Genomic DNA, 72,089 nt, shown 5'->3' on the forward strand with positions numbered 1-72,089 from the left:
CATTGTTCTTGGGGAGTGGGATTCAAGCCAGTAGTAGTGGCGGGAATGCATGCACGAGTTTGATCAGAGCAGCGTTCAGGGTTCTACACGCTGGTTTCGTTGTGTGGTGTTAGGCTGGTCATACATGTTCAATTTTCTTGTACAATTTTCTGTTAGAACACTTTCACTTGTATCCAATTAGGTAGGCCTTTGTACTATGTAGTTGAAGGTAAATTTTAAGAAAATTGTACAGAAAATTGTGAGAAAATTGTATAATTTATAGCCAGTCTAAGGCGCGAATTCCACATTTACACGTGGGTTTCACTGTTAACTACTGTGTGCAGATTTCCACACACCAACGGCGGGAAGCCGTGTACGCTGTTCTGCTCATTCACGATCATGTACTCCCCTTTACTGGTTCCTTGTGAGTAACTTATGTCATGTGACTGTACATTTGGAACTGATTGGTTTATGTTGTATAGCCATCACTTGCTGCTGTTATCCCTGTGTTGTCCCATAAATAAACAGAGCTCAATGCTTTAGGCAGGATCTTCTATCGAGCATCCAATGTGATAACAGCCTGTGTGTCTGTATTACTGGGTATTGCTGAGCGCACTCCATTACCATATACAAAATAGTTGAGAGCTGTGCTTTTTAGCACAACGGGATTAATTGCGCTTAACGTATATTAACCACTTTAAGACCGGAAGATTTTACCCCCTTCCTGACCAGGCCCTATTTTGCTATCCGGCACTGCGTTACTTTAAGGGACAATTGCGCGGTCGTGCGACGCTGCACCCAAATTAAATTTACGTCCTTTTTTCCCCACAAATAGAGCTTTCTTTTGATCACCTGTGTGATTTTTTTTTTGTTTTTGCAATATAAACAAAAAAAGAGTGACAATTTTGAAAAAAAAAAAAAAAAAAACAATATTTTTCACATTCTGCTATATAACATTCCCAAAAAAAAAAAATTAAAAATCTAAATTTTTTTAACATTTTAGGCCAATTTGTTTTCTGCTACATATATTTGGTAAAAAAAAAAATCGCAATAAGCATATTTTGATTGGTTTGCGCAAAAGTTATCGCGTTTACTAACTACGGGAAAGATTTATGTAATTTTTATTGTTTTTTTTTTTTACTAGTAATGGCGGCGATCTACGATTTTTTTGCGGGACTGCGACAGTGCGGCGGACAGATCGGACCCCTAACTGAAATTTTTGACACTTTTGGGGGGACCAGTGACATTACTACAGTAATCAGTGCTAACAATATGCACTGTTACTGTAATAATGACACTGGCAGGGAAGGGGCTAACACTGTATGTGATCAAGGGGTTAAATGTATGCCTCATGCTTACTGACATGTGGGGGGGGGGTTCTGTGACACAGACAGAGATCGCAGGTTTAGCTATGCTGAATCCCGTGATCTCCTCCTGTCTGTCACTGAGAAGATCCGCCTGTTTTGTTTACATAAGCAGGCGGGTCTTACAAAGTTACATAGTTACATAGTAGGTGAGGTTGAATAAAGACAATAGTCCATCCAGTTCAACCTGTGTAGGTGTGTGTGGCTGTAATCATCTCACATAGCCCTGAATGTTCTGATCCTTGAGATGTACGTCTAAGAGTCTTTTGAAAGCCACTATACTTCCCGCAGAAACCACCTCTTGTGGTAGAGAATTCCACAATCTTGTAGCCCTAACAGTAAAGAACCCCCCACGTTGCCTGAGGTTAAAACGCTTCTCCTCTAATCGCATTGTATGCCCTTGAGTCCTCATGCAATCCCTTCGACTGAATAGCTTTTTTTCTAAGCTGAGATCCCCATTGAGATATTTATAAATTGCTATCATGTCCCCCCTCAGGCGTCTCTTCTCCAGGGAGAATAAATCAAGCGATTGCAGACGCTCTTCATAATTAAGGTCCTCCAATCCCCTAATCAGTTTAGTTGCCCTTCTCTGGACTCTCACCAGCTCCAACACATCCCTCCTGAGGACTGGCGACCAGAACTGGACAGAATACTCCAGATACGGTCGGACCAGAGTTTTATAAAGTGGAAGGATTATAGTCTCATCTCTGGAATACATCCCTTTCTTTATGCATGCTAAAGTCTTTTCACTGTTTCCACGACGATCGGGGAAGGGAGGTAGCAATCGCCACCTCTCCTCCCCAGCCCAACTCCCGCTGTGTCAAAGCACATGAACTCCAGTGACGCAAGTCTACGTCGCTGGACCCAGGAGAGCCGCACTGCCGCAGTAGGATTACTATGAGCAGTCGGCAAGTGGTTAATATCCAAAAGTGCACTTATTAGCGCAATGGAGTTAGTTGCGCATCAAGCGTACATTGAGATCCAAGACAGTTGGCGAGCCAGGTAATTTAAGGAGCCGACAGAGATTCCTTTACAGCTGACCGGGAGGGGGAAGATGAATTTGGGTCCAATACAACAAAAAGGCCGGCCGTTTGGTAAGACAAACTATATTTCAGCTTTTGAAATCTTTTGTTGCCCTGAGACCAAGATTAGTTTTCTCTGTCCGTTGTGTAAGGTAAACTCCGCTCAGCAAAAGAACCTTCTTTTGCTTCTCCTCTTTTTGTACAACTACGGGGTTTATTTTACGTTTTTAATATTTGCAATTTGGGGTGGGTGTATTGGTTGGGGAAAAACCCTATACTGTTGTCCTCTGTAGTTTCCCAGTCAATATAGCCTAAAGGGTTTTTTTTTTTGTATGGGGATGCAGTATGTGTTAAACTTTTTGTCAGTGTTTTACTGTAAAGTGGGTTTTGTATGGAGCAACTTCTAATTGGTTCAATTAAATCTTTCAAGGACGTGATTGGATGGTACTCATGCTTATCACACCATAATTAAGATCTTGGGTGACCCAGTGTCTACAGCATGTTTACATTCGTTAAGTCTGCCATCACCCTAGACTTTAGGATAAACAGTCCCCAAATGAGTATGTTAGGTCTGTAGCACTTCTCCCTTGGGAGCTGCTTGAAGCGGGTTCCCCTGGGTTACCCATAGCAACAACATGCAAATCCTTAGTAGTTTAGGTTCTTGGCTCAGTCAGAAAACAGTCAAGGGAATTTGGTTTTTTGTTGTTTATTGTAGAACTTGGGATGGGAGAAGGGTTGAGTGGGATACTCCAACTAGATGAACTATGCACAACTTGAGGACTTCTAGCTATGTTGAATGCGGCAAGGCCACTGCTTCACCTTGCCACAGTAGTGAAATATAAGATAAGGGAACTATACAGTGAATCACTCTTCAGGGCCCCCCTTGGCACCCCCTTTGCCCTTACTCTTCAGGGTCACGTTTGGCACCCCCTTTTACTCTTGCTAACTGTGTGAGCTGACTGTCTATCCTTTGACTTTCCTGGAGTGGTCCCCTTTCCTAGGCAGACCCCTTGGCAAGCCCCCCTGTACTCACGGACACTGTTTTTCCCAGAGGACTCTGCCCGCAACTCCACCGTCAGCTTTTCAGGATCCTTTAGGCTCAGTTCCACACCTGGTCCACTAGGCCGACCACAAGTGACCACCCTCCTCAGACAGCAGGAGGAGAGACCGCCGTCACCCTCCTCCTGGGACTCTGCTTCCTGCCAAATACGCCCTGTCACATGTGCCCTTGGCTTTTATGGTCAATCCCAGGATGCACTGCAGTGGTGCCTTCCCACTGGGACTGCCACAAAAGCCTGTTTGTCACTGGCCAGTTTTCCCCCACTGTCCAACAGGCTCCCCTATTGGATACAGTGGGGACACTCCCTCAGACCAAATGACTCACACCTTGACACATGTAACAGGCATAACTAACAGATCAAGCTCCCCTGATAAGCAGAATGGAACAACAATGCTTTTAACCTAGCACCTATCTAGGAGGGTGCTATATCCACCCCCCACCAAAACAAGCCAAGTCCCATTGGCTCTGGGGCAGCCGCCCCCTATAAAAAACCTTACCAAAAAATTAGGAGTATCTCACCAACTTGGAAAGGGGGAAAAGGGAAAGAACGCATATACAAGAAATAATTGACGTGAAAAAATATATATTTCTGTGCTGTACAATATAATTCAATCTGAGTGCATTCTAGACAATGCACCCCCTACCAAACAAATCCTGCTCTGGTGAGTGGATATAACATCCTAACTATCTGTCACTAACTCTTTGCAACCTAAAAAGAAGAAGAAAAGGTTAGACACTGTATGAATACACTTTTTTTTTTTTCCACGACCATAATCCTAGCTCAGGATGATGAGAAGACCCTCCCAGCGGGGACGGCCTTCTCATCCAACATCCCTGACTAAGTGATCAACTTCATCTGTAGCCTTGATCAGTTCACTCCTCCAAGGTGATCCTGAACCCTATCCTGACTACCTTTAACAGTCCATTTGTTTCCTTCCACAGGAGCTCGGTTGCTGGAGCCTGAGCAACCCACCTGTCCCATGAAATAAAGGTCATCTTCAGACATCCCCACCAGGGCACCCCCCACCAAAGACTCTTGGCATGCTGCCCACTTTCTTCCTGGGTACCCACTCTAGAAATTCCAGCCCTGCCCCTTTGGCCCAAAATAGTCCACCTGGAACTCGATGCAAACACTTTCCTTGTAATCTATGACCTCAGCCCGATGGCCCAAAGTTTCTCTGCAACAACAAGATGAAATCTTTCAAAAGGTTCTCCTGAGAGGGGGGTGCCCTCAAATGTAGATCTATTTACTGGTATTTCCCAGTTTCCCAACTCCTTCTGCAAGAATAGGAGGGGAAGGGGAAATGGAAAGGGGACACAAGCCCCAACAACAACTGAGCTTGAGACTTCTCTTTTTCTTTTTTTTTCCTTTAGTTAGTGCTTAGGCAAAGGCTAGCCAGCCTTACTTGAAATGGTAGAGTTCTTCCTCAACAGTAGAAGTCAGGATGGGGAATCCTCACAAGCTTCCCATCCTGGTCCTTTATAGGAACTGACCAAGCCTGGCCAGATCCATCTGGGCGGCGGACCTCCACTAGGTCCAGGTAGATGGACCGCCCGTAATTCCATTGGGTCCTGACTGATAGAAAGTTTTTCCACAGATCTATCCTGGATTGGTTGCGATATGGTTTGGGAACAAAGAGAAAGTCCCATATGGCCTCATCACACCAGGATTCTCTCTTAGCCTCAATCTCAAGCATGATCTCCCGTGAAGCGTAAGGATAATCATACCCGTACTTTAAGGCCACCCTCTTCTGCAACCACCACTGTATCCTGGAAAATTTAGGAAGGGTTTCCCGGTTTCCTCTCCCAGCTGGAGAAAATGGGGTCTCTTCTTGCTTGATGAGAGAGTCGTAGGCCCAGGGCTGGCCCAAGATATTGTGCTGACTGGGTCGAAGATCTTGATGCTGCCCCCCCCCAAAAAAAAAAAAAACAAACAAGCCCACCAAAATGCCCCCACATCCATTATTTTATATCATGAAAACTAAAGTAAATTTATCAGGAAGCAACCCTACTTCACATCAAGAGTCCCCCCTTAACATCAGGAGCTCCAAAATTAGCATCCCTACATCACCTTCTGTCTCCATAATCTCATGTCTCCATCACTCCATCATCTCCTGTCTCCAGCATCTTCTGTCTCCATCACCTCCTGTGTCCATCACTTCATCCCCTCCTGTCTCCATCCCTCCATCACCTCCTGTCTCCATCAATGTATCCAACTGTCCATCCTACCATCCCTTTGTTGTAGGTCCCTCCAAACTTCTTCACCCTCCATCACTCTCATCCCTCTGTCACTCTATCCCTCCCTCCATCCCTCTTTTCATCTTTCCATAACTCCATCACAAAATCCTTTTATCTCTTACTCCATCCCTCCACCATACCATCCATCCAATAATCCTTGTGCCCTATTTCCCTCCACCCTTTCTATTCTCCATTACTTTCATCCTTATATTATTATGTCACCATCACTCCATCCCTTTGCTCCATCACCCCATCCCTCTATCCTTTGCTCCATCACCCCATCCCTGTATCCTTTGCTCCTTCACTCCATCCCTCTATCCTTTGCTTCATCACCCCATCCCTCTATCCTTTGCTCCATCACCCCATCCCTCAATCCCTTGCTCCATCTCCTCATCCCTCAATCCCTTGCTCCATCACCTCATCCCTCTATCCTTTGCTCCATCACCCCATCCCTCTATCCTTTGCTCCATCACCCCATCCCTCTATCCTTTGCTCCTTCACTCCATCCCTCTATCCTTTGCTCCATCCCTCTATCCTTTGCTCTTCACTCCATCCCTCTATTCTTTGCTCCTTCACTCCATCCCTCTATCCTTTGCTCCTTCACTCCATCCCTCTATCCTTTGCTCCTTCACTCTATCCCTCTATCCTTTGCTCCTTCACTCCATCCCTCTATCCTTTGCTCCATCACCCCATCCCTCTATCCTTTGCTCCATCACCCCATCCCTCTATCCTTTGCTCCTTCACTCCATCCCTCTATCCTTTGCTCCTTCACTCCATCCCTCTATCCTTAGCTCCTTCACTCCATCCCTCTATCCTTTGCTCCATCACCCCATCCCTCTATCCTTTGCTACATCACCCCATGCATTTATCCTTTGCTCCATCACCCCATCCCTCTATCCTTTGCTCCTTCACTGCATCCCTCTATCCTTTGCTCCATCACCCCATCCCTCTATCCTTTGCTCCATCACCCCATCCCTCTATCCTTTGCTACATCACCCCATGCATTTATCCTTTGCTCCATCACCCCATCCCTCTATCATTTGCTCCTTCTCTTCATCCCACTATCCTTTGCTCCTTCACTCCATCCCTCTATCCTTTGATCCTTCACTCCATCCCATCCCTCTATCCTTTGCTCCATCACCCCCATCCCTCTATCCTTTGCTCCTTCACTCCATCCCTTTATCCTTTGCTCCTTCACTCCATCCCTCTATCCTTTGCTCCTTCACTCCATCCCTCTATCCTTCGTTCCATCACCCCATCCCTCTAGCCTTCGCTCCTTCACTCCATCCCTCTATCCTTTGCTCCTTCACCACAACCCTCTATCCTTTGCTCCATCATCACATCCCTCTATCCTTTGCTCCATCACCACATCCCTCTATCCTTTGCTCCATCACCCCATCCCTCTATCCTTTGATCCATCACCCCATCCCTCTATCCTTTGCTCCATCACCCCATCCCTCTATCCTTTGCTCCTTGACTCCATCCCTCTATCCTTTGCTCCATCACTCCATCCCTCTATCCTTTGCTCCATCACTCCATCCCTCTATCCTTTGCTCCATCACCCCATCCCTCTATCCTTTGCTCCATCACCCATCCCTCTATCCTTTGCTCCATCACCCCATCCCTCTATCCTTCACTCCTTCACTCCATCCCTCTATCCTTTGCTCCATCACCCCGTCCCTCTATACTTTGCTCCATCACTCCATCCCTCTATCCTTTGCTTTATCACTCCATCCCTCTATCCTTTGCTCCATCACCCCATCCCTCTATACTTTGCTCCATCACTCCATCCCTCTATCCTTTGCTTTATCACCCCATCCCTCTATCCTTTGCTCCATCACTCACAAATACTATACACCAGCACTTTTCATCTAACAATCAGCCTGATCTGTCATATTGCTGCTGCTGCCTCCCCTCACCTGGCATGCTTGGATTTGTAGTGCCCCAGCCCAAGACACATGAGGTGGTCATACAGGAGAGGAGGATGTGCCTGTGTACTGGACTGGTTAGCAGGTAGTGGGTAGGGACTCTAGGGAGGTGTAATAGAGATTTGGGGAGATCTTAGAAAACATTTTCTCTTCAGAAGCAGAGCAGACACACACAAAAAACAAAAACAAATGATCTAACAGCATCAGTGGAGTCTGCTACAGAGAGCCCCCCACCCCCCACCCCCCTTCCTGCCCACTAAGACAAGCCACCGGCATCACTATTACATTCAGCCCAGAGGTAGCTTACCTTCTGCTAGGCTGAACTACATCCTCCACTGCAGGCTGCACTCCCGTCATCTGCTGTGATGAAATCAAATGAGGCACGCTGGGAAAGGGGGAGGGAACAAATACCAGCAGAAGCACTCGTAATGCTCATTGGAGACTCTCAGCTGGCTCCAGAACTAGGCATGCGCAATTCTGAGCCGAGAGTGTTAGCGGTGCAATGGGCGGCATTTTGCCGCCCGACTTAAAGGGCCGCCTGGGTCCAATGGACCCAACGGGACCCATGGTAGGGCCGGCCCTGCGTAGGCCTCATTCTGATCCCGAGCCTGGGCATAGTTCTTGGGTGGGGTTAGATCTGGGACCTGATTGACATAGGCCTCACAGAACCCCAGGCTCTTGGCGCACACTCTCCCTGCACCACAGAGTCCCTAGTCTCTTCATCTAGCACATCAAGACTGGCTGGTCTGCTCCGCTCTTCGGACTCCCAGTCCCATTCAGTCTCCTCCTTCTCAGACCTCCAGACATCTATTCCTTCTTCCAAGGACCCAAATCGATTCTGGAAACTAGGAGGTCCCACATCAATAACCCCGACCTCTTCCTCGCTGCTCACCCTCACTTTATCAGCCCTGGTCACCGCTGGCCATTTCTTCTCCTCTATTTTTATGGGAGCAGACTTTGTCTTTGCCGCTGCAGTCTTCAATGCACCAGGTTGCCACTCTCCGGCCTGCACTACCTACATGCATCCTGGCTCGGACATTCGAGGTTCCTTCCACCTGCTCGCTGGACCGCTGTCAGTCTGCATGGTCTCCAGCTGCATCATCAGCCTTAACACTCCTCTCCCATGACCCAGGAGAGGCCCCGATTCTGCAGCCGACAAAGCACAAGTGACCCCAGTCTCCCATGTCACACTTAACCTCTTGGGCCGACCTTCACTCTTCTCTGCCCGCAGCAGCAGATTGCCGTAATGCCCGTACTGGCTCCAAGCTTGCACCCGCATGGTCACATTCAAGCAATGGGGACATACCAGGCCCAAGTGCTCCACGCCTCCTTCTGTACATAACGCCAGTCTTCCGTCAGGCACCATCCGCATCCTGTATCCCACAGGGTGGACGTCTTTGGCTCTCCAGTCTGCTCCCTGATCTGCCCGGCAGGTTGTCTGCCTACATGTGGGTTAGTTACCGTTGCGCTCCAACTTGCTCCGGTGCTAGCCATCTTGCTCCTCCGCATATGTGTCTCCCTCTCAGCCACACCTGGAGGCGGAAGTAATTTATGGACTTTCCTTCCCACTCCCGAATGGCTATGCGTGAGCGGCGTCTCCGCCCACATCTTCAGGTTGGCGGTGGCTCCTCCTGCTGGGCAGAACATTTCAGCGCTCGCTTTCCCGCGCGGTACAGTAACCACTCTCTCTCAGCTCATCCGGCATGGAAGTCACTGCAAAGCGGACTGTGCCTCTCAGCTTGCACGCATCCGCTCTTCTTACTTGTAACAGGGCTCCAACTGCGCCTTCATCACTCTAAACCAGCTGACCCTCTTTGCTAGTCCGTAAAATTGTCCCGCTGTCATATGCACGGCCAATATTTATTTTCATAGCACATGTACAAGCAAGGTTCCCCATACTGCTTATGAAAAATGTCCCGCTGTCATTATATGCACGGCCGACACTTTTCTGTATAGCTCTGGCACACACATGGCACCCGGTACACCGATCCGCGTGCCCTGGGCTGCCATTTTCTCCGTCCACACTTGCACCATTTACTGTTAGGCAGACACAGTCCATGTTCACAGAAAGATGCATTTCTCCCGCCTTCCAGCACATTGCGGGAACAAACAGCTTGCGATTCTGAAAGGAATTCTCCTGTTGCCATGAGCAACCATTATTGTGCAATTTTATCTTCATCCCACTCTCCCTGTCTCCTGTAGAGCAGGCCTCACACTTGTCTTGTGCATTAGAACACAGTTCTTGAGAATAAAAATGACATTTTCACAGATTTTCTTTGGCCGTTGCCATTAGCAACTGGGCCGGTAACCCTGGGCGATATCACAGACAAGCACCCAAATGTTGGGAGCTGTTTGAAGTGGGTTCCCCTGGGTTACCCATAGCAACAACATGCAGATCCTTAGTACTTTTGGTTCTTGGCTCAGTCAGAAAACAGTCTAGGGAATTTGGTTTTTGATGTTTATTGTAGAACTTGGAATGGGAGAAGGGTTGATTGGAATACTCCAACTAGATGAACTATGCACAACTTGAGGACTTCTGGCTATGTTGAATGCGGCAAGGCTGCTGCTTCACCTTGCCACAGTAGTGAAGTAAAAGATAAGCAAACTATACAGTGAATCACTCTTCAGGGCCCTGTTTGGTACCCCCTTTTCCCTTACTCTTCAGGGTCACGTTTGGCACCCCCTTTTACTCTTGCTAACCGTGTGAGCTGACTGTCCATCCTCTGACTTCCCTTGAGTGGTCCCCTTTCCTAGGCAGACCCCTTGTCAAGCCCCCTGGTACTCACGGACACTGTTTTTCCCAGAGGACTCAGTCCGCAACTCCACCGTCGGCTTTCAAGGATCCTTTAGGCTCAGCTCCACACCTGGTCCACTAGGTCGACTGCCAGTGACCACCTTCTTCAGACAGCAAAAGGCGAGACCGCCGTCACCCTCCTCCTGGGACTCTGCTTCCCGCCAAAGATGCCCTGTCACATGTGCCCTTGGCTTTTATGGTCAATCCCAGGATGCACTGCAGTGGTGCCTTCCCACTCGGACTGCCACAAAAGCCTGTTTGTCACTGGCCAGGTCTCCTCCACTGTCCAACAGGCTCCCCTATAGGATACAGTGGGGACACTCCCTCAGACCAAATGATTCACACCTGGACACATGTAACAGGCATAACTAACAGATCAGGCTCCCCTGATAAGCAGAATGGAGCAACAATGCTTTTAACCTAGCACCTATCTAGGTGAGAGAGACAATGTCTGGTCAGCAGCCCTACAGACAAAAGGGCTAGGATAGCAAATTTACTCTGTTATACAAGCTGTACACTCCCTAATTTACATTGTAGCAAAGTGTCATTTCTTCAGTGTTGTCACATGAAAAGATATACAAAAATATTTACAAAAATGTGAGGGGTGTACTCACTTTTGTGAGACACTGTACATGGAAGGCCGGAAGGATCAATATGACACATGGAAAGCAGGAAGGGTCACTATGGTACATGGAAGAAAGGAAGGAGGAATCACTATGGTACATGGTAGGGAGGAAGGATCACTATGGTACATGGAAGGAAGGAAGGATCACTATGATATATGGAGGCAGAAGGTATCACTATGGCACATAGAAGGCAGGAAGGATCTCTATGGCATATGAAAGGCAGGATGGACCCCTAAGGTATATGGAAGACATGATGAATCACTATGGCACATGGAAGGCCGGGAAGGATCACTATGACACCTGGAAGGCAGGAAGGATCACTATGGTACATGGAAGGCAGGAAGAATCCCTGTGGTATATGCAAGGCAGAATGATTGCTATGGCACATGGAAGGCCGGGAGGATCACTATGGCACATGGAAGGCCAGAAGGAACACTATGGCACATGGAAGGCAGGAAGGATCACTATGGTATATGGAAGACAGGAAGGATCACTATGGCACATGGAGGGCAAGAAAGATCACTGTGGCACATGGAAGGCAGGAAGGATCACTATGGCACATGGAAGGCAGGTAAGAAGGATCACTATGGCACATGGAAGGCAGGACTACTATGGCACATCGAAGAATCCCTATATTATGTGAGACGAAGGATTAGAAGGAAGCAAGAGAGAGAGAGGTTAGTCCAGTTACCATCTGTGTTCACTCAGAGGCTCAGGCAGTGACATTATGTATACTGCTTCAAAATTCCCACCCACACAACCCCCTCACAGCACAGCATTGGCTGCACACCGGGGGACATGGGGGGAGGTAGCCTCCCTCCTCTCCCATTCTGCATGTGGACGAGCGGCCAGGCAGGAGGTGAGACTGGACGTATCTGGGGATGGCTGGGCATGGACGTATCAGTCTCATCCTTGCTAGGTGCAGCGCCGCACGCACCTGCCAGGTGGAACTTGTTTGATGGACTTGGCTCCACTTCGGGATTCAGCCCAGATTCTCTGGACACCGGGATTTACTTGAAATCCCTGGACGGGACAGGTAGGAGGTATGCAGTTCTGCTAGGGAGGGGGTGGGCACACTGGCCTTCTTCCTGTCTCCCCTTGTCATGTGGCATATCACATAAACAGAGAGGGAAGACATAGAAGCTGCCTTTGTTCCCAGCAGATGCCACAATGAGGTGTGAACTAGTACATACCAGGACAGGAAAGGGGGCCCAGTTTGCCATCTTTGTCCTGGGCGCTGGATACCCTTGTCCTAGCACAGAGGGTCAGTAGTAAGTAATGTAGAGAGCAGGGGGGAAGTAGTAAGAAATACTGATTTTTGAGGTCAGTAGTAGGGTTACACCGATACTGATACCGATACTGGGCAATTTCGTGAGTATTGGTACTCACGAAAATGCTCCGATACCGGAAACCGATACCAAAAGTGACGTCAACTGGGGGGTGGGACTACAGTGGCATCGCTAGGGGCGTGTGGGCTGCACCCGGGTGACACCCGCCAGAGGGGTGACACCTGTGGGCAGCAGCACTGCTAACACCACACCCCTACACTGATCTGCGTCTCTCGCCAGCTGTCTCACACAGCGTAGCAGAGCAGACCGAAGCCGCCTCCACCACCTCTCTGTTTACATCTACAAAGGAGGAGGAAACCACACCACTGTGCAAATCCTGCGCTGTTCTGTGGTCTCTACAGTTTATTGCAATCTAAATGGACAGAGGAGGGGGACAGAGACAGGCAGTGACCAGGAAGGGGGCCAACTTAAAAATGATGGAGGAGTGATGAGGGGGTGGGGGTTAAGAGGACATGTGCTTGGGGATGCTATGGGAGGGGAGAGGAAGGTCTTATGCTAGAAGTGGGGGTTGGATTTAAAATCTGCTCCCATAGCACCTAGCACATATCCAAACACCCATCTCCCTCCTAGCACAAGCGGAGAGCGTGGTCAGCACTATGGGGGGGGGGTCTATACTGAAGAAGGAGAGTCTATACTGGTGGAGGGGGGTCTGCACTGAGGGGGGGGTCTATACTGATGGAGGGGGGTCTGTACTGTGCCTTCCTAATGCCCTGTACCATGTCCTCCTAATGCCCTTTACTGTGCTCTCTTGCCCCCATCCTCTTCTCCCAGCAATTACAGCCATTTCCCTCCCAATTATTCCACCCCACAATCCATGTTTCACCCCCACCCTCAACTACCCTGCCCATACTTACCCCTCTACCCCCCCCCCCCTGCCCTCACCCCAGCCCTCACCCAACTCCCTAACAACCCCTCCCCCTCCCAAACCGTAACTGATATCAGCGTTTACTTGCAAAAACGTATTAGTACTCGTCAGGGGAGGACTGGGAAGGGGGGCTGGGTGGCAATTGCCCCCTGGGCCACTCTGATGCTGGGTAAAAAGGCCGCACTCAGGGCTGGACAAATGAAGGGGCCAGACACTGTATACAGCTGCCGGTCGCTGCTACACAATGTAATATTTGCAGAGCTGCAGCGGCACGGTATGAGTGTGTAGAGTACGCTCCTGTACCCGGCTGGCACAATACTAACATGGTCACTTCCCTGTCAGGCAGAGTGATCTCCATCCGACAGGAGCTTCCTAGTCCCCGCCTGGCATGATGTCATGTATTTTTGTTAAACCTCCTTTTTTGCTATTAAAATGAAATTATGTTACCACATTGCATTATGTTTGTCTTGATTCATAACATCAATATCAGTTATGAAACCAGGTGGGCATGGATGGTGAGCTGATTTGATGGTTCAATGGGCCACTTGATTGGGCTTGCCCCCCCAGGCCTAAGGCTGCCAGCCCTCCCCTGGTACTCGTACTCTGTGTTACAAAAGTGGTATCGGTGCATCCCTAGTCAGTAGTAAGTAATGTAGAAAGCAGGGGGGCAGTAGTAAGAAATGCAGATTTTAGAAGTCAGTAATAGCACAGAATTCTGGGGTCTGTAGTAAGTAACACAGAGTCTCCCTGCAGCTTAGGCTAATACCACCATTTTGCTCACTGTTGAACGTTACAGTTAGATATTACATTTCTTCCAAGCTTCCTCTTTCCCAGCTCCCTACTGGCAATCAGTTTGTTTCACTTTTCATCAAAGGAAATTTTCAGAATTTAGGCTTTTCATCTGATATTGTCTCTGATTTTGACTCTCAAATTTTGTCCAGGTTTTAGAAAGCACTGTTTAATGCTTGGCATCAATTTCTCCTTTTCTTCTGCTTATCACCCGCAGACGAATAGCCAGAATGAATGCACCTACCCATTCCTTTGAAATTCCCTGTTTTGTCTCCATAAAACAATTGGAATGGTCAATTGGCCTTGTTTCTATCTTGGGTGAATTTGTATTGAGCAAGACACACTCGTCCTCCAGTTGCTCTTACTTCTTTAGTGTACAGTTAACACCTCAGTACGTGTTCTCCAACCTGTCATCCACCACATCACAGGTTGAGTCTACCATATGAAGATTTGTACAAGTTTGTCCCCGACAGCCTCGCTAATGCAAAATACTGCCACTGATCGCTTGTAGGGTTGAGCGAACACGGACTGTATTATTTGTGTTCGTACCGAATAATTGGATTTTTGTTAACCGAACACGGACCCGAAAACTCTACTGTATGTTTGGGTAAAAATCCGTGTTCGGTCATTTTATTTCCGGGTTTTGTATGCATTGGCGCGCTTTTCATGGCGGGCTTTCAACAGCCAATCAACAAGCGTTTAACTGGGGTGCCTTAAGCCATCCCAGCCATGCTTACAAATGTATTAGTAGCTGTGATTGGCCATCTGAAGCATGTGATCAAGTCTTTATAAGTTCGAGACCCATCGCCGCTGCGTCATTATGCTGTAGTTCAGGGACAGAGCACACATCGTGCTGGCTGCTGATTAGGGACAGACAGGCAAAAATCATTTGTGTCCGGATAGAATTGAGGGACAGGTTGGAGTGTTTTAGGCAGGGCAAGTTGTAGGGCATTTTAGGGCGAGGCTGCTGATTTTTAGGGTCAGTGTTCTACAATCGATTTTGCTGTGTGGGGGGGGGGGGGGGTTTGCAGTGACCGATCTTATCAATCCTTTTAGGGAGAGGCTGGAGATAGGCAGGTGTCAGTGGTCCACATCGATTTTGCTGTGTGTGGGGTGCAGTGAAAACAATCTTTTTTGCCCACTGAGGAGGAGGGAGAAAAGTCTTTTTCATCAGTCACTGTGTGCAGCGTTTTTCCTTCAGTGCTGCTGTGCTGACTGTGATAATACACTGCTGTGTTCACATGTGCTATTATTGAGTGATTTCAAAAGTTATACACTTTTTTCTTTTCCACTATTCAATATACACCCTTGGGTTAAAAAAATTAAATTGTGGCATAGTCTGTACAAATCTAGTTAAAAATTACAAACTTAAAAGGGGAATTTTTTTTTTTTCCCCTCCATAGCCTGCAGCAGAGCTGACTGATATAAGACACTGCTGTTCACATGTGCTATTGATAAATCACACCAATTTTATATCATATTTTCTATTCCGCTATTCAATAAAAACCTTTGGGTATAAACAATTCAATTGCGGGATAGTCTGTGTTGGTATGTGTGATATACACCTTTCCAATTTTTGGGGTGCATCTCATACTTCCGAGGATTTGAGGGTGCTGCCTGTTCCGAACTCCTCCTACTCCTCATCCTGCCTTTGGGGGTACAAAAAATAGTAATTGGGGCCTAGTCTGGTTCTGTACGTGTGCGATACATACACCTTTTTTTTTATAATATTTTCTATTTTGCTATTCAATAAAAACCTTTGGGTATAAACAATTAAATTGCGGGATAGTCTGTGTCGGTACGTGTGAGATACACCTTTCCAATTTTTGGGGTGCATCTCAAACTTCCGAGGATTTGAGGGTGCTGCCTGTTCCAAACTCCTCCTACTCCTCATCCTGCCTTTGGGGTTACAAAAAATTGTAATTGGGTCCTAGTCTGGTTCTGTACGTGTGAGATACATACACCTTTTTTTTGATAATATTTTCTATTCCGCTATTCAATAAAAACCTTTGGGTATAAACAATTAAATTGCGGGATAGTCTGTGTCGGTACGTGTGAGATACGCCTTTCCAATTTTTGGGGTGCATCTCATACTTCCGAGGATTTGAGGGTGCTGCCTGTTCCGAACTCCTCCTACTCCTCATCCTGCCTTTGGGGGTACAAAAAATAGTAATTGGGGCCTAGTCTGGTTCTGTACGTGTGAGATACATACACCTTTTTTTTGATAATATTTTCTATTCCGCTATTCAATAAAAACCTTTGGGTATAAACAATTAAATTGCGGGATAGTCTGTGTTGGTATGTGTGAGATACACCTTTCCAATTTTTGGGGTGCATCTCATACTTCCGAGGATTTGAGGGTGCTGCCTGTTCCGAACTCCTCCTACTCCTCATCCTGCCTTTGGGGGAACAAAAAATAGTAATTGGGGCCTAGTCTGGGTCTGTACGTGTGAGATACATACACCTTTTTTTTGATAATATTTTCTATTCCGCTATTCAATAAAAACCTTTGGAGGTGCTGGCGTGCCCTGCAGCCAGTGTATTATCTGAACGGGTATTTAGCACGGCTGGGGACGTTGTCACAGACAAGCGCAGCCGCCTGTCCAGAGACAATGTGGACAAGCTCACGTTCATTAAAATGAAGCAGGCATGGATCCCACTGGACTTTTCCGTACCTTGTGCAGAATAGCGATGGATACCGACCTTACCCAGCAATTGTTCTATTTTTGCTCTTTCTCACTCTTTTGGGGTGTACCCTCATTTAAAATTTCTGAAAAAAAGCAGTGTTGGCTACCTCGTCCTCCTCAGGGCCAGATTAACATAGGGGCTATTGGAGCTGCAGCTCCAGGCCCCTACCTTAATATAGGCCCCGGGTTGGCCATATTCACTGTTACCGCTCTTCTGTCACTTGTAAACACAGAAGTCTGGCTTCTATGCTCGCTTCCCCAGGCAGCTCCCTCAGAACCTCCCCACACAGCACGAAGGCCGGACAAGGATGGACAGTTGCCGATGCATGGATGTGTTTATGGGCTTCAGAGACAGCATCCCATGTTGAATTAGGCATGCATGGCTGCACCCTTCCTCCTCTGGGTGCATGCCAAGGCACGGCCCTTAAGGCCCTTCAAAATCCTCAGCACCAAGCCCATGATGCTCTTAATCCGGCCCTGGTCCTCCTCCACCGCCGCTTCCACCTACACCGCCCATAGGTGTGCGCAGCCTATTGCATTAGGGTGTGCACCCCAAAGTTTAAATACACGTGCATGTGTTTGCCTACATGTACATGGCCCCGATACATTACTCTCCCTGCTGGCAAAGTGAAATAGAGCAGAGCAGGTCCCAGGGAGATCTTTCCCATCTTCTCACTGGCAAACAGAGCGATAATGCTAATGTGCCCTAGGTGATTAGGGTGTGCCCAGGTACACCCGGCACACCCTGTGCGCATGCTATGACACCGCCACATCCACCACCACCTCAACCTCCCTCCTACTCCATATGGTCCTCATCCTTCAGAGATGAAGAACATTGTTTTATTTTTCTGTTTTTTTTTTTTTGGTTGTTTTAAGTTATTTCCCTATCCACATTTGTTTGCAGAGCACTTGCCATGCTCTTAACTTTGTTTTGCTGCCATTTGCAGCACTCTAGCCCTTTCCATTGGTGTTTTAGAGCCATTTTAGTGCCTGAAAGTTTGGGTCCCCATTGACTTCAATGGGGTTCGGTGTCCGGGAAAAGTTCGGCAAAAGTCCGGGACACGGACCCAGACTTTTTTTTCAAGTTCGGCCGAACCCGCCGAACATGGACATCCAGGTGTCCGCTCAACTCTATTCATAGCGCAAAAAAATAAAAATCGCACAGGTGATCAAATACCACCGAAAGAAACTCTATTTGTGGGGAAAAAGACATCAATTTTATTTAGGTACAGCGTCGCACCACCACGCAATTGTTACTTAACCACTTAAGCCCCGGAAGATTTGGCTGCTCAAAGACCAGGCCCTATTTTGCGATTCAGCACTGCGTTACTTTAACGGACAATTGCGCAGTCGTGCGAAGCTGTACCCAAATTAAATTTATGTCCTTTTTTCCCCACAAATAGAGCTTTCTTTTGGTGGTATTTGATCACCTGTGCGATTTTTACTTTTTGCGCTATAAACAAAAAAAGAGTGACAATTTTGAAAAAATAACAATATTTTTCACATTTTTTTATATGAAATTCCCCCCCAAAAAAATGTAAAAATCAAAATTTTTTAACATTTTAGGCCAATATGTTTTCTGCTACATATTTTTGGTAAAAAATCTCAATAAGCGTATTTTGATTGGTTTGCGCAAAAGTTATCGCAGCTACTAACTACGGGAAATTTATGTCATTTTTATTGTTTTTTTTTTTAACTAGTAATGGCGGCGATCTGCGATTTTTTTTGCGGTACTGCGACATTGCGGCGGACAGATCGGACTGACATTTTTGACACTTTTGGGGATACCAGTGACATTACTACAGTAATCAGTGCTATAAATATGCACTGTTACTGTAATAATGAGACTGGCAGGGAAGGGGTTAACTTTTATTGGTGATCAAGGGGTTAATGTATGCCTCATGCTTACTGACGTGTGTGGGGGGAGGGGACTGTGTGACACAGACACAGATCGCAGGTTCAGCTATGCTTAATCCTGTTATATGTGACTGTCTGTCACAGAGGAGATCCACCCGCTTTGTTTACACAAGTGGGCGGATCTCCTCACTCGATCCCCGACGATCGGGGAAGAGCGGCGGTGATCACCGCTGCTCCTCCCCTGGCCCGACTCCTACTGTGTCTGAATACAGCGGGAGCGAGCGCCGCCCACAAGGGGAGGAGTCCAGTGACGTAGGTCTATGTCGCTGGACGATAACGAGACACTTTCCCGCAGTACGTTCCATGTGAGCGGTCGGCAAGTGGTTAATGACCAGGCCCTATTTTGCGATTCGGCACTGCATTACTTAAACGGACAATTGCGCAGTCGGGCGATGCTGTACCCAAATAAAATTGATGTCCTTTTCTTCCCACAAATAGAGGTTTCTTTTGGTGGTATTTGATCACCTGTGCGATTTTTATTTTTTGCGCTACAAACAAAAAAAAGTGACAATTTTGGAAAAAAAACAACATTTTTCACATTCTGCTATATGACATCCCCAAAAAAAATGTAAAAATCAAAATTTTTTAACATTTTAGGCCAATTTGTATTCTGCTACAGATTTTTGGCAAAAAAAAATCCCAATAAGTGTATATTGATTGATTTGCACAAAAGTTATCACATCTACAAACTAGGGACATATTTATGATATTTTTATTTATTTTTTACTAGGAATGGCAGCAATCAGGGATTTTTAGCGGGACTGCGACATTGTGACGGACAGATCGGACCCCTAACTGACATTTTTGACACTTTTTTGGGGGGGGGGGGACCAGTGACATTAATACAGTAATCTGTGCTAAAAAATATGCACTGTCACTGTACTAATGACACTGGCAGGGAAAGGGTTAATGTCAGTGGCGACCAAAGGGTTAAATGTGAGCCTAAGGGGTGTTTTCTAACTGTGAGGGGGGTGGGCTTGTTGGATCAACGCAGAGTCCTGTGATGCTAAATAGGAGGAACACAAGAACCTTGTGTTAATCTCTGACAGAACGACTCCGCAGACCAGCTTTCCCTCTCAATGTCAGTTACGGGTCCGATCTGTCGGCTGCAATGTCGCAGTCCTGTTAAAAAATCGCTAATCGCCGCCATTACTAAAAAAAAAAAAAAAAATGCCATAAATCTATCCCTTTGTTTGCAGACGCAATAAATTTTGCGAAACCAAAATCAAAATACGCTTATTTTTTGGATTGTTTTTTAACCAATAAAAGCAGAATACAAATTGGCTTAAAATGATGAAAAATGTGATTTTAATTTTATTTTTTTGGGAATGTTATATAGCAGAAAATGAAAAATATTAATTTTTTTTTCAGAATTGTCGCTCTATTTTAGTTCATAGCGCAAAAAAATAAAAATCGCACAGGTGATCAAATACCACCGAAAGAAACTCTATTTGTGGGAAAAAAGACATCAATTTTATTTAGGTACAGCGTCGCACCACCACGCAATTGTTACTTAACCCCCAGAAGATTTGGCTGCTCAAAGACCAGGCCCTATTTTGCGATTCGGCACTGCGTGACTTTAACGGATAATTGCGTGGTCGTGCGACACTGTACCCAAATAAAATTGACATCTTTTTTTTCCCCACAAACAGAGCTTTCTTTTGGTGGTATTTGATCACCTGTGCGATTTTTACTTTTTGCGCTATAAACAAAAAAAGAGCAACAATTTTGAAAAAATAATATTTTTCACATTTTTTATATGAAATTCTCAAAAAAAATGTAAAAATCAAAAGTTTTTAACATTGCAAACCAATTTGTTTTCTGCTACATATGTTAGGTAAAAAAAATCGCAATAAGCGTATTTTGATTGGTTTGCGCAAAAGTTATTGCGTTTACTAACTACGGGAAAGATTTATGTCATTTTTATTGTTTTTTTTTAACTAGTAATGGTGGTGATCTGCGATTTTTTTTTTTGCGGGACTGCGACATTGCGGCGGACAGATCGGACCCTTGACTGACATTTTTGACACTTTTGGGAGTACCAGTGACATTACTACAGTAATCAGTGCTATAAATATGCACTGTTACTGTCAAAATGACACTGGCAGGGAAGGGGTTAACTTTATTGGTGATCAAGGGGTTAAGTGTGTCCCTAGGGGCGTGATTCTAACTGTGAAGGGGCGTGGCTTGTGATGTAATCACAGAGACATACGATCCTACATAGCAGGATCGCATAGCCTTTGTGCTTACATCAGGAAGAATGACAGGCGGCTGTGTTTACATCAGTCGCCTGCCTTTCTCCCTGTCCTGCAGGAGATCGTGAGTGCCCGACGGACATCGGAGCCGCCGGTCACTCGCGCGGGGATGCCTGTAAACAAGCAGGGACGGGAACGCGCCTCCGGCGGTGTGCGCTCGCCCCCTACAGGCGGCTGAGCGAGTGACGTACCCCTACGTCACTTTGCCCAGCAGCGGCTGCCTGCAGGAGTATATCTGCGGTGGGCGGTCGTTATGTGGTTAAAGTAACGCAGTGCCAAATCGCATGGCCTGGTCATTAAGTGGGTAAAACCTTCTGGTCCAGAAGTGGTTATTATCCGCAAGTGCGCTTTTCAGCACAGTGAAGTTCTCCGCGCACCGAGCAAATTTCTATGCGCCAGACCCCATTCATTTCCACCACAGTAATGGCGAGCCAGTAAGTTCTAACCGAAGGTTTCTAACGTCACAGTGGAAAAAAAGGGGGGGAGTGAGTTGGGTCTGGTGCAACAAAGGACGGCCGTTTGTGGTAAGACACTTCACTTCAGTTTTTGAAAATTTGTTGCTTTAGACCAAAGCTTACTTTCTTTGTCTGCTGTGGAAGTTAGAAACGCGGCTTAGCAAAAGGGCCTTGTATTTTGTAGCTTTCGCTCTTTTGTATCATGAAGGGGTATTTTGTATTGATATTTGTGGCTGCGGATCGGTCTATTAATCGGGGGAGAAACCTATACCGCAGTCCTCTATAGGTTCCCGGTAATACAACCTAAAGGGGTTTTACATGGGGTTGGGATATATGTGTTATATTTTCCTTTTCAGCATCTCTGTTGTAATATCAGTTTCGTTCGATAAGGTAACAATAGATTATCAGGCGGTGTTGGTTTTGGCGGCAGATACAGCGTTTTAGTATAGCAATCGGTTTGTGTGTGCGCTGAAATTGGTTTTTGGCGGCAACTCGTTTATTAGTGAAACTGGTGGTTGTTTTAGATGCTAAAGTTTGAGCTTAGCACCAATATCCCGATTTTATACCGAGTTCCTGTTTTAAGTAATAGATTGCTTCGCGCAACTGAAAATCAGTATTCCGTGAGGATAGTTATTGTCTATATTTTGAATCCGGTTGATCGTAAATTCAGTTTTTTACTTTTTTTAGTATCATCTTTTTGTTTTCATACTAAGAAACACGTGTTTGCTCTACCTTTTTTTGTTTTTACGTACCTCTATTGTGGCTGGTGGTTCTCAGTGCCACCATTTTGTGCCAACCTCGTGTTTGGCCGCCATCTTGTTTTAGCATTGAGACCCATGTGGTTGTAACACAATTTCCTTTGTGTCGTGGCCATTTTGGGTTCTACATCCCCATTTTGTTTGGTGGTGTTGAAACCCACATGGCTAAGCCGCCATCTTGAGTTTTACCACACCGCCATTTCTGTTTCCTTTTTTTAGTGTTTGAATTTCTAAACATTTTTTTTTTTTTTTAAAGGGGCAACTTTGTTATAGAGTTATTATGTGATTTTTGTACTGTATTCCGGGTTTAGGTGGGGTTTCTTCATTTTAATTGAAATTCAGCATTTAGGGAGGGTTTTACAAGATTATTGCGGTTGTTTTCTCGCTAACCTTGTTTGTATTTTTGTTCAAATTTAGCATATAGATAGATAGATATATCCAACCCATCTGTCCTTGAGATAGATAGATAGATAGATAGATAGATAGATAGATAGATAGATAGATAGATAGATAGATAGATAGATAGATAGATAGATAGATAGATAGATAGATAGATAGATAGATAGATAGATAGATAGATAGATAGATAGATAGATAGATAGATAGATAGATAGATAGATAGATAGATAGATAGATAGATATATCCAACCCATCTGTCCTTGAGTTTTTTTTTCTGTTTTCAGGGGTAACTATTTTGTTTTATAACTATTCTCAATCTTCTTGTAAGCATTTGTATTTAAGCCGTTTTTGTAGTATATTTTGTCCCATTTTTGTTGTAACCGTAAGTTTTTTTTTCTATTTTCAATGATTTTTATTGAAAATTTTACAAAATACACATAAAATCAATGCAATATAACTGTGAGCAGTGGTACATCAGTATCAAACATCAGCCAACACGGCCCTAGGAGGTCAACACAGTAACATGGTAAAGGCCTATAACCTAGGTAACAGAAAACAAGAACCATAAGGTACCAGGAGAGACCATTACTATGGATAGATAGGTCCTGCTAACCCAAATATTTGGCCCCTCTCAATTCAAATCCCAGGGCTAATGGTAAGATATTGACCCTGCAGACTCCTGCCCTAGCCTGAAGCCGGGAACAGAAGTATCAAAGCCGTTATGTGTCGTTACCACTGAAAACCTCGTATAAGCAGTGGTGTAAAGCTGTACAGAGAGAAAAGTGGAAAGAGAGCCTAGAGAAGAAAGGAGGAAAAGAGAAAAGAAGAAAGAAGAAGTAGAATCGAACCCGACCCCGCGCCCCGCCCCCAGACCCACCCGAATCTCTCAGGCACCCCCCGTGAGATAGTTAATCCACGATTCCCATACCTTGTCAAACCCGCGCATTTTGTCTTCCAATTGAGCTGTTAAGCGCTCGTTAACCATGATCCAGTTCAGTTTGTGCCTAAGCTGCTCAAATGGTATAGTAGGAGACTTCCAGGATCTCGCTATCGTTATTTTCGCTGCAGTAAATATGAACATAATGAGCCGCCTCTGCGCTCTAGTGGCTGCGTCCACCTTCCTGCCCAATAGGGCCTGCTGAGGGGACTTGATCAAATTCACTTGTGTGAGAGTGTAGATGAAATATGAATAGGGTTGAGCAAACATGGACTGTATTATTCGTGTTCGTACCGAATAATTGGATTTTTGTTACCCGAACAGGGACCCGAAAACTTTACTGTATGTTCGGGTAAAAATCTGTGTTCGGTCATTTTATTTCCGGGTTTTGTATGCATTGGCGCGCTTTTCAGGGCGGGCTTTCAACAGTCAATCAACAAGCGTTTAACTGGTGTGCCTTAAGCCATCCCAGCCATGCCTACAAATGTATTAGTAGCTGTGATTGGCCATCTGAAGCATGTGACCAAGTCTTTATAAGTTCGAGACCCAGCGCCGCTGCGTCATTATGCTGTAGTTCAGGGACAGAGCACACATCGTGCTGGCTGCTGATTAGGGACAGACAGGCAAAAATCATTTGTGTCCGGATAGAATTGAGGGACAGGTCGGAGTGTTTTAGGCAGGGCGAGTTGTAGGGCATTTTAGGGCGAGGCTGCTGATTTTTAGGGTCAGTGTTCTACAATCGATTTTGCTGTGTGGGGGGGGGGGGGGGGGTTTGCAGTGACCGATCTTATCAATCCTTTTAGGGAGAGGCTGGAGATAGGCAGGTGTCAGTGGTCCACATCTTTTTGCCCACTGAGGAGGAGGGAGAAAATTCCCCTTTTAAGTTTGTAATTTTTAACTAGATTAGTACAGACTATGCCACAATTTAATTTTTTTAACCCAAGGCTGTATATTGAATAGTGGAATAGAAAAAAGTGTATAACTTTTGAAATCACTCAATAATAGCACATGTGAACACAGCAGTGTATTATCACAGTCAGCACAGCAGCACTGAAGGAAAAACGCTGCACACAGTGACTGATGAAAAAGACTTTTCTCCCTCCTCCTCAGTGGGCAAAAGTATAACTTTTGAAATCACTCAATAATAGCACATGTCAACACAGCAGTGTATTATCACAGTCAGCACAGCAGCACTGAAGGAAAAACGCTGCACACAGTGACTGATAGAAAATACTTTTTTTTTTCCCTCCATAGCCTGCAGCAGAGCTGACTGATATAAGACACTGCTGTTCACATGTGCTATTGATAAATCACACCAATTTTATATCATATTTTCTATTCCGCTATTCAATAAAAACCTTTGGGTATAACCAATTAAATTGCGGGATAGTCTGTGTTGGTACGTGTGAGATACACCTTTCCAATTTTTGAGGTGCATCTCATACTTCCCAAGGATTTGAGGGTGCTGCCTGTTCCGAACTCCTCCTACTCCTCATCCTGCCTTTGGGGGTACAAAAAATAGTAATTGGGGCCTAGTCTGGGTCTGTACGTGTGAGATACATACACCTTTTTTTTGATAATATTTTCTATTCCGCTATTCAATAAAAACCTTTGGGTATAAACAATTAAATTGCGGGATAGTCTGTGTCGGTACGTGTGAGATACACCTTTCCAATTTTTGGGGTGCATCTCATACTTCTGAGGATTTGAGGGTGCTGCCTGTTCCGAACTCCTCCTACTCCTCATCCTGCCTTTGGGGGTACAAAAAATAGTAATTGGGGCCTAGTCTGGGTCTGTACGTGTGAGATACATACACCTTTTTTTTGATAATATTTTCTATTCCGCTATTCAATAAAAACCTTTGGAGGTGCTGGCGTGCCCTGCAGCCAGTGTATTATCTGAACGGGTATTTAGCACGGCTGGGGGCGTTATCACAGACAAGCGCAGCCGCCTGTCCAGAGACAATGTGGACAAGCTCACGTTCATTAAAATGAACCAGGCATGGATCCCACGGGACTTTTCCGTACCTTGTGCAGAATAGCGATGGATACCGACCTTACCCAGCCATTGTTCTATTTTTGCTCTTTCTCACTCTTTTGGGGTGTACCCTCATTTAAAATTTCTGAAAAAAAGAAGTGTTGGCTACCTCGTCCTCCCCTCCTCCACCGCCGCTTCCACCTACACCGCCCATAGGTGTGCGCAGCCTTTTTGCATTAGGGTGTGCACCCCAAAGTTTAAATACACATGCATGTGTTTGCCTACATGTACATGGCCCCGATACATTACTCTCCCTGCTGGCAAAGTGAAATAGAGCAGAGCAGGTCCGAGGGAGATCTTTCCCATCTCCACACTGGCAAATAGAGCGATAATGCTATGTGCCCTAGGTGATTAGGGTGTGCCCATGTACACCCGGCACACCCTGTGCGCACGCCTATGACACCGCCACATCCACCACCACCTCAACCTCCCTCCTACTCCATATGGGCCTCGTCCTTCAGAGATGAAGAACATTGTTTTATTTTTCTGGGTTTTTTTTGGTTGTTTTAAGTTATTCCCCTATCCACATTTGTTTGCAGAGCACTTGTCATGCTCTTAACTACGTTTTGCTGCCATTTGCAGCACTCTAGCCCTTTTCATTGGTGTTTTAGAGCCATTTTAGTGCCTGAAAGCTTCGGGTCCCCATTGACTTCAATGGGGTTCGTGTCCGGGAAAAGTTCGGCAAAAGTCCGGGACACGGACCCGGACTTTTTTTTCAAGTTCGGCCGAACCCGCCGAACACGGACATCCAGGTGTCCGCTCAACTCTAATCGCTTGTCCTCTTAGCTACAAAGTAAATCAACAGAATTGGCAGGAAAGTAAATAAAAGTGGGCTTTTGTCTCCAATTACCTTCCAATTTGTGGATACCTTCCCATATATCCTTGCTTCATTTCCATACTATACAATTAAGTTATTGTCCGATGTCGATTCATGGAGAGAAAGAATTTACTCAGTCCACTGAAAAGGGAATAATCAAAAGAGCTCCCTGGGTAACTAATGCCCACATATTTGTTGATTCTCAAATCAAAGCCTTCCAACACTTACACTCTACCACACTTGCCAGTGGCTCCTGGTTGGGGGCAGGTAGGTTATATTGTAAAGATTTACCTTTCCCAATGGGCTCCCTGCATCACCTTTGCTCTCAGCCATAATGCATGATGCGGTCAGTCTGTGTCCTGGCACATTTTACACTTCCACTGACACGACTGGCCACGCTGCTCAGTGTCCTGTTGCACAGGCAATGCACTCACAACTCTGGCTCCTTATTGGTCATAGTCTCCTGCATTCTGGCACTATGGCTGCTGCTGAGCCTTTTGGCATTCAATTGCAAGGAAATGCCCTCTGCTTACACCTCCCTTAATGTCCTGTTTATCCTTCTCTTGGTGCTTGATTGAAACCACACTGGCCTTACTTGTTATAGGTTTTCCTCCATACCTGACTAGCTATCATTGCCTATATCTGATCTGCTGTTTACTGACCCCTCTGCCTGCGTAGTGGCTATGTCCCTGCTTGCTGGCTGGTCCAACCCTTTGCCTATTTACCAACCAGGTCTCTGCCTGCTACCTGGACTGACCACTTTCTATTTACTGATCTTGTCAATGCATGTTGCCTGGACTGTCTTCTGCACATCCTTCTAATTACACCCTTTGCTGACATCTGTATTCCCCCTGTGTTACAGGTACTGTTTGTTCTATCTTTCCTCGGTCTCTCATGCTACCATCATGCATTAAGTCCTTGGGGAAATGTATTACTGGCAGGTCTGCCTGTCTTATGGGAATGGAGGTTGGTATAGGTGAGGCTACACTAGCTAGCTATATTCCTGACCACTTATACAAGAGTGAGCATTACAGGCTTCCTAGTCTACAAGTTTTTTTTGCTGTTTCAGAAGCTTGTGAACCCCATACTGCAGTTGCTTTAATATATATATACTGTATATAGAGTCAAAGCTTATTTTAGGGCAAGGAATGGTTGGAACTGTCAGGTTTTCAAAACAGGGGGAGACCAGCAGGGGTTGCTCTAACCATTCCGGGACAACTGTGGTAATTATTGCTGTAATTGAGCAGAGGAACTAGCTGTGTTGGTTCTGGAACCAGTGGATGTGGTGGCAACACAACTGCTGCAGGACCAGCTTTAACTTACAACCCTGGATTGGAGCTGTGACAGAGTTGCCTAGGACGACTGGATAACAGCCTCAAGTCTAAAATTATTACAATATGTGAGATCAGCGCTAAACCACAAACATAGCTGCTAGCAAATAAAGGAAATACACAACCCTTAAAAAAAATAAAAGTTTTAAGCTGTGCTTAAAATGATTCATAGGGAGGGGCTTTATTTTCGAGTTGAATACACAAACACCCGAGGCGCTCGGAGGGAAATTCAACCGCCGACGAGCGCCCCATAATGCACTGCTCAATTGCAGTGCATTAAGTGCTTGTGATTGGCCAAAGCATGCACCTGACCTGTATGCTTTGGCCAATAATAGCACAATGTCCTGTCAGAGTCCTGATTGGCCAAAGGCAGGGTGCCTTTAGCCAATCATGGCTCAGAGGCTAAGTCCACACCCCACACTATATAAGGCTGCTTACACGGCAGCCCTGTGTAGTGTGTTAGGAGTGGAGATTAGGCAGGTAGTTAGTGGATTGTGCTTTCAGTCAGTTTAGTGCAGTCAGTGTAGTGCTGTGCTGATTCTTGTGTAACATAGTGTAGTCCAGTCAGTGTAGTGATGTGCTGTGATTCTTGTGTAACACAGTGCAGTGGTGCCACTGAAGTGTTGGTGTATACAACACATCTGTGTCACTCCACTGATGATTTTTATTGATATATATACTTTTTTTTCTTTTATTTTCATTTTTTTGCAGCAGCAGCAGCATCAGGTTTTGTTGCTGCACTGTTAGTACTCCCCCTTCTGTGTCGCAGATGCTAATCCTTCTGCGTGAGCAGTGATTTAAATTTTTTTTTGTAGTGCAGCAACACTAATAATATTTAGGGCATAATTGCTGTCCCCCTTTTGTGTTGCAGGTGCTATTCCGTTTGCATCAGCAGTGTTTTTTTATTTCTTCGTGGCACAGAAGCACTAATAATATTTAGGGCATAATTGCTGTCCCCCCTTCTGCGTTGCAGGTGCCATTCCTTCTGCATCAGCAGGGGTTTTCTTTTTCTTCATGGCACAGAAGCACTAATAATATTTAGGGCATAATTGCTTTCCCCCCTTCTGCATCGCAGGTGCTATTTCTTCTGTGTCAGCAGTGTATTTTTTTCCCCTTTTTTTCGTGGCACAGCAGCACTAATAATATTTAGAGCATAATTGTTGTCCCCCCTGCTGCATTGCAGGTGCTATTCCTTCTGCATCAGCAGGGGTTTTCTTTTTTTTTGTGGTGCAACAGCATTAATATTTAGGGCATAATTACTGTTCCCCCTTCTTCGTCGCAGGTGCTATTTCTTCTGCATCAGCAGGGGTTTTCTTTTTTTTCTTTTTTGTAGCGCAGCAGCACTAATATTATTTAGGGCATAATTGCTGTCCCCCTTCTGCGTTGCAGGTGCCATTCCTTCTGTGTCAGCAGGGGTTTTCTTTTTTGTGGCGCAACAGCATTATAAATATTTAGGGCATAATTACTGTCCCCCCTTCTGTGTCGCAGGTGCCATTCTTTCTGTGTTAGCAGGGTTTTTCCTTTTTTTTGTGGCGCAGAAGCACTAATATTATTTAGGGCAAAATTGCTGTCCCTCCTTCTGCATCGCTATTCCTTCTGCGTCAGCAGGGGTTTTGTTTTTTGGGCTTTATTAATTTTTTCTTTATTAAAAAAAAAACTATAATAAAAAGGTTTATAGTGCACCAAGCACAAAAGTATTGCATCCAAGCACCATATTCTCTTCCCACACTCTATAATAAAAAGTTATTAAAAAAAAAACCAAAAATGGAGAGGCAGACACTCACAGGCCACTAAAAGAGAGCAAGCAGCCTCTGTGTCCACCGTGAAGTGTAGTTGTCTTGGACATTGTGCATCCTCTGCAGGCGGGGCACGCTTCTTTTTTCCTGGTGCTGGCCATGTTATTGAACCACAACATGCAGAAGGGTTGTGTCAAGGTCTTACCTTGCCCTCCTGTCGTCAGCCATTTTAGACATGTGCAGACTGCTGCCTCTTATATACTCTGATTGCATCATCACTTGTCTGCTGCTTGGGTGATGCACAGTGATGATGCTGCACACCGCACTATATCAATCAACTGATGGGTTGCAGTCCTTGCCCTTGCGTTTGTGCTCCAAGATGCACCCTATTGCATCACACCACAGAGCTCCTAAAGTGCAGGGCACTGCTCACTCCCTGCTGACTTCCAAAAGTTCAGGGGCGCCCCCTGACGACGTATTCTACTACGAAACGCATAGGAGGAGCTAATCCTCTGCGTCTGACGTCACCAACCAGGAAGATCTGCTGATGTTTCCAGCATCACCGGAAGATTTCTTTCATGTTGTGCTGTATACCTTTTACTAATTGGTGAGTGTATCTCTTTTGTGTAAATAAATCGTGGATTGTTAGACATGCTGCACCATTAATTTTCTTTTATCTTTATGATGTGATTATCCACATTTCTGGACACCTTTGTGCCACCCGTATCCTTTAGGAGTCAAGTGTATCCGCTGCGTTACTGCTTTGGCCATTGGAGTTTACATCTGCTCTTTGCGCTGTTAGACCACTGTGAAAGCAGTGGTCACACTACTTCTGGTAGGAGGCTGTCCTTTAAATGTGGTGGAGGTGCCTGTCCATTTGGGTCACTTGTGTCTATTCACTGCATGCACACTGGAAGGTGGAAATTGCTGTTTACTAACTGGACTCATTATGGACTATTTGTTATTATTTTAAAGCGCTGCATTTTATTTTTCAATTTTCTATTTTTACTACCTGGTAATTGATGCTGGCTGCTTTTTTCTAATTCTGGAAGCGCAGTTTTACTTTATTTTATAAGGTGAAGCAGCAGCCTAGCCGCACTCAGCATTATTCAGTCGTCCCAGCTAATTGTGCATAGTTGTTCAAGTTGGAGTATCCCACTCATTCCCTTCGCCCATCCAAGTTCTCAATAAAAACACAAAAACCAAAGCTCCTAGACTTGTTTCCTGACTGAGCCAAAATCACATGGAAAATGTTGAACTGTCGTGCCGTTGCTAATGGTAACCCAGGGGAATCCGTAACCAGCAGCTCCCAAGGGAGTAGTGCTACATATGCGACAATGGCACCAACCTTCTCTCTGCCCTCCGACAGGGACACTTGACACCTGTTCCATGCTTGGCACATGTCCTGAATTTGGTGGTGCACCGTTTCTTGAACAGGTACCCGGGCTTACAAGATCTTCTGAGGATGGCCAGAAAAGTCTGTGGCCATTTCTGGCGGTCCTACAATGCCAACGCTGCCCTGGCTAACATTCAGTGGGAATTAAACCTGCCCACCAACCCCCTCATTTGTGACATGCCCACCAGGTGGAACTCAACATTTGCAATGCTGCAGTGGCTGCACATGCAGCAGAGGTATGAGTACCTGTGTGAGTATGGCACAAGGACAGGCTCAGGGGAGCTTGGCTTCCTTTTGCCCATGCCAGTGGCTGCTAATAAAGGATGCATGTACAGTCCTGTCACCATTTGAGGAGGCCATAAGGATGGTGAGCAGCAACGATGCATCAGTGACACAATCCCTCTAGTCTTCCTTCTGGAGCACGCGCTTCCTGGAATCATGGACAGAGCCCTAAAGGCAGAACAGTGGAAGAAAGAGGAGGACTTCCTTTCCTGACAAGGCCCCCTTTATGCAGATACCATTTCTGTGGGGCCACAAAACACACAGAAGGAAGAGGAGTAGGAGGAGGAGGAGGATTGTGGCAGCATGGATGTAGAGGATAACATACAGCAGTCTTCAAGTGATGGTTTTCATTCCCCAGAAACCCCAAGAGTTGTACGTGGCTGGGGAGAGGTTGCTCCTGGTAATGTCATCCTTAGTTACCCAGAGGACTCAGAAGCCTCCTCAAACTTACGCTGTATGGGCTCCCTAATTCTGCAAGGCCTGCGAAAGGACCCGAGGATTCGTGGTTTCAAGGAGAGGGATCATTACTGGTTGGCAACCCTTCTTGATCCACATTACAAGTGTAAAGTTGCAGAGCTCATCCTGCCTTTGCAGAGGGAGCAGAGGATGAAACATTTTGAGGATGCCTTGAAGAAAAATTTGTGTAACATCTTTCCATACACTGGGAGGTTACCATTTCCTGAACAACGTGCTTCTGAGGCTCAATTCGGTCAAAGGTGGAGCAGTGGAGAAGACGGACAAGTGACTGATGCCTTTAAACAATTCTTTTTTCCTCAGTGCCCAGGGCTGTTAGGTTTAGGCACCCATCGGCAGTGTCTGCATCATATGGTGCAGGATTATCTAGGGGCAAGAGCAGACTTGGAGACCTTTCCAACTGAGTATCCACTGGGTTACTGGGTCTTGAGGATGGACCACTGGCCAGAACTTGCTCCATATGCAATTGTGCTACTGGCCTGTCCTGCTTCAAATGTGCTTTCCAAACAGACATTCAGTGCTGCTGGAGGTTTTTTGACAGATAAAAGAGTGCGTCTGTCCACAAACTTTGTTGACTGGCTGACATTTATCAAAATTAATCAGTCCTGGATCAACAGTAGCTATCAAGCACCTAATGCTGATGTAACTGATTGAATTTTCTAGGGATCTGGGATCCCTTAAAGACTACTATTCTATTCCTGAATTTTGATTATGCTAGTTTCTAACAATGTTTTTGGTTTAGGGCACCACCAACACCCAAGGCCCAATTTTGTTTGACAGGTGCATGTAATTTCAATTTATTTTCCTATTTTTTTAACAGCAGAGTCTGTTCCTGCACCCAGTAAGAGTAACTGTGAGGGGTTACAGTGTTCAGGCGCCACCAACACCCAAGGGTCTAATTTTTCTGCACCTGTTTGACAGGTGAATGTAATTTAAATTTTTTTAAATCTCATTTTTAACAGCAGGGCCTGTTCCTGCACCCAGCAAGAGTAACTGTGAGGGGTTACAGTGTTCAGGCACCACCAACACCCAGGGCCCAATTTTTCTGCACCTGTTTGACAGGTGCATATAATTTCATTTTTTTTATCTAGTTTTTAACAGCAGGGCCCATTCCTGCACCCAGGAAGTGTAACTGTGAGGGGTTACAGTCATCAGGCACCACCAACTGCCAAGGCCCAATTTTTCTGCACCTGTTTAACAGGCGCATGTAGTTTCAATTTTTTTTAAATCAAATTTCTAACAGCAGGGTCCGTTCATGCGCCCAGCAAGAGTAAGTGTGAGCGGTTACAGTGTTCAGGCACCGCCAACACCCAAGGCCCAATTTTTCTGCACCTGTATGACAGGTCCATGTCATTTCAATTTTTTTTTTAATTTTTAACAACAAGGCCCATTCCTGGGCCCAGCAAGAGTAACTGTGAGGGGTTACAGTGTTCAGGCACCAATAGGATTTGTTGAACGATTTGGGCTGAGCATAAGTTTGGCCTAAACATCACCCATTCAGGTCCTTGACTAACACCTGAACTTTCTCTGCACTTAGCGGGATGTTCGCCCACCAAGCGCACTGTCAATAGGTTGTTAAGGCTTCCCTGCTGAGAGCTGAATTAAAAAAAATGTATTGTAAAATGAAAATATAAATTAAAAAAAGCGGGGTAAAAACAGCTTGGGGGTACCCTTCGGGTCTTGTATGGCTTTTAGGGGGAACCCCATGACAGAATTAAGAAAAACCCGCCCTTTTGGGTCTGGTATAGATTTGAAGGGGAACTTCACGCCAAAATTAAAAATAAAAACCGCGTTGGTCCCCCCCCCCCCCCCCCAAAATCCATACCAGGCCTATTCTATATGAATGTCACTGCACCGCACCATCCGTGTAATGCGTGCGTTACTGCAACATAATTGTGTGAACTCATTCAAAATCTTTTAGAAGCATGAGAATAAAACCACCCATGTAGCTCTAGCCTACTCATTTGTAACTAATTGAGTTCAAAGATTGGAAAAAATGGGTAATTTCTCACCATATTTAGTATTGAAATTAGTTGATGGTAAACAGCTCAAAAAGGAGAAGAAAAGAGAAGAAAAAAAATCAATAAAAAGAAAAAATAATTTTTTTTCAGACCAGCTAAAAAATGGTATTTTTTGCTTATAATTATTTATATTCACATTCACTAAAACCTATTTAAGGAAGAGAAAAAAAAAGACATCTGATGTCTTTATCTAGGTAGGTGGGCTTTAGGAGTGGGGGCGGCATGTTATGTTATATATACACTGGAAACTAGATGCAGAAGAACATAGAAGACAAAACATCACAGGTGAACCACAGCTAGAAAGAAATCATAGAGAAAATGTTACTGAAGACATACATCTGTTTCCTGTGCTCTGTCACTATGGCCTTAGACCAGTGTCTTAACAGTAAGTAAAAGTTTGTTTTTCACCATGTTCTATTGCAATATATATGCTGTACTTTAGGGGATAAGCCTTCAGTAAACTTGCTGTAATGTATTTTAGTGATGGAAATATAAAAAAAAAAAAAAAAAAAAAAACATAAAAGGCACAAGACTGAATTTACAAACCTTGTTAAAAGAAAACAAATCTGCTTTAAGAATTTTTTTAGAGCATGTAACAATTAACAGACACCTCACATGTAAAATAATGCATCTCAGTGTCTAAAAAGACCCAAAAGAATCGATGCCAGGCTATTTTACACTTGCTGATGGGGCATGACATAGCCTGTGGCTGGCAGAAATCCCCCCACACCATGTTATTGCAAAAAATATAAAGATTTAATCTCAAATATATATTCGTATGACAATTTAAAATAATTTATTGATATTATTTATTTTGACTCTGTTTCCTATGGGCTGTTTTTTTATTTTTATTTTAAACAAACCAGTAAGTCCCCGTTCACACTGAGGCGACCTGTGAGGCGACCTGTGAGGCGACCTGGTCGCCTCACAGGTTGCTGTAGGTCGCCTTCCATAGAGAAGCTGTGGACCCGTTCTAATAGGAGCGACACAAGTCACTCCGACTTAGAAAAAGGGTCCGGAGCTTCTTTGGGGCGACTCGGAGCGACCTGCATAGACTTCAATGTTATGAAGTCCGTGCCGGCCGCTCCGAGGTCGCGGCGCGCTGCTCGCACCACGACCTCGGAGGTGGCCCCCCCAAGTCGGATCGCCCCAGTGTGAACGGGGCCTCACAGAGGACTAGAAGCTCCTCCTGCCACTGTTTTATTAAAGACGGGCTGGGAAAGAGCTAAGTCATGTGACAGCTGTATGTTAATTAGGAAAAAAAAAGGTACTTTTTTTAATTAAAATAATTACAGTGTCACCATCCATATTCAGAAAGAGAAGGGATAATTTAAATAAGCAGTGTGTGTTTAGTATCACTTTAATCTCATCAAACAGGCAGTTTGCGGCTCCGCATTCTGTCATGCACAAACATTTGGTTCCAGGGTTTAGCATTTTCCCTAAGGCTCCTTTCACATGGTCCGCTCCGTCGGCGGACTCCCTGCTGCTTAGCAGGGGATCGATACCATGATCCCCGCTGAGCAGGCAGGTGACAGCTCCCTTTCCGCTCTGTGTGCGGAGATAGAGGTGTCAGAGCTCTCTATGGGGGAATCGGATGAGAGCGGACAGGCCCCGAAAGGATGGAAAATAGGGTTTCCATCCGTCCGGATTTCACGTATAGGATCGGAAGCGGATGGCAGCGGGTGTCTCCGATGACATCCGCTGCCCCATAGGGATGCATGGAGGATCCAATCAGATCCACCTAAAAAACTGACAGGTGAATCTGATCGGATCGCTCGTGTGAAAGGACCCTAAGCAGGCTGGGATTTTTTTAGAGCTCTGTTTGCTCAGACCTGCTTCTGCTGAACATGTTACCCCTCAGGGAGCCAAGAAAGCCCACTACACAGCACAAAAAGAAAAACTGTCTGTAAATTGCTTGAGGGCCAGTTCACATCAGAATGTGGTGTGGAAAAACCTGCGTTCCGTGCACCTTTCCCAAACTGCATTAAAAACGCACTGCAGTTGTGATCTGCATCAGGTGTCAATGATAACTTAACCACTTTACCACTAGAGGATTTTGCTGTCTTACGTCTGGGCCACTTTTTGCGATTCGGCACTGTGCGAATTTAACTGACAATTGCGCGATCATGTCTCCGCTGACATCCGCTGCCCCATAGGGATGCATGGAGGATCCAATCAGATCCGCCTAAAAAACTGACAGGTGAACACCATACCCACCGTGAATCATGGTGGTGGCAGCATCATGCTTTGGGACTGTTTTTCTTCAGCTGGAACAGGGGTCTTATTCAAGGTAGAGGGAATTATGAGTTCCAAATACTAGTTAGTATTGGCACCAAACCTTCAGGCTTCTGATAGAAAGCTGAACATTAAGAGGAACGTCATCTTTCAGTATGACAACGACCCAAAGCATACATCCAAATCAACAAAGGAATGGCTTCACCAGAAGAAGGTTCAAGTTTTGGAATGGCCCAGCCAGAGCCCAGACCTGAATCCCATTTAAAATCTGTGGGGTGATCTGAAGAGGGCTGTGCACACGAGATGCCCTCAAAATCTGACATATTTGGAGTGTTCTTGCAAGTAAGATTGGGTAAATATTGCCAAGCCTCAATGTGTCATGCTGATAGACTCATACCCAAAAAGACTGAGAGCTGTAATAAAATCAAAAGGTGCTTCAATAAAGTATTAGTTTAAGGGTGCGCACACTTATGCAACCATGTTATTTTAGTTTTTTATTTTTACTTCCCTCCACCTAAAAGATTTCAGTTTTTGTTCAGTTTATAGCAGTGGCGGCCGGTCTGTAGAGGGCGCAGGGGAACCGCCCCCCCCAATCTGTGAGCAAAAAAAAAAAAAGATAAAAAAAATTCAATTTTCAGCCCACTAGGGGCGCTGGACCTATTGGTTGCTATGGGGGGGGTGGGGTTTTTCACCCCACGTGGGGCGGGCAGAGGCGCCGATTGGCGGCCTTCTGGGGGTCATCGGGGCGCAGAGCTATTGGGGGCACGCACGCTGGTCTCTGCATTGGGGGCATCATGTATGCTGGTCACTACATTGGGGCACGCACGCACGCTGATCTCTGCATTGGGGGCATCATGTATGCTGGTCACTACATTGGGGGCACGCACGCACGCTGATCTCTGCATTGGGGGCATCATGTATGCTGGTCACTACATTGGGGGCACGCACGCACGCTGATCTCTGCATTGGGGGCATCATGTATGCTGGTCACTACATTGGGGGCACGCACGCACGCTGATCTCTGCATTGGGGGCACCATGTATGCTGGTCACTACATTGGGGGCACGCACGCACGCTGATCTCTGCATTGGGGGCATCATGTATGCTGGTCACTACATTGGGGGCACGCACACACGCTGATCTCTGCATTGGGGGCATCATGTATGCTGGTCACTACATTGGGGGCACGCATGCACGCTGATCTCTGCATTGGGGGCATCATGTATGCTGGTCACTACATTGGGGGCACGCACGCGGATCTCTGCATTGGGGGCATCATGTATGCTGGTCACTACATTGGGGGCACGCACGCACGCTGATCTCTGCATTGGGGGCATCATGTATGCTGGTCACTACATTGGGGGCATGCACGCACGCTGATCTCTGCATTGGGGGCATCATGTATGCTGGTCACTACATTGGGGGCATGCACGCACGCTGATCTCTGCATTGGGGGCATCATGTATGCTGGTCACTACATTGGGGGCACGCACGCACGCTGATCTCTGCATTGGGGGCATCATGTATGCTGGTCACTACATTGGGGGCACGTACACACGCTGATCTCTGCATTGGGGGCATCATGTATGCTGGTCACTACATTGGGGGCATGCACGCACGCTAATCTCTGCATTGGGGCATCATGTATGCTGGTCACTACATTGGGGGCACGCACACACGCTGATCTCTGCATTGGGGGCATCATGTATGCTGGTCAGTATATTGGGGGCACGCACACATGCTGATCTCTGCATTGGGGGCATCATGTATGCTGGTCACTACATTGGGGGCACGCACACACGCTGATCTCGGCATTGGGGGCATCATGTATGCTGGTCACTACATTGGGGGCACGCATGCACGCTGATCTCTGCATTGGGGGCACCATGTATGCTGGTCACTACATTGGGGGCACGCACGCACGTGATCTCTGCATTGGGGGCATCATGTATGCTGGTCACTACATTGGGGGCACACACGCACGCTGATCTCTGCATTGGGGGCAACATGTATGCTGGTCACTACATTGGGGGCACGCACGCCGATCTCTGCATTGGGGGCATCATGTATGCTGGTCACTACATTAGGGGCACGCATGCACGCTGATCTCTGCATTGGGGGCACCATGTATGCTGGTCACTACATTGGGGGCACGCACGCTGATCTCTGCATTGGGGGCATCATGTATGCTGGTCACTGCATTGGGGGCACACACACACGCTGATCTCTGCATTGGGGGCATCATGTATGCTGGTCACTACATTGGGGGCACGCATGCACACTGATCTCTGCATTGGGGGCATCATGTATGCTGGTCACTACATTGGGGGCACGCACGCACGCTGATCTCTGCATTGGGGGCATCATGTATGCTGGTCACTACATTAGGGGCACGCACACACGTTGATCTCTGCATTGGGGGCATCATGTATGCTGGTCACTACATTGGGGGCACGCACGCATGCTGATCTCTGCATTGGGGGCATCATGTATGCTGGTCACTACATTGGGGGCACGCACGCACGCTGATCTCTGCATTGGGGGTATCATGTATTCTGGTCACTACATTGGGGGCACGCACGGACACTGATCTCTGCATTGGGGGCATCGTGTATGCTGGTCACTACATTGGGGGCACGCACGCTGATCTCTGCATTGGGGGCATCATGTATGCTGGTTACTACATTAGGGGCACGCACGCACGCTGATCTCTGCATTGGGGGCATCATGTATGCTGGTCAGCACATTGGGGGCACGCACGCACGCTGATCTCTGCATTGGGGGCATCATGTGTGCTGGTCACTACATTGGGGGCATGCACGCACGCTGATCTCTGCATTGGGGGCATCATGTATGCTGGTCACTGCATTGAAAGGGGGCATGTACGCTGGTCACTGCATTGAAAGGGGGCATGTACGCTGGTCACTGCATTTAAAGGGGGCCTGTTCTGTGGCATTAGTGCTAGGGGGTCTGTACTGTGGGGTTTGTGCTAGGGGGCCTGTACTGTGGGGTTTGATCTAGGGGGCCTGTACTGTGGGGTTTGTGCTAGGGGGCCTGTACTGTGGGGTTTGTGCTAGGGGGTCTGTACTGTAGGGTTTGTGCTAGGGGGCCTGTACTGTGGGGTTTGTGCTAGGGGGTCTGTACTGTTGGATTAGTGCTAGGGGGTCTGTACGGTGGGATTAGTGCTAGGGGTCCTGTACTGTGGGGTTTGTGCTAGGGGGCCTGTACTGTGGGATTAGTGCTAGGGGGCCTGTACTGTGGGGTTTGTGCTAGGGGGCCTGTACTGTGGGGTTTGTGCTTGAGGGGTTTGTGTGGGGTTTGTGCTTGAGGGGTTTGTGCTGGGGGGGTCTGTACTGTGGGGTTTGTGCTAGGGGGCCTGTACTGTGGGATTAGTGCTAGGGGGCCTGTACTGTGGGATTAGTGCTAGGGGGCCTGTACTGTGGGGTTTATGCTAGGGGGCCTGTACTGTGGGGTTTGTGCTTGAGGGGTTTGTGTGGGGTTTGTGCTTGAGGGGTTTGTGCTGGGGGGGTCTGTACTGTGGGGTTTGTGCTAGGGGGCCTGTACTGTGGGATTAATGCTAGGGGGCCTGTACTGTGGGATTAGTGCTAGGGGGCCTGTACTGTGGGGTTTGTGCTAGGGGGCCTATACTCTGGGGTTTGTGCTAGGGGGCCTGTACTGTGGGGTTTGTGCTAGGGGGCCTGTACTTGAGGGGTTTGTGGGGGGTTTGTGCTTGAGGGGTTTGTGCTGGGGGGGTCTGTACTGTGGGGTTTGTGCTAGGGGGCCTGTACTGTGGGGTTTGTGCTGGGGGGTCTGTACTGTGGGGTTTGTGCCACTCTTAGTCAGTGTATCCCATAATAGGGTGTCTCTCACAGTATATCCCATAATAGGGCCCCTGCTCTTTATTATGGGATATACTAGTACTGATGGACCCTTTAATATGTGATATATTGGGAGAGTTTGTTCACGCAAGCAAAATACAGGGGACAAAATGGGTGGAGTCTATAAGGGGTGGGGCTTCTGAGAAATGGGAGGGGTCAAAATGGAAGGGCGGGGTCTTGCGCCCCACCATCTTAAAACTTCACCAGCCGCCACTGGTTTATAGGTCATGTTAAAGGTGGAAAAAGTTCTGAAATTATTTATCATTGTCTCATATTTTTACATCACAGAAACCTGACATTTTACCCGGGGTGTATAGACTTTTTATATCCACTGTAAATCAAGCATAAAAATTACATGTTTATAGATATATATATATATATATATATATGCACTAATGTGCAGACTAGATCAATATACTGTATCTATACATCAGGTAAATAGCATTAATTGTCATAATCAACATTATAATCAGTAGGTAATCTACCCCGGATGCTCAAAAAGAGTTTTTTTAAGAATTATTATACGAGCCAGTGTTGGAACCAATAGGATTACAGCTAGAGATATCAGTGTGTCATAGGAGGAATACAACTCACTATGGGAGACTAGAGTAGAGAATAAAAATAACCTTATACTGTATCTTTTGATGGATATACAGGGGCATCCAATACAATTAGAATATCATCAAAAGGTTACTGTATTTACTTGAGTATAAGCCGATTTTTTCAGCACATTTTTTTTATGCCGAAAAAGCCCCCCTTGGCTTATACTCGAGTCACTTAACTGTTCTCCGACCGAACATTAGCTGCAGCTGGCCGACATGTACACTGCGCATGCACCGCTGCCGCTCACGAAAGCCCGTACGCACCCATTCTCAGGCAGACGGCGCATGCGCAATGACGTGTAGCGCCGGGCGGCACCATTTTTAAATGTAAGGTGCCTCAGGGATGGGTAAGTAAGACCGCCCTCTGCATATCCTTCACCATGCCATCAGCACTCCATAATGCCCGCAGCCCTGTATCTCCTGCACCATGCCTGCAGCCTCTGCATCTCCTGCACCATGCCCTCAGCCCTGCATCTCCTGTACCATGCCCACAGCCCGGCATCTCCTGCACCATGCCCGCAGCCCCTGCATCTACTATACCATGTCCACAGCCTCTGCATCTCTTGCACCATGCCTGCAGCTTCTTCCTCTCCTGTACCACGCCCGCAGCCTCTGGTATCTATTTTTGAAATTTTCCAGAAGCTGCTGGATTTTCCACCCTAGGCTTATACTCGAGTCAATACGTTTTCCCAGTTTTTTGTGGTAAAATTTAGGTGCCTTGGCTTTTATTCGGGTCGGCTTGTACTCGGGTATATACGGTAATTTATTTCAGTATTTCAATTCAAAAAGTGAAATATATTTTATATAAATGTGCTACACACAGAGTGATATATTTCAAGCATTTCTTAATTAATTTAGATGATTATGGCTTACATCTAGTGAAAATCCAAAATTCTGTATCTCAGAAAATTTGAATATTACATAGGACCAAAAAAAAAAAAAAAAAAAAAGATTTTTAATACAGAAATGTTAGCTGACTGAAAAGCATGTCCATGTACAGTTTAGTATGCACTCGATACTTGGTCAGGGCTCCTTTCTCATGAAATACTGCAGCAATACATGGCATGGAGGCGATCAGCCTGTGGCACTGCTGAGGTAGTCCATCTGCATTGTTGAGTCTGGTGTTTCTCATCTTTCTCTTGACAATATCCCACAGATTTTCTATGGGGTTTAGGTCAGGTGAGTTTGCTGGTCAATCAAGCACAGGAATACCATGATCGTTTTTCCAGGTATTGGTACTTTTGGCAGTGTGGGCTGGTGCTAAGTCCTGCTAGAAAATTAAATCAGCATCTCCATAAAGCTGGTCAGCAGAGGGTAGCATGAAGTGCTCTAGAATTTCCTGCTAGAGGGCTGTGCTGACTTTGGACTTGAAACACAGTGGACCAACACTAGCTGATGATGGCTCCCTAAATCATCACTGACTGTGGAAACTTCACACTGGACCTCACGCAACTTGGATTCTGTGCCTCTCTATTCTTCCTCCGGACTCTGGGACGTTGATTTCCAAATAAAATGCTAAACTTTCCACAGTCAGTGATGATTCGGGGAGCCATGTCATCTGCTGGTGTTGGTCCACTGTGTTTTACCAAGTCCAAAGTCAGCGCAGCCCTCTACCAGGAAATTCTAAAGCACTTCATGCCTCTCTCTTATAGAGATGCTGATTTAATTTTCCAGCAGGACATGGCACCTGCCCACACTGCCAAAAGTACCAATACCTGGCGTAATGATCATGGTATCACTGTGCTTGATTGACCAGCAAACTCCCCTGACCTAAACCCCATAGAGAGAATCTGTGGGGTATTTCAAGAGGAAGATGAGAGACACCCGACCCAACAATGCAGAGGAGCTGAAGGCCGCTATGAAAGCAAACTGGGCTTCCATAACACTCAGCAGTGCCACAGGCTCATCACCTCCATGCCACGCTGCATTGATGCAGTAATCCATGCAAAAGGAGCCCCGACCAAGTATTCAGTGCATACTATACTGTACATGGACATACATTTCAGTAAGCCAACATTTCTGTATTAAAAATCTTTTTTTTTACTGGTCTTATATAATATTAAAATTTTCTGAAATACTGAATTTTGGGTTTTCACTAGCTGTAAGCCATAACTATCAAAATTAAAAGAAAGAAATGCTTGAAATATATTACTCTGTGTGTAACGCAGCTATACAAAATATATGATTTTCACTTTTTGAATTGAATTACTGAAATAAATTAACTTTTTAATGATATTCTAATTTTATGAGATGCACCTGTATAGTTATTTTTATTCTCTACTCTAGGCTCTCACAGTACATCAGAATTGATTCATTTTCAGATACTGTATGTATACAATAGTTTGTGAACTCTATAACTTTCCTACAGACTAAATAATAAACACTGATTTGGGTTATTTTCACCAAAGAAATGTAGGATAATACACCTTGACCTAAATGTATGAAGAAAAGTTATTTATTTGCCAAATTCTATAACAGAATTGAAGAAAAACACTTTTTAAAAAATATTTGGAGGTTTTTTTTTTTGTTTATTTAGCACAAAATTAAAGTGGAGTTCCACCCTATTTTTATACTTACCTCCATCTTCTCGCTCCGGGTCACCTGAAAAAGAAATGGATAATCGCATATTTTTTTTTTTTTTTACTTACCTCGTAGCGAAGAAAATATACTTACCTTACTTCCTTCTTCCTCCTTCCTCGGCCGCGGCCCGTCGTCACTTCCTGGCTCTGCAATGATTCCTGGGAGCTGGACGTCATAGCTCCCAGGAATCATTGCGCCTGCACCGGCCCCGACGTCAGTTCCGGGTCGCGCGCGTCATCCCCTTCTAAACAGCTTCTGGGCATGCCCAGAAGCTGTGGAGGGGTGACGCGCGCGACCCGGAAGTGACGTCGGGGCCGGCGCAGAGCATCGTGGGACCACAGAAGGCGGAAGAAGACGCCGAAGAGGACGCGCTGGCTTCAAGCTGCCCACATCTGAGATGGCAGCGCTGGACAAGACGTTTGCAAGGTAAGTATTTCGTCTTGCAGGTAAGTGCAACCCGGGACAGATCAGAGGCTAGCCATTGTGGAATGCACTAGCCCTGACTGTCCCGGGGGTATTAAAAAAAAAAAATACAAATCCAGGGTGGAACTCCGCTTTAAAAACCCAGTGGTGATATCACCAAAAGAAACTTCTATTTGTGTGACAAAAATGATAAAAATGTCTTATGGGTACAGTGTTGCATGACTGCGCAATTGTCATCAATATGTGACAGTGCTGAACCTAAAAATTGGCCTGGGCAGGAAAGGGGTAAAATGCCTCATTAAAGTGGTTAGAGAGGGTACTTTATGCTAGAAACTGGTTATACCTATGTATGTTTTTTCCTGTACTTGTTTAAAAACAGCCATTCTCAAACAGGGTTCAACTAAACCTTAGGGTTCCTCCAGAGGTTGCTAGAGGTTTCTTGAGCTGGTGATGGTGCTTGCGTAGTTTTACGGTCAATACCGCTTGACAGAGCCAGTTGCTTGACACCAATGATCTCTTTAGATGTTTGTAACAGTTGTATTCTTCCCACTAGCCACCAATGTAAGGTGCATTTTTCTCATTAACACCCAATTATTTTGTCTTATCCTTGAGACCTGAAAATAATTTCAAAGATTCTTTTTGGGCAAAAAGGTTGAGACAGGCTGATTAAACCTAAACATTTATTGCATTTTTTGTTCTCAGGTTTAGTTACTATTTAAAGTTATGTCAAATGTGAAATAAGATATTATTTGTTTCTCTTAGATGGAGTCTTTTTAGTGAAGCAAGACCCTAAAAGCTTATTCCTTAATCCTGGAGAAACTGCAATCATTAACTGCACAGTGGATCCTGGGACTAAAGCAAAAAACATTTACTTCAGGAAACGTTTCAAAGTAATAATGAATATAGTAGTGGATACAACCTATAGTAAACCAACGGTAGGCATGAAGTATGAGAATCGTCTGACATACTCTGGCCAGGTTCCACATTTCACTCTAATGTTGAAGAATGTGACACATGATGACTCGGACCTTTACATATGTGATGCAATCATTGAAAACCATGGGGAAATCCTTGGAGAAGGAACCTTCATTTTTGTTGGTAAGTTCATCCAAAACATTTTAATACTGCACATTATTACAGCCTGTTGTCCTTACCAATTAGACATGTACGAGTAATTGATTTAGCAACTGATTTGGCAAAAGGTAATCTTAAAAATAATGGTGCACTGTTCCTAAACAATTATGACCAATTGTAATAAATTATGATGGAAATTAAAAATAATCAGCTGAATCAAAAAGGGCAAATCAATAAACCTATGCAAGTGAGTGCATATATCAGACTAAAATAAATGTGAACCACAAGGTGCATAAATCAAAAATATACACATATACTACAATAATATAAAAAGATTATAGCAATTGTGTAACCATAAAATGTCCATCCACAAATGGCAACTGTAACGGAACCGCAACCCACACTGTACTTGTGGACTTCCGTCGTATATGGCTTCCTCCCAGTCGTGAACATAGATATCAGATTTTCCAGCCGCCCCCATACAAAGCTAGCTTGTACTGGAATCTTCTCTTTTATTGAACAGTTTCACACTCAATTTATACACACATGAGCACATCCCCCTCCTGATCAGATTACCACACACAGGTCAGAGGTTGCATTATCATATGCAAATGAAATTGTATACAGGAATAGAATGAACCTAAACTAATTATATAGCCATCTGGACAGAACAAACAGAACAATATGTGAGTTCATTAACCACTAGCCGACTGCTCACAGTAATTCAACTGCGGCAGGTCGGCTCCCCTGGGTCCTAGTGATTCCGGTTGCGCTATCACACAGACACAGCGGGAGTCGGGCTGGGGGAGGAGAGGCAGCGATTGCCGCCTTCCTTCTCCGATCGTTGGGGAAAATGTGAGAAGACCCGTCTGCTTATGTAAACAAAGCAGGCGGATCTTCTCAGTGACAGACATGGACAGATCAAAGGATTCAGCATAGCTGAGCCTGCGATTTCTGTCTCAGAGCCCCCCCCTCCCCCCACACACGTCAGTAAGCATGAGGCATACATTTAACCCCTTGATCACCAACAGTGTTAACCCCTTCCCTGCCGGTGTCATTATTACAGTAACAGTGCATATTTATTGCACTGATTACTGTAGTAATGTCACTGGTCTCCCCAAAAGTGTCAAAAATGTCAGTCAGGGGTCCGATCTGTCCGCTGTAATGTTGCAGTCCCACAAAAAATCGCAGATCGCCTCCATTACTAGTAAAAAAAAATAAATAAATAAAAATGACATAAATATTTCCCGTAGTTCGTAAACGCGATAACTTTTGCGCAAACCAATCAAAATACGCCTATTGCGATTTTTTTTTACCAAAAATATGTAGCAGAAAACAAATTGGCTAAAAATGTTAAAAAATTTTGATTTTTACATTTTTTTAGGGGAATGTTATATAGCAGAAAGTGAAAAATATTGTTTTGTTTTTTTTTTCAAAATTGTCGCTCTTTTTTTGTTTATAGCGCAAAAAATACCACCAAAAGAAAGCTCTATCTGTGGGGGAAAAAGGACGTACATTTTGTTTGGGTACAGTTTATGCACGACGGCGCAATTGTCCGTTAAAATAACGCAGTGCCGAATCGCAAAATAGGGCCTGGTCAGGAAGGGGGTAAAATCTTCCGGGGCTGAAGTGGTTAACATTTAACAATAGAACAGACAGGCTAACAGAATACACGTCTCACCTCAATACACAAACAATAGGGAGAGCCTGTCTCTGACATTGAAGTTCAATACACATTATCTTAACCACTTGCCGACCGCCGCACGACTATCTACGTGGGCGGTCAGCCCCTCACAGGCAAAGTGACGTAGGTCTACGTCGCTCGCCTGTGAGGGTTTAGGGAGCGAGCGCGCGCCGCCGGAGGCGCGCTCCCGCTCCCGCGTGGTCACGGACCCCCCCGCGCGTGTGACCGGCGGACCCGATCGCCGCCGGCCACTCTGCGATCGGCGGGGGAGAGGGAGAAAGTCAGGCAGCTTGTGTAAACAAGCTGCCTGTCATTCTCCTCTCTGTATGAGAGCTGATCACATGGATCTACTATGTAGATCCATTGATCACTCTGCATACAGTTGAAGCCCCAGCCAATCACAGTTAGAAGCACGCTCCTAGGGACACACACAGCCCCTCCCTCTCAAATAAAGTTAACCCCTTCACTACCAGTGTATTTTTACAGTAACAGTGCATATATATAGCACTGATTACTGTAGAAATGTCACTGGTAACCCCAAAAGTGTCAAAAATGTCAGTCAAGGGTCCGATCTGTCCGCCGCATTGTCGCAGTACCGCAAAAAAAATCGCAGATCGCCGCCATTACGCGTTAAAAAAAAAAACAACAAAAATGACAAAAATCTTTCCCTTTGTTAGTAAACGCAATAACTTTTGCGCAAACCAATCAAAATACGCTTTTTGCGATTTTTTTTACCAAACATAGGTAGCATAAAACAAATTGGCCGAAAATATTAAAAAATTTAGATTTTTACATTTATTTTTGGGGGAATTTCATATAAAAAAAAGGGAAAAATATTGCTATTTTTGCAAAATTTACGCTCTTTTTTTGTTTATAGCGCGTGATCAAAAAATCGCACAGGTGATCAAATACCGCCAAAAGAAAGCTCTGTTTGTGGGAAAAAAAGGATGCCAAATTCGTTTAGGTACAGCGTCGCACGACCGCGCAATTGTCCGTTAAAGTCACGCAGTGCCGAATCGCAAAATACCCCCTGGTCAGGAAGGGGGTAAAATCTTCCGGGGCTTAAGTGGTTAAGTAAACATAGAACCCATTTGAAGCAATCCAAACCATTAAGTATCTGTCTTTCACTCCCAGTGACGGTGAGTACCGTCACAGCAGCCTGCACAAGGGAATTAGAAGTAAAATCCAGCAGGAGCTACAGAGTATAAAAGAAAAGAGAGGCGCCTCTAAGTGTAGCAATATGGTTACGTTTAATGAAATTTAAACATTTAACAACTCACATGGTTGACGATTAAATTAGGCACATCTACTGTAAGACTGCAGGCATCCAGGGTAAAGCTGTCCAAATAGACCGTCCACCGCACCGCTGGCTCTCACTGGCTCTCACCACCGTCAGTCTGCAGTCGTCACCGGGGAGATTATCCTGCCTTAGAGCGATATAAAATCAAGGCTTAAAGTGCTCGTGAAGCACGGCGTGGAAGGGATGATGTCGATGGCAGTGCGGGGGATGGTCTATGTGGACAGCTTTACCTCGGATGCCTGCATACTTAGATGTGTCTGTTTTAATCATCAACCATGTGAGTTGGTAAATATTGTACCTTCGTTAAATGTAATCATATGGCTACACTTAGAGGCGCCTCTCTTCTCTTTTATACTCAGTTGTGACATGACGCTACTTGTATATCAAGACATCGCTTGTTTATCAAGTCAAAATTTATAAAACATTTTTACTGGTCTTGCAAAACGCTCTCAAATCATGTAACTCTCAATCCATGGTTTTACTGTAATAAGTCCACAACTTCATGACAGTGAACATCTCAAGTGGCCTCTTAAGAAGCCAATTTATCTGGTTGAAGGAGCTCCTTTTTCAATTTCAGAGCACTGGTGAACAAGGTGTGGAACACTCAATATTTATGCACTTTTTCCACTTGAGATGTGCACTGTGACGAAGTTGTGGACTTAAGGCCCGTACACACGTACCGATTGTCGGCCGTAAATATTCGGCCGACGACCGATCGGCCGATTGTAGGCTTGTTAGTATGATGCTTCCGACAGCCGACAGCGCATTTTCGGCCGAACAGAATCTGTCGTGCAAGCATTCAAATTTTTGTTGGCCAACACCAGAACGGCCGATTGTTCGCCAGTCAGTACAGATTTCGGCCGACAGACAGCAGATTTGCAAGACTGGGCATGCTCAGAAAAGAAGAAAGACAAGGAAAGTTAACCATCACATGACATCACTTCTGCAGTCGGCTGTTGTTGGCCGACAAAATTCGTGTGCAGTCTTTTGCACTTTTCAACAGACAAGACAGCCCTCGGACAAAAGACGGCCGATCGTTCGGCCGACGATCGGTACGTGTGTACGGGGCTTTAGTATAGGATTTTTTTCCTAAGACCAAAAAAAACAATTATATATTTTTTTTTTTTGGTCTTTTTTAGTTTGTTTAACGAAAAATAAAAAACTCAGCAGTGACTAAGTACGACCATAAGAAAACTCTAACAATTTCATATGGGTACAGTGTTGTATGGCCATGCAATTGTCATTCAAATACGACAGCACTGAAAATTAGCCTGGTCAGGAAGGGGGTGAAACTGCCCAGTGTGTACGTTGTTAAAGAACAACAGCAATTATGCATATGTTTTTCTTTAGTTTCCCACTCCTCCTGAATTCTGCCAACACAGAATTTCTTTTTTTCGTTTCTGTCATAAAAAAAAAAATTTTCTTCACTAATGTGTGTTGATGAGGCAGCATTGATGGGCACTGATGAGCACTGATGAGGATGCACTGATGAGCACTGATGAGGATGCACTGATGAGGCTGCACTGATGGGCACTAAAATGCAGCACGGATGGGCAATATGCTGCACTTATGGACACTGATTGGCATTGATGGGTGGGGCTGCACTGATAATCAGGGCAGTGATGATCAGTGCCCTACAAATCAGTGTAAATGTCTGCTGTCACAGGTAAGTCAGTTATCGGCTTTCCATTCCTCCCTCAGTGGAAGCACTGAGGAAAGCATAGTTACATAGTTACATAGTTACATAGTAGGTGAGGTCGAATAAAGACAATAGTCCATCCAGTTCAACCTGTGTAGGTGTGTGTGGCTGTAATCATCTCGCATACCCCTGAATGTTCTGATCCTTGAGATGTACGTCTAAGAGTCTTTTGAAAGCCACCATACTACCTGCAGAAACCACCTCTTGTGGTAGAGAATTCCACAATCTTGTAGCCCTAACAGTAAAGAATCCCCCACGTTGCCTAAGGTTAAAACGCTTCTCCTCTAATCGCATTGTATGCCCCCGAGTCCTCATGCAATCCCTGCGACTGAACAGCTTTTTTTCTAAGCCTAGATCCCCATTGAGATATTTAAAAATTGCTATCATGTCCCCCCTCAGGCCTCTCTTCTCCAGGGAGAATAAATCAAGCGATTGCAGACGCTCCTCATAATCAAGGTCCTCCAATCCCCTAATTAGTTTAGTTGCCCTTCTCTGGACCCTCTCCAGCTCCAACACATCTCTTCTGAGGACTGGTGACCAGAACTGGACAGAATACTCCAGATGCGGTCAGACCAGAGTTTTATAAAGTGGAAGGATTATAGTCTTATCTCTGGAAAACATCCCTTTCTTTATGCATGCTAATATTCTGCTAGCCTTGGCAGCTGCCGCTTGACATTGCATGCTGTTGCCTAGTCTATCACTAGGCAACAGCATGCTAAGCAAATGTTGATAGCCGCCATTTGTTTACATGGGATCAGCTGTGATTGGACACAGCTGATCACATGACAAAAGGCCACTGTCATTGGTCCTTTACCTCGATTTGTTATCAACTGTATCCAAAGGACACAGAAATCACAGAGGGTTGGGGTTCTGGGAGGATGTCAATAGATACCCTCCCAGAACAATTTTGACCATGCTGTAGCGGTCTTTCGGCTATAGCGGGGTTGGAAAGTGGTTAAAGCTCTGTGCAAGCAGCTCCCACTGTAAGGCCCAGTTCACATATATTCGAATTGGATGCATTTTTAACCGCATCCAATTCGCACAACGTGAATCGGACTGGCTTTTATTGGATGTGTGGGGTGGCCGTGGTCCTGTGCGATTTTGGGGCCTGTTCAGGTGCGATTTCAGGTAAAAATTTGCACCTGAATCGCACCTTAACCAGTGAACAGAAACTCACTGGACTGCCGCACTGACAACACGGCCGCATATGTGTGAACCCAGCCTCAGCCTCAGTGCTATCAGGGGGTTTGCAGGAAGTTGGAGCCAATAGAAGTGTTTGTTAGAAAATTTTCATTTTAAGAATGTTAAATTGATTTTCAAATCGTTAGTGGGGTCATACGATGTTCATTTTGACAAGAAAATTCAAAGTAGCAGCATGGAAATGTTTCCACGACTAAACAAATCTTTAACAGCGAATGTTGTTTTTTTTAAGGAAAGTCCGTTCATTTTAACCACTTAAGCCCCGGAGGATTTTCCTGCTAAACGACCAGGGGGTATTTTGCGATTCGGCACTGCGTGACTTTAACAGACAATTGCGCGGTCGTGCGACGCTGTATCTAAACGAATTTGGCGTCCTTTTTTTCCCACAAACAGAGCTTTCTTTTGGTGGTATTTGATCACCCATGCAATTTTTACTTTTTGCGCTATAAACAAAAAAAGAGCGTACATTTTGCAAAAATAACAATATTTTTTACATTTTTTTATATGAAATTCCCCCCCAAAAAAATGTAAAAATCAAAATTTTTTAAAATTTTCGGCCAATTTGTTTTATGCTACCTATGTTTGGTAAAAAAAAATCGCAAAAAGCGTATTTTGATTGGTTTGCGCAAAAGTTATCGCGTTTACTAACAAAGGGAAAGATTTTGGTGTTTTTTTTTTTAACGTGTAATGGCGGCGATCTGCGATTTTTTTGCGGTACTGCGACATTGGGGCAGACAGATCGGACCCTTGACTGACATTTTTGACACTTTTGGGGTTACCAGTGACATTTCTACAGTAATTAGTGCTATATATATATATGCACTGTTACTGTAAAAATACACTGGTAGTGAAGGGGTTAACTTTATTTGGGAGGGAGGGGCTGTGTGTGTCCCTAGGGGCGTGCTTTCTACTGTAATTGGCTGTGGCTTGAGCTGTAAGGACACTGATCAACGGATCTACATAGCAGATCCATGTGATCAGTGTTTTTACAGCGAGGAGAATGACAGGTGGCTTGTTTACACAAGCTGCCTGACATTCTCCCTCTCCCCCGCCAATCGCAGAGTGACCGGCGGACATCGGGTCCGCTGGTCACACGCGCGGGGGGGTCCGTGACCGCGCGGGAGTGGGAGCGCGCCTCCGCGGGCGCGCGCTCGCTCCCCAGAGCCTCACAGGCGAGCTACGTAGACCTACGTCACTCTGCCTGTGAGGGGCTGACTGCCGCAGTAAATATACTGTGAGCAGTCGGCAAGCGGTTAAAATCAAATGTTAAAAGCAGTTGTGTTTTTTTTAAACACTTTTGTGGCGTTATTGAATGTACTGATGAGAATTTTTGCACAAATATTTGTGCAAACGCCCGTTTGAAAGTCTATTGGCTTATGGTCAGCGTAAGGATCTAATTGAGGTCTGTGTTAGTGGATGGGGCTCTCCGCAGACACCCCTGCCTGCCGATAGTGCTAAGGCAGGGAGAAGAATCTGCTTTCATATAGCAGTAAAGAACTTTTGTTATCATGCAGTCCTGATAGCTCTGGAGAGACATTCTCTGTAGTTGTCGGTCTGCATATTAATGGAATATTTAATATAATTATGTGCAGTTAGTTCATGCTCTTCACCTCAGCACTATCAGTATCAACAGGAGGCTTTGCAAGGAGTAGTGACAAAGCCGTGGGGGGAGCGTCAGTTAGTAGGATCTGATACTCCCGGAAGTCTCAACGCCTACTAACTTTCTAAGGCTAATTTAAAAAAAAGCAGCTCATAAAAAACAAAACAACACAAATATGTAATCTGTCTGATTTATTAACCACTTGCCGACCAGCCGCCGTAGTTTTACAGCTGCAGGTCGGCTCTGTTACACGAAACAACGTACCTGTACGCCGTTTCATGTAGCAGATAGTGGGGGGATGTACGTGCCGATTGGCTAGAGGAGGAGCCAATCAGTGGGTCCAGCGAACACGATGTCCGCGGGCACTCGCCATCACTCCCCATGGAGACAGAACGGCAGTCTGCCACTGTAAACACGGCAGACCGCTGGTCCATCAGTAATGAACACAGGGATCCTGTGTTCCTCCTATTTAGGAAAACAGGTCTCTGCGTTCATCCAGTGAGTAAATCCCCCACACAGTTAGAAAGCATCCCCATGGCACACATTTAACCCTTTGATCAACCCTGGTGTTAACCCTTTCCCTGTCAGTGTCATTAGTACAGTAACAGTGCATATTTTTAGCACTGATTACTGTAGTAGTGTCACTGGTCCCCTCAAAAGTGTCAAAAATGTCAGTTATAGGTCCAATCTGTCCACTGCAATGTCGCAGTCCCGCTAAAAATCGCTGATCGCTGCCATTAGTAGTAAAAAATAAATAAATAAATTTAAATTACATAAATCGTTCCCCTTGTTTGCAGACGCGATAACTTTTGCGCAAGCCAATCAATTTACACTTATTGCCATTTTTTTTTTTTTTTAACAAAAATATGTAGCAGAATACATATTGGCCTAAATTGATGAAAAATTTTGATTCTAAATTTTTTTATTGGGAATGTTATATAGCAGAAAGTAAAAAATATTGTTTTTTTTTTTTTTTATCAGAATTGTTGGTTTTTATTTGTTTGTAGCGCAAAAAATAAAAACCGCAGAGGTGATCAAATACCACCAAAAGAAATCTCTATTTGTGGGAAAAAAAGAACATCAATTTTTTTTGGGTACAGCTTTGCACGACCGCACAATTGTGAGTTAACGCAGTGCCGTATCGCAAAAAATGGTCTGGCCATTGAGGGGATAAAACCTTGCGGTGCTTAAATGATTAAAAAGAGCATATTTATTAAAACTGAACTTTACGCTTTTTTGCAAGGTCGTCTTACCTGCCACCTCCCCCTCCCTGTTACACATAAGCAAAAAAAAAAAAAAAACTTAATTTTAATTTTCTTTTTACTTGTCAAAGCCTAGACCAGAATGATGCCCACAGTCTCTCTGTGGCGTGTTCGCACATGTGCTACATCTCACAAACTGCCTCCTGTAATGTGTGACATAGGGGGCAATTTACTAAGCTTTACCGCATGCGGTAAGGATATCATGTTGCTCATTTGCATACATTATGTGGTATACAAAGTCGAATTCATTAAAAAAAAAAAAAAACGATTTTGCTGTAAACAATGAAAAAAAAAATTGACGGTAAATATCACAAAAAATCGTGCGGTAATTTGTTGAGTCCAATTCGCAAACGAAACAGGAACTAAAAGGCGCGATATTTGACACCACCCTTTTGGTGGCAGTAACCAGTGCAGTTCCAGAAAGAGGGGCCTACTCAAACCCTCAGAATGAGGCATTCCACCCCCGTGAGCCTAATTCCACCCACAGAACGGGGCCTAATTCCACCCACAGAAAGGGGCCTAATTCAACCCACAGAAAGGGGCCTAATTCAACCCACAGAAAAGGGGCCTAATTCAACCCACAGAAAGGGGCCTAATTCAACCCACAGAAAAGGGGCCTAATTCAACCCACAGAAAACGGGCCTAATTCAACCCCAAAAAAAGTGGCTTAATTCAACCCACAGAAAGGGTCCTAATTCAACCCACAGAAAGGGGCCTAATTCAACCCACAGAAAGGGGCCTAATTCAACCCACAGAAAACGGGCCTAATTCAACCCCAAAAAAGTGGCCTAATTCAACCCACAGAAAGGGGTGCAATAATAACCTCAGAGAGGGGCCTAATTCAACCCACAGAAAAGTGGCCTAATTCAACCCCAAAAAAGTGGCCTAATTCAACCCACAGAAAGGGGTGCAATAATAACCTCAGAGAGGGGCCTAATTCAACCCACAGAAAAGTGGCCTAATTCAACCCACAGAAAGGGTCCTAATTCAACCCCAAAAAAAGTGGCCTAATTCAGCCCACAGAAAGTGGTGTAATAATAACCTCAGAAAGGGTCTTATTCTTCCCACAGGAAGATGCTACTATTCCACCAGCAGTGGACACACAAAAATGTGGCATTATACATCAAGTATTTTTTTTTATTTAAACAGGCATGACATGCAGTGAAAATTACAGGCAAACATCAGCTGACATTTAAAATCAAGAACTTAAAAAAAAATTATATATATATATATATATATATATATATATATATATATATATATATATATATATTTATTTATTTTTTTTTAAGTAAACTATGTGCAACTTTGGAGTATGTCAACCATAAAAATTACTCCAGTTAGAAGTGACCTCTTGAATTGGCCACTGTAATATTTTTGGTGATACACACCATTACAAGTTAAACTAAGATAGGAACATGAAAAATAAATAAAAATGTTTAAAAAAAATTATAAAAAATATAGTTAAGGTTTCGGTTTCTTTAGTTTCCACAATATAAACATAGGCAGCAGCACAGAATTGGGCCAAAAACATAGAACAATCTAGTATAAAGCACTTTGAGGCTCGGTTCACATTTATGCGATGCGGGAAGGCTGCGAATTCGCAGCCTGTTCCCGCATCGCACACGCACCCCCGGCAGTTCACACTGCCATATCCGATACGCTGGGGGTGTCAATGTAATCTTAACGACACCCCCAGTTTGATCGCATATCGCAGTGCGATCGTGCAGTTCGCACAGGAGCGGATCGCACAAGTGTGAACCGCTGTGCGATCCGATCCTGATGCGGCTGCAAAAATGCCTCCTGTGCGTGTTTGCTCCGGGTGCCATGCGAATTTAGCCATACAAACTGTATGGCTAAACTCGCACCGCACAGCTGATCGCATGTAATGTCGGAGCAGTGCGCTCCGACATTACATGCGAACCCGGCACTCGCAGAAGTGTGAACCGGGGCTCAACAGCTCTAGTAGGCCATGCATTTACAAAAAAACACATTTTTTATGAATGTATGGCATGAAGAATTTAGTAAAGTAGCACAACACAACTTAACAGCTATTTTCAGGCAACAGAGTTGTACATGGTTACCAAGCATCAGGAGACATACAATTAAGAAGGTAGTTCACATTTCAATGCCTCCAAAAACAGATTACTGTAAAAAATGTTACATTAAAAAATAGTTTTTTTGCAAAAGAAAATTTAACAAACATGTTAAAACATAAAATGTTCTAAAGAAATTACCTTAACCACTTTACCACCGGAGGATCTTGCTGTCTTACGTCTGGGCCACTTTTTGCGATTCGGTACTGTGAGAATTTAACTGACAATTGCGTGGTCATGCAACGCCGTACCCTAACGAAATGTACGTCCTTTTTTTCCCACAAATAGAGCTTTCTTTTGGTGGTATTTGATCACCTGTGCGATTTTTACTTTTTGCGCTATAAACAAAAAAAGAGCGACAATTTTGAAAAAATAACTATTTTTCACATTTTTTTTTTATGAAATTCCCCCCCCCAAAAAATGTAAAAATCTAAATTTTTTATCATTTTAGGCCAATTTGTTTTCTGCTACATATTTTTGGTAAAAAAAATCGCAATAAGCGTATTTTGATTGGTTTGCACAAAAGTTATTGCGTTTACTAACTAAGGGAAAGATTTCTGTAGTTTTTAGTGTTTTTTTTTTAACGAGTAATGGCGGCGATCTGCGATTTTTTTTTTACAGGACTGCGACTTTGCGGCGGACAGATCGGACCCTTGACTTACATTTTTGACAATTTTGGGGGTACCAGTGACATTACTACAGTAATCAGTGCTATAAATATGCACTGTTACTGTAAAAATGACACTGGCAGGGAAGGGGTTAATGTATGCCTGGTGCTTACTGACGTGTGTGGGGGGAGGTGACTGAATGACACAGGGACAGATTGCAGGTTTAGCTATGCTGAACCCTGCAATCTGACCCTGCCTGTCACTTAGGAGATCCGCCCGCTTTGTTTATACAAGCAGGCGGATCTCCAGACTCGATTCCCCGACGATCGGGGAAGAGCAGTGGCGACGTAGGTCTATGTCGCCAGATGTTATCGAGCCACTTTAGTAGAGCTCTAGTGAGCAGCGGTAAAGTGGTTAAACAACCCTCAAGCTGGGTACACACTATACAACTTTTGTTTTTAGATTTCCTTTAGATTTACCTTTACTATGTACTAGTGCAAGGACCTGCCTGACTGCATTCAAATTGAAAGTGTTTAGGTTTGACCTCATATTATATGGTTTTGATAAATCTAAAGGAAAAAATCGAAAGAGAATTGTGTAGTGTGTATCCAGCTTTAGGCCTCAGGCACCCTGGATGTTATCAAAACTTCAGTAGAAAGCTGTAGTTATAGGAGTTTTTTAGCTTTTTTCAGCCGTAGCGTTTTTTTAGCTTTTTTAGCAAAACTATACTCCCTCTAAAGCTTATGGCTCAAAAACATTGATAAACGCTGAATAGCTGCATTTTTCTGCGTTTTTTTGGCGTTTTGCAGCGGAGGCGCGCGCGCGCTCCCGCGTGGTCATGGACCCCCCACGCGTGTGACCGGCGGACCCGATGTCCGCCAGTCACTCTGCAATCGCCGCTGCAGAGGGAGAAAGTCAGGCAGCTTGTGTAAACAAGCCGCCTGTCATTCTCCCCTGTGTAGAAACTGTGATCACACGGTTCTACTATGTAGAACCGTTGATCACTGTTTCTACAGCTCAACAGACAGCCAATCACAGTTAGAATCACGCCCCTAGGGACACACACAGCCCCTCCCTCTCAAATAAAGTTAACCCCTTCACTACCAGTGTAATTTTGCAGTAACAGTGCATATGTATAGCACTGATTCCTGCAGTAATGTCACTGGTAACCCCAAAAGTGTCAAAAATGTCAGTCAAGGGTCCGATCTGTCCGCCGCAATGTCGCAGTACCGCAAACAAAATTGCAGATCGCCGCCATTACGCATTAAAAAAAAAATGACAAAAATCTTTCCCTTTGTTAGGAAACGCGATAACTTTTGCACAATCCAATCAAAATACGCTTTTTGCGTTTTTTTTTTTTTTACCAAACATATGTAGCAGAAAACAAATTGCCCGAAAATGTTAAAAAATTTAGATTTTTACATTTTTTTGGGAGGGAATTTCATATAAAAAAATGTGAAAAATATTGTTATTTTTGCAAAATTTCGCTCTTTTTTTGTTTATAGCGCGTGATCAAACACTCGCACAGGTGATCAAATACCACCAAAAGAAAGCTCTGTTTGTGGGAAAAAAAGGACGTCAAATTTGTTTAGGTACAGCATCGCACAACCGCGCAATTGTCCGTTAAAGTCACGCAGTGCCGAATCGCAAAATACCCCCTGGTCAGGAAGGGGGTAAAATCTTCCGGGGCTTAAGCGCTTATGAGATTTACATTCTATATTTGAAGGCCCAATGGATGTACAACACACATTAGTATATTCGAATTTGGTTCAACAGTGACAGTAACTGCCAGTGTAACTGTCTGCCCTTGAACTTTAACCATGCGTGACAGACATCCGAAATAAACCAGAAGTTATTTACATACCTCGATTCTGCTTGATCAAGATAGCAATTTTAGCCCAAATAATATTCAGCAATGCCCTGATGTAGACAGCTCTGCTAAAGAAATAATAGCGCCCACATCAGCTAAGTCCCACTAGTCAGATTTCTCGCATCCTGGGGACCTGTATATGGCTGGTTGCATACCTCCAATCATCACCACTTCCAACTATGCCTTTCTGGCGTCACAGGGGATACGCGCACGGGTGCTGGTTATATGGGTTGCTATCAGTGAGCTAGTATAATAGAACATGTATTATTGATTTTTTATCATTGACGCTGTTTTTCTTTTTCTTCTGTGTTTGTTCTATTGTCTTACATCAGAGATTTTTGACTATTGTGTATAATAAACTTCTGAAGAAGCGGTTTAAACACCGCGAAACATGTAAAGTGTCTCAGACGGACATGGACCTCTTGTACCTACTTACCGAAGATTCTGGTTTTTCTGAAAAAATATGTATTTCTCCATGTCCCTCTTGTCCAAACAATGTGATATTATATCCTATGTTCTCTGAATAGGTGTGTTTATCCTGTTCGTTGTTTTTTAAGATATGTTTGTCTTGATGTAATAAAAAATTCCTTTTTAAATTTTATGAATTTGTCTTTACCAATTTTTGTATGACACCATTAAAGTCCCATACATTGCCCCTCCCCTCTTATGTTTTCTTGGAGTCTTCCATATTGCGAGTGCAGTAGCCCACTGATCATTGGGTCTATGGGCGTCTCCCATTTTCGGTTGGGTTACACTCTGCAATCGCTTCATGGCGACCCCTCTAAACATTTTTTGTTGATTTACCACATGTGTTATTTTACCGCATTTTATTTGCTGTTATTTAACTCTCAGAGAATTGATGGAATAGCCATTCTAGGAGCTGTTTGCAAAATGTCATGAATGCACATGCATACCAGTTCTCTGCAGTCTGTCTGTGTATGAGCAAGGGATCTTGTGCAAGCCTCAATGTGCTGTGGGGGACTCTGTCAGGTATGCCAGGGGGATCTCTGCATGTTCCAGAGGTCCATTAAAGATAGCAGCACTAGATAAGAGGGGCAAAGGGAGAACTTATGCTTCAAGCAAGTCAACGAGGGAGAACTTATGCTTCAAGCAAGTCAACGGTGGATACCATGGTTAAGTAAGTATTTTTTTATTTTAAGATAGGGACTAGTGTATTTTTAATTTTTTTTTTTGGGGGGGGGGTAGAAAGATCGACCGATATCGGTTTTTCATTGCCGATACTGATACCGATATTTTGGCCAATGCATATCGGTATCGGTCGATATTTTCGTACAAAAAATATATATTTTTTTTATTTGACAGGTACTGTTGTGGAGGGATCTGGGGGTCTAAAAGACCCCAAACTCCTCCGTGCACTTCAAAGCATTTAAAACGCCAAGTTTGGCTGTTTTGAATGCTGTCATTTTTTTTTTTTAATCTGGCGCCAGACAGTACCTGGAAGTGATATCACTCATGACTTCACTTCTGGGTTTTTGCATGGAGACCCGATCAGAGCCGAATGCGGCGGCCGTGCAGGTTGGTTGCCCTGGTCTCCCAGTGGGACGGGAGACCCGGGCGAGCCGCGGAAGCCTGCTCCTTGTAATGACAGCTGAGCCGCATTGGTTGTCATTACAAGACAGCCGACCGTCGGCTATTGACGCTGGTACCGGGGTGATGCCTCTAGCTGCAGACATCACTCCGGTACAAGCACTTTCCCGAAATATTGGCCATATCGGTCACCTTGATGGCCGATTCCAATATATCGGGGAAAGTGCATATTGGCCCCCAATATATTGGCTTTGCCGATAATCGGTCGATCTCTAGTTTGAAGTGGTGACGGGATCTCTGCTGATATCCATCTGAGACTTACTCTAGCCTTACACTTCCCAAGAGCCTTCAAATATGCCATCCTTTGGTAAACTCCCTTTTGCACTGCATTTCTGCATTCCTATAGCAGACCTTTAGATCTAACTGTAAAAAGTGTCTGTTCTAGGGAACAGTATTGTTTATGAAGAAGAATATTTATATTAAAGCGCAAAATGTGACATCAATACTATATATATATACTATAATCTTTCCACAGGAAAACAAGAAGTCACAATGAAGGAAAATGAAACGGAAGAACCCGATGTAAATCAAGCATCAAGCAGCCCAAACAGCCGAGTACATTTGTACATCATTATCAGTATAACTGCCGCTCTCTTCCTCTTATTTGCAGTACTTGGATTTGTCATATACTTCAAGATGGTAAGCAAATAATGTCTTTATCTTTTATAGGAAATAACACAATACTTGAAGACTAATTTTTCTGATAAACAAAACTATTTAGGTCCTTATGCACACAGGGCGTTTTTACAGCTGATAAATCCAACAAAAAGCTGGCAACTTGGTGCTTCTTCTTAAAACAGGCTTTTAATAATGCATAACAGCAAGAACAATGTTCATTGATTCTAACGCGTTTCGGCCACAGCCTTCCTCATAGCATAACGCGTTAGCATCAATGGACATTGTTGTTGCTGTTGTGCATTAATAAAAGCCTGTTTTATGAAAAAGCACCGAGTTGCCGACTTTTTGTTGGATTTATCTGCAGTGGACTTTTTAGCCTGAGCACCGGCACTCTATCTTAACACCATTCATATGCCAGTAGAGCTTGGGTGAGTTTTGTATGTGTATATTTCGTTTTTACAGCTGCTTTTAACAACGTCAGACTTTTTTTTGCAGCTTAAAAACACCTCTTCATGTTATGCTATGGCCTCATGCACACACAGGCTTTTAGGAGCTATAAGTGGCATAGGCGTTTTCAAGCTGCAAAAAAAACCCAGGACCGGCGTTACAGCTGTAAAAACGTCTGACGCTGCTAAAGGCTGCTAAACGCAGCTTAACGTTAAGCCGCATCAAGCGTGTTTTTTTTTTGCCATGTCAACTCAATGGTTCCCTATGAGAGCCCATTAGTTTGAATCAAAGTCGCATCCAAGTCAGATCATGATGATCCGACTTGTGGTGCTACTTGGGCTCTGAGGAGCTTGAAGGGGAACCCCACGCCAAAAAAAAAAAAAAATGGTCCATTCCAGACCCTTACCCGAGCATGCAGCCCGGCAGGTCAGGAAAGAGGAGACGACGAGCGATTGTCCTCCCTATTAGACCATACCAGTCCACACGCCCTCAACAGGGGGAGGTGGGTGCTTTGGGGCAGGTGGGACTCTGCCAATTTTTGGGTTTTTTTGGAGGGATTTTTTGGCATGGGGGTTCCCTCAAAATCCATACCAGACCAAAGGGTCTGGTATGGTCTTGGGGGGGGCTCACCCATTTTTTTTTTCATTTTGGCGTGCAGTTCCCTTTCAGGATCCCTACCAGACTCAAATGGCCTGGTATGGAACTTGGGGGGGACCCCACGCCATTTTTTAAAAAAATGTGGGGTGGGGTCCCCTTTCAAAATGCTTACTGAAAGCGCTAATTTTTTCTAACGCTCTGTGTGCCTGAGGCCTTAAAATCTATAGACACTCTTCAGCCTTTGCAGAAATTCCCTGGCTGACCAAACTCAAGGGAAAAAAATGATTGTTCAAAAATCATTGCAATGAATGACCAATACTATCACCACAGGTAAAAGACAGGCAGGAAAAACTCTCTCTGCACATTATAGACAATAGAAAGGTTGTTTTGAGTGCACCTGCGTTCAGACAATGGACATTAAAGTGGTTGTAAAGCCTAAACATTCCTTGCAATAAGGTAAAATATGTTTAGGTTAAAGTATCAACCCCCCCCCCTTAAACTTACCCGAGCCCTCACTCAATCCAGCGCATTGCCCGTCTGCAGCGGCTCTCTCCTCTTCTCCCCGCTCTTACAGGCTCGGCTGAGAGCAGCGGGAGACATTGGTTCCTGCTGCTGTCAGTTAAATCCTGTGATGAGGGAGCAGGAGGGCATGGCTGAGCCTTGCTGTCTGTGCCAACGGGCACAGGCAGCACGACTCAGGATCAAGCACACAGGTGTGCCACCATAGCAAGTGGTTTCCTATGGTGACACAAAAATAAGAAGAAGCCAGCAGTGCCGCCAGGGAGCTGAGAAGAGAAGGAGGGGGGCTGCTCTGTGCAATTCCATTGCACAGAGCAGGTAAGTATAAACCTGTTTTGGTATTTAAAAAAAATAAAATTTTAGACTTTTCAATCACTTTAAATATTTATATCCTTAATAAGCAGAAAAAGAGTTTTAAGGCAAGCATTCCCTGAGCTCTCCTGCTCCGATGCAAAGTTATTCATTCACTAAAGTATCATTTCAGGATTCTCACAGCATAGATGCACCTGCTGTGTGTTTACATTGGAGTTCTGCTCTCCTAGAAAGAAAGCTACGATTTCAGTGCTTGATTTGTAATATTTAAATTGATTGTGAGGGCTATTTTTTTTCCATAAGATTTTTATTAGAGAATTAGTACAAAAATGAAAAATATAAACATAACAGAGAAACAAAACAAAAACCAGAATACCCGCATAGGTAGAAAAGTCCTCCAGGCTGTCAATCAGCCGTCACCAGCCAACCAAGTCCATTATAGAGGGGTCCAAGCCCTTACGTTTACCTGGTAGTAGAGTACAGAACCAAAACTACCTAATTAAATACAAGGTTATAACAGAGACCACCTCGAGATCATGAAAAAAAAAAAAATAAACAAATGATGATGGTATCATTCAAGATTATACACCAAGAGCCCTGATGTCAGCAAGAACAGTACTCTTGCTAAAACGCTTGAGGAAGCTCCTGCATTCATAAAAAGGGGAAAAAAGGGGGGAGGGGGGAGTAGAAAAAGAAGTAATAGTGGCTGCCATATTCGGTCAGATCACCAAGCGCAACAGATGAAAACCACCCTATCATCCAGGCCCAACCACCAATAGCATTCTGACCCACCAGCAGTGCGCAGAAGCAAAACTGTACTGACAGATGCAACTAGAAAGGAACCTTGTATCAAGACAAGCCTTTGGGGCCAGGGCTCCAAAGGCTACTTATGTCATTGACATTATTTGTTTTAGGCTGTAAAGATCAGCTTCTCCAGTATGTTCCCATGAACAACTTCATGTTAGGGGGGGGCGATGCGTCCGTCCAACCTACCGAAACACACAACCGTGCAGTGTTGATCATGTGAATCAGCAAAGATTTCTTATAAGTGCATACAGCAAGGGATGAATGGTGAAGCAGATATTAGCTTGGCATGAAGTCCACTATCATCTCCATCACCTGTGCCGTAATATCATAAATCTTGGTCCAGAAAGGGACCAAACTAAGACATGTCCCATGTCCACCAATTGTGGAGTAATGTGCCCTCATTCGTAAGAAAGCACCAGCAACAGTCTGCTGCTGTCTGGAAGATTTTATGTAAAAGGAGTAAAACCTTGTACCAGCGAGTACGAATTTTATAGGCATTCTCCTACGTATGGACATTAGGGGAACCTTTGTGCACCCAGTCCTCCCGTGGCAACACATGAATAGTTGGTGCAAAACACCAATTCCCTGCGCTCTGAGTAGTGTAATCCTCTATCCACCTCAGCTGTGATCTTGCAGCTGTTGAGAGCTAGCGACACGGCAACACAGGAAAGCTTCGGCCTTGCTGCCCCTTACACGACCAGGGTAGTCTGGAATCACTGAAAATGAGAAGCAAACACAAGGGTGCACCAGCCTAGTGCATTATCCTTTTGCAGGTTTCTTAAAAAGAAAGGTTAAAATACTCACAAACGACTTCTTGATAAAAGCATATCAAACAAGGTACACAGTCCTCAGCATCGAGATCCAAGGGTGTACCGTCCCCTGAAGCTGTAAAGGCTTAGGCGTTTCGAGGCTTAGCCTCTTCTTCAGAGCCTAAATGGCATGTACCGTCCCCTGAAGTTGTAGAGGCTTACGCGTTTCGAAGCTTAGCCTCTTCTTCAGAGCCTAAATGGCATGTCTAAGGCTTAGACATGCCATTTAGGCTCTGAAGAAGAGGCTAAGCCTCGAAATGCGTAAGCCTTTACAGCTTCAGAGGACGGTACACCCTTGGATCTCGATGCTGAGGACTGCGTACCTTGTTTGATATGCTTTTATCAAGAACTCGTTTGTGAGTATTTTAACCTTTCTTTTTAATAAACCTGCAAAAGGATAATGCACTAGGCCGGTGCGCCCTTGTGTTTGCTTGTCATTTTCAGTGTTCCCAGTCCTCTGCCTCAAGCTGGCAATCCAAGTCCTTTTCCCAGGCCTTACACGCAACCCCACTGTCAGGAGGAAGAGTCAGTCGAAAACAGCGCATAAATGTCCGATTTTAGGTGACGTGGGGGGACGACCACGTGCAAATGGACTCGAAGGTTGTGTGGTCTCTGGAAAAGCTCTCTCTCGACCACTGGTAATAATAATGTCAAATTTCGACTTAGTTTTAGTCATAGTCTTTTGACTAAAATTATATTTTAGTTTTAGTCGTATTTTATTCATCTGAATTGTTTTAGTTTTGTGCAAACAGAGCAGAGACGGAGCTGTCATCCGCCTGCTCAGCTAGGATCGGCGGATCGATCCCCCGCTGAGCAGAACGGACTCCGTCCGTCTTAATGTCTTTAAAAAGAAACCAAGTTTCATAAACAAACACGAATATTGCTTTTTGATAAACAGAAGTGCAACTTTAAAATATATTTTTTTAAAAAACAACATTACATAATTACATAGTCAATCTGGCTGAAAAAAAAAAAAATATATATATATATGTATGTGTGTGTGTGTGTGTATATATATATATATAGTGCCTTGCGAAAGTATTCGGCCCCCTTGAACTTTGCAACCTTTTGCCACATTTCAGGCTTCAAACATAAAGATATTATAAAACTGTAATTTTTTGTGAAGAATCAACAACAAGTGGGACACAATCATGAAGTGGAACAAAATTTATTGGATATTTCAAACTTTGTTAACAAATAAAAAACTGAAAAATTGGGCGTGCAAAATTATTCAGCCCCCTTAAGTTAATACTTTGTAGCGCCACCTTTTGCTGCGATTACAGCTGTAAGTCGCTTGGGGTATGTCTCTATCAGTTTTGCACATCGAGAGACTGAAATGTTTGCACATTCTTCCTTACAAAACAGCTCGAGCTCAGTGAGGTTGGATGGAGAGCGTTTGTGAACAGCAGTTTTCAGTTCTTTCCACAGATTCTCGATTGGATTCAGGTCTGGACTTTGACTTGGCCATTCTAACACCTGGATATGTTTATTTGTGAACCATTCCATTGTAGATTTTGCTTTGTTTTGGATCATTGTCTTGTTGGAAGACAAATCTCTGTCCCAGTGTCAGGTCTTTTGCAGACTCCATCAGGTTTTCTTCCAGAATGGTCCTGTATTTAACTCCATCCATCTTCCCATCAATTTTAACCATCTTCCCTGTCCCTGCTGAAGAAAAGCAGGCCCAAACCATGATGCTGCCACCACCATGTTTGACAGTGGGGATGGTGTGTTCAGGGTGATGAGTTGTGTTGCTTTTACGCCAAACATAACGTTTTGCATTGTTGCCAAAAAGTTTCATTTTGGTATTATCTGACCAGAGCACCTTCTTCCACATGTTTGGTGTGTCTCCCAGGTGGCTTGTGGCAAACTTTAAACGACACTTTTTTTGGATATCTTTAAGAAATGGCTTTCTTCTTGGCACTCTTCCATAAAGGTCAGATTTGTGCAGTATACGACTGATTGTTGTCCTATGGACAGAGTCTCCCACCTCAGCTGTAGATCTCTCCAGTTCATCCAGAGTGATCATGGGCCTCTTGGCTGCATCTCTGATCAGTCTTCTCCTTGTATGAGCTGAAAGTTTAGAGGGACGGCCAGGTCTTCGTAGATTTGCAGTGGTCTGATACTCCTTCCATTTCAATATTATCGCTTGCACAGTGTTTCTTGGGATGTTTAAAGCTTGGGAAATCTTTTTGTATCCAAATCCAGCTTTAAACTTCTCCACAACAGTATCTCGGACCTGCCTGGTGTGTTCCTTGTTCTTCATGATGCTCTCTGCGCTTTAAACGGACCTCTGAGACTATCACAGTGCAGGTGCATTTATAGGGAGACTTGATTACACACAGGTGGATTCTATTTATCATCATTAGTCATTTAGGTCAACATTGGATCATTCAGAGATCCTCACTGAACTTCTGGAGAGAGTTTGCTGCACTGAAAGTAAAGGGGCTGAATAATTTTGCACGCCCAATTTTTCAGTTTTTTATTTGTTAACAAAGTTTGAAATATCCAATAAATTTTGTTCCACTTCATGATTGTGTCCCGCTTGTTGTTGATTCTTCACAAAAAATTGCAGTTTTATATCTTTATGTTTGAAGCCTGAAATGTGGCAAAAGGTGGCAAAGTTCAAGTCGGCCGAATACTTTCGCAAGGCACTGTGTGTGTATATATATATATATATATATATATATATGTATATATATATATATATAAAATCACACACGCTATAGTGTCAAAAGTATTTTGGACGCCTGCCTTTATATGCACATGAACTTTAATGTCATCTCAGTCTTAGTTTGTAGGGTTCAATATTCAGTTGGCCCACCCCTAGTCAGCTATGCCATCTTCAACTCTTCTAGGAAGGCTGTCCACAAGGTTAAGGAATGAATGGCCTGCACAGAGTCCTGACCTCACCTGATAGAACACCTTTGGCATGAATTAGAGCGAAGACTGCGAGCCAGGACTTCACATCCACATCAGTGTCTAACCTCACAAATGCGCTTCTGGAAGAATAGTCAAACATTCCCATAGACACTCTCCTAAACCTTGTGGACAGCCTTCCCAGAAGAGTTGGAGCTGTTATAGCTGCAAAGGGAGGCCAATTCAATATTGAACCCTACGGACTAAGACTGGGATGCCATTAAAGTTCATATGTGTGTGAAGGCAGGTGTCCCAATACTTTTGACAATATAGCGTGTGTGTGTGTGTGTATATATACATATATATATATATATATATATATATATATATATATATATATATATATATATATATATATATATATATAATGTGTGTGTGTGTGTTGTGTGTTCCTGATCCCCCAAGAGGCAATCGGATATTCCCTGGATCAACTTTACCTATAAATATTAGTATCCAGTTATATTATGTGTATCTAGAAAATAATCCTGGCCTTTCTTAAAACAATCCACTGAGCTGTCCAGATTTTAAATGATAATAAGAAAATGTATTCATTTTTTTTGGTTTCAGCAGCTTAGTAGATGCCCCCTACTTATACGTATGTAGTAGTGAAGTGTTAATTTTGACGACAAATTTCAATTTTGTTTTAGTCATAGTCTTTTGACTAAAATGCCATTTTAGTTTTAGTCGTATTTTAGTCATCAACTAAATCCTGGGCTCCTTGTAATGTAGGATCAGAAATTGCTGTAAAAGAATCAGTTCAACCACTTACCCACTGGGCACTTATACCCCCTTTCTAACCAGGCCAATTTTCCGCTTTCAGTGCTCTCACATTTTGAATTACAATTAGTCAGTCATGCAACACTGTATCCATATGACATTTTTGGCCTTTTTTACACAAATAGAGCTTTCTTTTGGTGGTATTTAATCATCACTGGGTTTTTTATTTTTTGCGCTATAAGTGAAAAAAGACCGGAAATTTTATAAAAGAATGTATTTTTTTTCGTTACGGTTATAACATTTTGCAAATTAGCAATTTTTCTTCATAAATTTTGGCCAAAATTTGCTACATATCTTTGGTAAAAATAACCCAAATAAGTATTTATTATTTGGTCTTTGTGAAGGTTATAGAGTCTACAAGCCAATCAGTGAAAATTGATCACACTTGCTGTACTGATGGCCTAGCTCATTTCTTGAGACACTTACAATCACGGAAAGTACAAATATACCCCAAATGACCCCTTTTTGGAAAGTAGACATTCCAAGGTATTTAGTAAGAGGCATTGTGAGTTTTTTTAAGTTGTCATTTTTCCCCACAATTAGTTGCAAAATGAAGATTTGTTTCGGTTTTCACAAAATTGTCATATTACCAAGTTATTTCTCACACACTGTATAGGCATACTTTCAGCTACACCCCAAAATATTTTCTTCCACTCCTCCTGAGTATAGCAATACCACATTTGTTAAACTTTTTCACAGCCTGGCCACATACAGAGGCAACATCCAAGTAGCACATCCAGGCATAATTTCCTCACAACCTATCACACTTTTGAAGGCCCTGGAGCACCAGGACACTGGAAACGCTCACAAAATGACCCCATTTTGGAAAGCAAACACCCCAACACATAATCTAGGAGGCATAATGATTCTTTTGAACATGTCAATTTTATCCACAAGTTTTTGGAAAATGTGGAAAGAAAATAAAAACATATTTTTTTTTTTAAACAAAGTTGTCAATTTATAAGATATTTCTAACACATAGCATTTACATAGCAAAAATGACACCCCAAAATACATTCTGCTACTCCTCTTGAGTATGGCAATACCATATATGTGAGATTTTTACACAGCCTAGCCACATACAGAGGCCCAACATTCAGGGAGCACTGTCAGGTGCTCTAGTGACATAAAATTACAAATCTAATTTCCTGACTACCCATTACACTTTTGTGAGGCACTGTAGGACACTGATAAGCACTGTAGCGGCACTGATGTGACCTAGATGAGCACTAATGTGGCATGGATGAGGCACGGATGAGCACTGATGTGACATGGATGTGGCATGGATGGGCACAGATGAGGCATGGGTGGGCACAGATGAGACATGGGTGGGCACGGATGAGGCATGGCTGTTGCATATATGGGCATGAATGAAGCACAGATGAGGTACAGATAGGCATGAATGAGGCACAGATGGGCATGAATGAGACACAGATGAGGCACAGATGAGCATGAATGAGGCACAGATGGGCATTATTGAGACATGGTTGAGGCAAAGATGGGCATTAAATGAATGAGGCATGAATGAGGCACGGAAGAGGCAGGGGTGAGCACTGCTGCAGTCTCCCTGCTCTTCTCGCACACTGTACCAATCGCTGTGTACAGCATGCGAGGAGAGGAGAGAGCTGAACCGGACATGCTCCATTTTTTTAAAATGGATTGCTCCGTCATTGGACAGAGCGATCACGTGGTAAAGGGCCCCTATCATTGGCCCTTTACCACGATCCGTGATGCGCCAGGTCCGGTGAACCCCAGCAAGCTTGGACACTTCTGTGTGCGTGCCCCAGGGGGTGCGTGGGAAGCGTGCTTCTGGGCGGACGCCATTGAGTGCCCTCTCAGAATAAGCCCACCGCGCTGTAGCTGTCATCCGGCTATGGCCTGGTCGGCATGTGGTTAAAAATGAAGATTTATAGTTGTAGCACTGCCCCATGGGAGCTGCTTAAAGTGGATTCCCCTGGGTGACCCATAGCAACAGACAATTGAACTTGTAGCTTTAAGTCCTCGGCTCAGTCAATAAACAGTCCATGGGATTTGTTTTTTTGTATTTATTTTGGAACTGGGATGGGAGAAGGGATGAGTGGGATACTCCAACTGGCAAAAATGAACAGTTTGAGGACATCTATCTGAGGTGAGTGCGGCAAGGCCGCTGCTTCACTTTGCCACTGAGGTGAAGGTTTTAAATGATGAACAGTACTTTAAGTTTCTCTTCAGGGTCTATGTTGGCACCTCCTTTCTGACCCACTGTGTGTGCTGACCTTTGTCCACTGACTTTCCCTGGAGTGGTCCCCTTCCTGGGCAGACCCCTGGCAAGTTCCCTGGTACTCACTGATACCGCTTTCCACAGGAATCTCTGCCACTGCTCCACCATCAGCTTCCACAGGACCTTGCAGCTCAGCCCTACACGTCTGGTCCACTAGGCTGACTGCCTGTGACCACTTCCTTTCTGACAGGAGGAGAGACAGGCTTCACCCCTCCTCCTGGGACTCTGCTTCCCGCCAAAGACGCCCTGTCACATGTATCCAAGGCTTTTATAAACAATCCCAGGATGCACTGCGGTTGTGCCTTCCCACTGGGACTGTCACAAAAGCCTGTGTGTCACTGGCTGGGTTTCCTCCACTGTCCAACAGCCCCCCCCCCCATTGGACACAGTGGGGTCACTCCCTCAGACCAAGTGAATCACACTTGGACACATGTAACAGGCAAGACTAGAAATCCTGCTCTCTGATAAGCAGAAGAGCACACAAATCCTTTCACTTAGCACCTGACTAGGAGAGTGCTACACAGTAAATATTTCTAACTCCAATAGTAGGAGAATTTTATTGAGTGGATGTTGATGTTGAAGGAAATAAGTATAAAAATTATGGCTATAATAATAGACTAAGGGATATTTTTATAAAGCAAATCCTTTATAAATATTACAGCTTAGTATTCAAAAAGAAGGAAAATAGATGATGTGGCATCAATAAGCATTAATTTAATATAAAATGCAAAACGTTTTAATATCATTTGCCTTGCTGTGGGAATAACATTGCACTAATGTGGTATAAAAAAATAATTTTGAAATAAAAAAATAAAATTGCTCCTTTTTAACAATCACATTTTTTGTATGTTTTAATCGGTTTACGACCGCCCGCCGTAGATGTACTGCGGCAGGCAGCCGCTCCCAGGCAAATCGCCGTACATGTACGGCGCTCCTGCCCCCGCTCGTCAGCGGGGAAGCCGATACAGCGGGCAGGCGGCTCCGATTGCCGCCTAACACCCTCGATCGTTCCCCGCTGAGAGAGAAGGACGGAGCTGTTGTAAACACAGCTGACTGTTCTACTCCCTGGGATGATCACAGAGCTCATGTGATCCTGATATATAGGATCACAGGTCTCTGTGATCATTTCAGAAGCCCAACCCCCATACAGTTAGAATCACTCCCCTAGGCTTACATTTAACCCCTTGATCACCAACAGGGTTAACCCCTTGCCTGCTAATGGCATTATTACAGTAACAGTGTATATTTTTAGCACTGACAACTGTAGTAATGTCACTGGTACCCCTAAAAGTGTCAAAAATGTCAGTTAGGGGTCCAATCTGTCTGCTGCAATGTCGTAGTCCCGCTAAAAATTGCAGATCGCCGCCATTACTAGTAAAAAAAAAAAACACAATTAAAATGTCATAAATCTTTCCTGTAGTTAGTAGATGCGATATCTTTTGTGCAAGCCAATCCATATATACGCTTATTGCGATTTTTTTTTTTTACCAAAAATATGTAGCAGAAAACAAATTGGCCTCAAATGTTAAAAAAATTTGATTTTTCTTTTTTTTTTTTTTTTTGGGGGGGGGGGGGGGGGAATGTCCTATAGCAGAATGTTAAAAATATTTTTTTTTTTTCAAAATTGTCGCTTTTTTTGTTCATAGCGCAAAAAATAACAATCACACAGGTGATCAAATACCACCAAAAGAAAGCTCTATTTGTGGGAAAAAAAGGATGGGTACAGCGTTGCACGACCGCATAATTGTCCGTTAAAGTAACGCAGTGCCGATTTGCAAAATAGGGCCTGTCAGGAAGGGGGTAAAACCTTTCGGGGCTGAAGTGGTTAAGTGTTACAATTCCAGTGGAGTGATAGTAGTGTTTTTTTTATGCATCTTGTTGTATTAAATTAAGTTTTCTGTGCCCCCAAATGCATTTGGATTGCTTAAACTAGAGCGGTGCTTATATATTTAAAGTGAGCAGTGACACCTTTATTTCCCTACTTCCCACTTCCCTACCTCCAGCCAGTCTTAAACTACCATATTTCAAATCCAGCTCTGCTTGTTAAAATCATCTAAGTGAGGACGTTTGCATTTTACACTTTCTATTTAGTCTTTTGGAGATTTCATACTTTGTGCACCGGTAGAAAATATACTTTTTATAGGACTAAATGAAGAGTGTACAGTGTGTGGCTAAGACATTTCTGACAAGTGGCTCTATGACCACTTCCTTGATGGGGATGTACAAGGATTAGGCTGGCAGGGGGAATAAGGGTAGGGCAAGCAAAAAAATAGCTGTAACGTCATCTTTGCACACTTTAAGGCTGGGTACACACGGGTTGAATATCAGCCGGTATCAGCTGGTCCAACAGAAACCAGCTGACATTCAGTCAGTGTGTACTGTCTATCTTGCCAACAGAAGCGGGTATACCAATTGGCTTTTGTCAAAGGCACATGCTGGAAAAACAGCATCCAATCAGGGCTTGCAGGGCAGGGTAGCCACCAGTGCTGATCACTGTGTTCTGGCAGGAACACAAAGGCACTGTGGGGAGATCGCCACACTAACATCGCTTGTGTTAGTACGGCGATCAGTCAGTTTCTTTTTGTTCAGCCCGCTGGGTTGAACGGAAATAAAAACTTTACATAAGTACTAGGCTTAAAGCAGAGTTCCGGCCACAAAATCTATAAAATCGATTTTGGGCCGTCCGCTTGCTAAGGGGAACCTGAAAGAGAAATGGATAGTGCCGATTATTTTTTTTTGGTCACTTACCTTATTATAGAAGAAAATATACTCACCTTCCTTCCACTTCCTCC

General features: G+C 44.4%; 1 protein-coding gene across 1 annotated transcript; it reads left to right on the forward strand.

Moving 5' to 3' along the window:
• Positions 1-33,804: 33,804 nt before the first annotated feature.
• On the forward strand, positions 33,805-59,886 carry LOC309567364 (uncharacterized protein; the record flags this gene model as incomplete). The annotated part of the gene is made up of 3 exons (XM_082272778.1): positions 33,805-33,901; positions 43,997-44,332; positions 59,711-59,886. Exons 1-3 carry the CDS (start codon positions 33,835-33,837, stop codon positions 59,884-59,886), a joined length of 579 nt encoding a protein of 192 aa, XP_082128904.1. The 5' UTR covers positions 33,805-33,834.
• Positions 59,887-72,089: the final 12,203 nt, after the last annotated feature.

This window comes from Pelophylax lessonae, assembly GCF_965119305.1.
Source record: "Pelophylax lessonae genome assembly, chromosome: 11".
NCBI classification, from domain to species: domain Eukaryota; kingdom Metazoa; phylum Chordata; class Amphibia; order Anura; family Ranidae; genus Pelophylax; species Pelophylax lessonae.